Below are 72089 nucleotides of genomic sequence, written 5' to 3'. Positions count from 1 at the left end.
AACATCCAAGTCTGAGTCAGCGTTGACCCTTCCCACTGATATACTATCACTTCTCGATAAATCAAGCTGCTTCTATTCTGTCTTTTATACCCTCCAGCTTGCCACCCCTCATTACTGTCTTTCCCCCTTTCATTCATGTATTTCAGTCCCTCCTTCTACCCACCCCCCATTCTGATGGGGATCATATCTCCATTCTAATTCTCCCGTCTTTTCTTCTCTCCCTCTCTTCATCCACTCCTCTTACGCATAGACTTTTCAATGCACTTTTCCTCACTCTTGTCCTGGTCAAATTCAGTATGACTCTCAAACTTAAGGTTGGGGAAGCCTAACGCAATTTATAGCTGATTTTGGAAGTGGAAGATGGGACACATCGTACAGGGAAGAACCAAGATTGTAACTCTCTCTCCTCCTCTGCAGTCTCCTTCAAAATTTCTCCTTATAACCCATAATTCCTGTTCTGCAATTCTCTGATTTGTCAGAACTCCTGTACTCTTTTCCAGGCACTTGGGCACTCAAGTTGTGATATTGTTATTTATAATAAGAAATATATATTTTGTCTTAGTCTCTGCTCCTGACACAGAGCTCCTAAAACCCTTGGCATTTCCTGTGATGAGAGCCATAAAGGTGCTTTTCACTGTGTTCATGAGGTGACTTCTGGAGGGTATCACTTTGGGAAGTATAAACATTTTAACAATATTAATTCTTCCAATCCATGAATGCTGGTTATCTTTCCATTTAACTATGACTTCTCTAATTTTTATCAATTTTTTATAAATTTCAGTGTTCATGTGTCTTACCTGTTCGGTTAAGTTTATTCTAATTTTTATCAATTTTTTATCAATTTTTATAAATTTTTATCAATTTTTTTAATCAATTTTTATCAATTTTTATCAATTTTATCTAATTTTTATCAATTTTTTATAAATTTCAGTGTTCATGTGTCTTACCTGTTTGGTTAAGTTTATTCTTTTTTAAAACATAAATAAATTTATTTATTTATTTATTTTTGGCTGCATTGCGTCTTCGTTGCTGCATGCAGGCTTTCTTTTTAGTTGCAGCAAGCAGGGGCTACTCTTCGTTGCCGTGCGCAGGCCTCTCATTAAAATGGCTTCTCTTGTTGCGGAGCACGGGCTCTAGGCACGCAGGCTTCAGTAGTTGTGGCACATGGGCTCAGTAGTTGTGGCTCGCGGGCTCTAGAGTGCAGGCTCAGTAGTTGTGGCACACGGGCTTAGTTGCTCCGCGGCATGTGGGATCCTCCCGGACCAGGGCTCGAACCCGTGTCCCCTGCATTGGCAGGCGGATTCGTAACCACTGCGCCACCAGGGAAGTCCCGATTTCCATTTTATTCATCCCATTTCTTGATAACCACCTGATGATTCATAAACTGGTCCCCATACTCACAGAGGGCAAGGAGAGACTGGAGAAAGATGTAGATCACGCTAGATTGGTGGGTGACAAGTTTAATGAGCAAAGAAACTTAAGTTAAAAGGCTTGTCCTGGGTGGACACAAGACAAGTAGATCCCCACACCCACCCAACGAATCTTAAAATGTTTATACAGAGGACTTAACTGGGTTCAGTCACATACTGACTTCGGATGGTCTCAGCAATACCTTACTCTCTCAAGGCTGTGTTCTTGCAAAAGCTCCCGCTATGGGAAATGTGGGCAGACCGTACATTCCAAGGACAGAAGACGGGGTGAGGAGGCTCTCGGTGGCTGGGTCCGTCTCACAGGCAACATCCTCCGGATTACTTCCTCCAACATCGCCTAAGCATCAGTGACGTGGGTGTCCACGCGGTAGGTGAGGGCTGGTGTCTGATGAAGTTCCAGCATCAGTTCCAGCTCTTGAGGGCTCAGGCATGGCCCCTGCACAGCTCCATCAGCTGGCATTAGCATCTGGGAAGACTCAGGGAGTCCTCCGTGGCAAAACTGCGGGTATCACTGACAGCCACGAGGGCTGCTTGGTACTCCTTGGTGACAGTGGATAAGGTCTTCCTGCTCTTCTTTTCTCCTCCAGTGCGAGGTCACAGCCAAAGGGATCACTCTTGGCAGCAAGATATGTGGGACGGGAGGATGTGGTGACGCAGGTAAAATGCTTCCATTTCCTATGGGGACCTTCTTGGTTTTTCTGTGCTGCACACAGTGACTGCTGCTGCTGCTGCTTTTTTTAATATTGAAGTACAGTTGATGGATAATATGATACAAATTACAGTTGTACAATACAGTGACTCACAAATGTTAAAGGTCATACTTCATTTACAGTTATTATAAAATATTTGCTATATAACCCATGTTTAATGAGGCCCCATACTCTTTTCCACTGTGGCTGTACATTCCCACCAACAGCGTATGAAGGTTCCCTTTTCTCCATGTCCTCGCCAACATTTGTTATTTGCGTTCTTTTAGATGACGGCCATTCTGACAGGTGTGAGGTGGTATCTCATTGTGCTTTTGATTTGCATTTCCCTGACGATTAGCCATGTTGAGCATCTTTGAATGTGCCTGTTACCCTGCCACTTCTTAATTGAACTCCAGGGCTCTCCCAGAGCCATTTTCACCAGTGGATAATTATTAAATCATTGTTTTTTTGTCAGGTACAAGTGCTGGGACCACCGAGTCCACCGTGTTGCTAATGTCACACTCCTAAATGCTTTTTCTTTTTAGGAGATTAAGATGGTCCATGGGAAATAGGTATTTTTACATGGTATTAACGGACCTAGCTCAACTGGGACAAGCTAGGAAAGCTAGTTGGTTTCTGCTATTTCTTCAAAGACACCTGATGACTGTCCTTTATACTGAAATTTGGTTAAGGAGGCACTTATAGGACAGAAATTGCTGGTAATGATGAAAGACAGGAAAAAAAATAAATTCCTGGACTGTGTGACCTGTTTAGACTGAAGTGGACCCATTAAAGGTGTTTAGAAATGTATCTCAGTTGATCAAGATTTGGATCACAGAACTTTTTCAGGATCCATGGATGTGTTTGCCATCACTCTGGAGATCAGTGCCTGCCATACTCCCTCAACTGGAGCACTTTGGGAAGAGGTACTGATCTAGACTGCTGGGATCATCGTCCTCAGGTAAGACATATAACTGTATAAGTTGATCCATGTCGTAAGGAGTGGAGGCCCAAGGAGGATCAGAGTCTCTGAAACTTATCTGTTGGAGGTCATCAGGCAGAAAATCACAGGATGAATTGCCTGGAGTGGTGGCAGCCCCTTCACGTTGCTCAACACAAGCAGGCTTATGTAGTTCATGATAGGAAGCCTCTGAAATGCTGGGACTCATGGGATGAGTGTCTTCTGAAGTGCCAGGTAAGGGCATCTCTTCCTCTTTCGCTGAAATGACCTGTTGTGGGTCTTCTAGTGACAGATTTCGCTGAGCTTGATCCTTCCTCCTTTTGACACGCTGGTTTTTAAACCAAGTCTGGGAAGGGAAGAGATGAACAGGTTAATAAGGGGGGATGTGTCCAAAGGGAAATCCTCATGTGCCTCAGAAATTAGGTTGCTTTGGTGTCTGAAAGTTACTCTCACATGTCTTCATATTTATTTGAATGAGGAAAGTTCTTTCTATCCTCTCTGTCCTGGGATCCAGGGGGCCAAGGGAGTGTAGGATTGTGCTAGCAATAGGTAGAATAGGACAGAACACTTTAAGCCTTGAACAGGAGGTATATTTAAGAAAGTGGGTTTTGTCTTGGTGGATACTCTGGGTTCTCAGAGAGAGGATTCTGAAGCCTGAGAATATGGAGACGGATTCTAGCTTGGGGTGCCTTCAGGATTCGTTCAGGGGTTCTTATGCCCTGGATACTCTGTGGGTACTTAGCTGCAGGGCATGTAGATAATTGTGAACGTCATGATTAAGGAGAACCTAGAAATAAACAGGAACAGACCCAAATGGGAGTATCTGAGATCCATCACCAAAGGATCTCATCTAGCATTGTGGGCCTGGAGTCAGAAAGGGCTGGCTTCAAATTCTAGCTCTTGTGTTTATAATTCTTGGAAGACAATTCCTCTCTGGACCCTTAGTGTTCTTCAGTAAAAGGGGTGGTCATTAGAACAAATATATAAAATGCTTAACATCTGTTCTGGCGCACAGCAATTTTTCAAGCAATCAGAATTATATTGATGACTAAATGTGTGTGAAACTCTGGGTTAGGTGTGCTATCTGGCTATCTAGAGACAGACTCAGGGACATACCTTTATTATTGACTCATCAAGATGAATATTTGAAGAAAGTTCTTTTATGATGAACCAATTTGGGTACATGGTCTTTTCAAATGTATCTTTTAGTGCTCCAAGCTGTTCCTGGCTGAATTGTGTGCGGAATCGGCGAGCTGAATTTGGGTTTCCTGTAAAAAGGATAGACAAAAAGCTTTCATAAAAGATATATCCAATAATAAAGGTAGTGGATAAATTACAAGTAGTAAAATTGATTCAAAATTAATTTTGAGTCCTGAGATACATAAAATAAAAAGATGTAAAATGTGGCATCAAAAATATAAAACATGGGAGGGGGAATTAAAAATATAAAGTTTGGGATGTGTTCGAAATTAAGTTACCGTCAACTTAAAAGAGACTGTCAAATACATAGTATATTATATATGTGAACCTCATGGTAACTACACAGAAAACACTTAAATACCTAAAGAAAATGACAAAAGATATAAACATAACAATAAAGAAAACAATCAAACCACAAGGGAAGAGAGAAAGAGAAGAAGAAAGGAACAGAGAGGACTACAAAAATAGCCAGAAAATAATTTTTTAAATGGCAATAATTACATACCTATCAATAATTACTTTAAAGGTAAGTGGACTAAACTCTCCAATCAAAAAACATAGGTAGCTGAATGGATAAATAAAAATTAAAAAAAGAAAAGAAGCAAGACCCTTCTGTATGCTGCCTAAAGAGACACTTCAAAACTGAAAACACTCACAGAATGAAAGTGAAGGGATCAAAAATATATATACCATGCTGATGGGAAAAAAAGAAAGGTGGGGTAGCAATACTTGTATCAGAAAAAATAGACTTTAAAACAAAAGATTGTAACAAAAGACAAAAAAGGAATTGTAGAATGATAAAGGGGTCAATCCAACAAGAAGATATAACATTTGTAAACATTTCTGCCCCCAACATAGGAGGACATAAATATAGAAAGTAAGTATTAAAGAAATAAAGAGAGAAATACACAGCAACAATAATAGTTAGGGACTTTAATATTACATTCTTAAGGAAACTACTTTCAAGCTAAAATTCTCTATGCAGCCAAATTTATCCTTCCATGTGACAACAGGATAAAGACACTTTCAGATGCTCCTAGGTTCAACCAACTTATCTTCCATGTACTACACGAGGATATAGTTCAACCCAGCAAAATAAAGAACAGCGGGTCAGGGAGGAGGAATGTCCCTGGCGGTCCAGTGGTTAAGAATCCATGCTTCCGATGCAGGGGGCATGGGTTCGATCCCTGGTTGGGGAGCTAAGATCCTGCCTGTCACGCAGTACGGCAAAGAAAACAAAAACAAAAGGGGGGGGGATTTGTGTGGAAAAAAAGAGGATCCGCACAAAAGGGTGACAAGGGGAATTCCCAGGTTGAGTCCTGTACACCAGGCGTGGAAAGCAAGCAGAGCTGATTCCAGGAGGACAGAAGCACCTGTGTAAAAGACACAATAAGCCCCAAATGGAGTCATCTGTGCTAAGCCCCATGTCAGCAAACCAAAACTGAATGCTTAACCTAACTGTAGTTTCAGCCCCTCTCAGAAATGTGACCTTTAATCAGTCAATCTAGAATTTCCTGGCCAGCACTAGTGAGCTAATCTTCCCTCAGAGGTGACCCCTGTCTTCCCCCAAAGGTGACTCTGCCTGAAATAATCCTTTCTTTTGTTTACGACTTCCTTGTCTCACCCCTTTCTGCCTTTACAAACCTTCATTTTGGGACTTCCCTGGTGGCACGGTGGTTAAGAATCCACCTGCCAATGCAGGGGACACACGTTCAATCCCTGGTCCGGGAAGATCCCACATGCCTCGGAGCAACAAAGCCCGTGCACCAAGCCTGCTCTCTAGGGCCGGTATGCCACAACTACTGAGCCCACATGCTGCAACTACTGAAGCCTGCGTGCCTAGAGCCCACGCTCCGCAACAAGAGAAGCCACCACAATGAGAATCCCACATACCGCAATGAAGAGTTGCCTCCGCTCTCAGCAACTAGAGAAAGCCCGTGCAGCCGAAAAGCAAAACAAAAAAAACCCCTTCATTTTGTACAGCTCCTCAGAAGCTCCTTTCTTTTTCCTAGACGGGATGTTACCCAGTTCATGAATTGTTATAATAAATAACAATAATAAAAATAATAAATAAATAATAAAGCAAATTAGATCTTCAAATTTACTCAGTTGAATTTTATTATTTAACACACCATATAAGAGACAATCAGGAAAATGGGTTCAATTGATTACCTGATGGGCTTGGGTAATCGGGAAAAAAATAACTGAATATGCCATAGGCCAAACTGATAAATCACACAGTTGAAAATTAAGAAAGATGCATCTTAAGTATATGAGGAAAAAAGGAGAATATTAACACCTCAAATTGTGAAGTTTATGTTACGTGAGTCATTCTGGTATAAATTAATTCTGCAGGGAACAATATTTACGTAAGTCTGATTAAAATAAATTGATATTGACTTAATCAAAATATTTTTAAATTTATTTCTTGGCCACACCATGCAGCATGTGGGATCTTAATTCCCCGACCAGGGATCAAACCTGTGTGTCCTGCTTTGGAAGCATGGAGTCTTAACCACTGGACTGCCAGGGAAGCCCCCAAAATATTAATATTAAAATATTATTAAATTACTTTAACTAACCAATGTTAATCAAGTGTTAAATTATTATTAACCTCTATTAGTAAGGTGTATAGAGTGAAAATGAGGAGGGATGTGGCTATGGATCTAAAATCTTCACCTACCAAACTGAGAGGACAATATATAAAACTGATGAATGAACTACTATTTTCATTAGTTCAGGATCAAACCATAGGGATGGAACATGTATCAGAAGAACCAGTTACAAGTTTTGATGAGTGGGCCTGTTGAGGCACAATACTGCTTTCTTCTAGTATTAAAAGAAAATTGTTTTAAAAAAACAATTTAAGGGGACTTCCATGGGGGTCCAGTGGTTAAGACTTTGTCTTCCACTGCAGGGGGTGTGTGTTTGATCCCTGGTCGGGGAGCTAAGATCCCACATGCCTCCGGGCCAAAAAAACAAAACATAAAACAGAAGCGATATTGTAACAAATTCGATAAAGACTTTAAAAATGGTCTACATTTAAAAACACTTTTAAAAAATCTTTAAAAATAAACAGTTTAAAAAGAAAATATGTATAAAATTATATTCACATCCCTGGACAAGAAGTACACTTCTAAACTAGGCTTTCCAAATACAATAATAAAAGGGAAATGTTGATAAATATCCCAACATCAACATTTAAAATATCTGGGCAATAGAACTCATGAGTAAATTTAAAAACACAAGCCACAGATTGGGAGAATATATTTGCAACAGATATAAGAAATACATTATTGGTGTCTAGAATAAAACAAAGATGTTCTACTAAGTCTCAAGGGAAAAAAAAAAAAAAAACACAACACTAGAAAAATGGCAAAGGAGAGAAGTGGAAAATTAGCATAAGAGAAAAGCAAAACTTAAAAATGGACTTTAAAATAGAGTGAAGAGTCTCAGTTTCACTGGTTAATAAAGAAATGGAATTGGATCAAATTTCAAGTACCCACTATTAAAAACAAAACCCCCCAAAATGGAGTCACTTATGCTAAGCTCCACATCATCAAACAGAGACTTAATTTAGTTTCAGCTCTCCCAGAAATGGAATCTTAAAACCAATCAATCAGGAATTGCTCCATCAGCACCAGTTAGGTAACTGCCTGATAGGCTCCTGCCACCCCATAAAGGGAAGTAACCCTGCAATAATCAATCTGATTTTTTGCCTTGTATAACTTGCTAGTTCCTGCTCCCTTCTGCACATAAAAATCATTCATTTTACACAGCTCCTCGGAGCTCCTTTTGATATGCTAGATTGATGCTGCCTGATTCATGAATCATTGAATAAAGCCAATGGGATCTTTAAAAATTTACTCAGTTGAATTCTGTTTTTTGAACACCACCAAATGGTTGACATTTAAAAAGTATGCCAGTACCAGGTGTTAAAAAAGGTGGAGAAACAAAAACTCACATGACTGGTGGTGTAAATGGGGAAAACATTTGTATTCTACTACAAGTTAATCATTAAAGGGATGTTAAATTATACATAATAGCCCATCTCTGGGAACCCTGCCTCCCAGGTAATGATCATTAAGCTAAAATTATCTTTGTTTAGCTCACAGGAAACATCCTGACCAGGCCAACCTGTGAATGACTGCAGGAAGGGAGAAATTAACACATCCGCTCCGGAGGCCGGAGGCCGATGGAAACCAGGAAATGTTTGACTTTACTCCCTCGCCTTTTAGTATAAAAGAAGCCTGGACTCAGGTAAGGTGATTTTTTAGGACATGAGTTCACTGTGGCGAGTTCACCGTCTTCTCGGTCTGACGGCTTTCTGAATGAAGTCGCTATCCCTTGCCGCAACAAGTCATCTCTCGATTTATTGGCCTGTTTTGCAGCGAGCAGAATGTGCTTGGACGCCGTAACAGTGGTAGTCCAGTGACAAATTGTTTTTCAAATGCTCCCTGTTGGTATAACCCAGTGGTTACCAAAACTGACAACCCGGTGTTGGCGAAGCCCAGGGGCTACCACAAAGTCTCACCCCTCTCACCTTACTTTATCACAACCCAAACACTCAACCTCTAGCATCTTAAGCATACATTGCCTCTGCCCCAGCTTACCTGCCATGATATCTTTTAGAAGTGCAGTGATTCAACCAGGTGTTTTCTGACTCTGAATTGTCGTCTATGTGTCTGCTGGGTTTAGAAGCCTAACATTTAAGCAAAATTTTAACAAAATCAGGTCTCTGCCCTACGCCTCCCTAATGCCACACCCTCCAATCATCCACTCAGCACATGCTTATTGAGAACCTATTCTGTGCCTGGTGCTGTGCAGGGTCCTGGGAATAAAAGTGTGAGTCCGGATTTAATCTCTGACCTCAAATAGTGGAGGAAAATAAATGAAAGTCAAGGAGGAAATGGATAAAATGTTCAAAATTGTCACTCAGGACAAAAGAGTAAGTAAACAGGGTGCTGGGAGAAAGAATAAGTTTTGTAAGACACCTGAAATCAGAAGGTGAAGAAGGGGTTCTGTGGGTGGGCAACTCTTGGCGTGACCTGGGGTGCAAGAATGAGGTGTCTAGGGGACAGCTTGTGGAGGAGATGGACTGTCAAAGCCCCCGATATCCAGTTCTGCCCAGCTTTCCCACACGAGACAGCAGCAAACTCAGGTGAAGAACTTGGCAGGGCTTAAATCATAGAGGTCCTTGTAACTTACGTTAAGGAGTTTGGATTTTGGACAGTCGAAAGCCCATGAAGAATTCTAAGCAAGGGAACTTAACATATGAATTGAATCTTTGAAAAATCATGCCTCTCGGGACTTCCCTGGTGGCACAGTGGTTAAGACTCTGCCCTCCCAATGCAGGGGGCCCGGGTTCGATCCCTGGTCAGGGAACTAGATCCCGCATGCATGCTGCAACTAAGAGTTCGCACACCACAGCTAAGGAGCCGGTGAGCTGCAACTAAGGAGCCCACCTGCTGCAACTAAGACCCAGAGCAACTAACTAACTAAATAAATAAAATATTTTTATAAATAAATTTTATAAATAAATAAATAAATAAAAATAACCATGCCTCTCTCTTGCCTCTTAGCTTCCCTTTCAGTGGTCCTTTGTTCTTCATTTTTCTTCCACCTTCATTTATTTATTCTTCCTCAAGACGTTTTTCTCTGTGATAGGTCTTACTCATGTATTTTGGTGAACATATGTAAGCATTTCTGTATTTTCTGAGACGATTTTCCCAGGATCCAGACTTGGAGATTACTCTTTCCCAAAGACCATATGTACCTTGTTGAACTTATATTTTAATATGTACTCTGTTGAACTGGTCATTGGAGCCTCCTATAGTCTATAGTCTAGTTATCCAGGTAGGGCTTGTAGTGGTTTTTTGTTTGTGTGAATAAGCTTTTTATTATGGAATAATTTTAGATTCATAGAAAAGTTGCAAAGATAATACAGAGGGTTTCCATATACACTTCATCCAGCTGCCTCTAATGTTAAGATCTTATACACCCAAGTACACTTGCCAAAAGAAATTCACATTGGTATGTTATTACTAACTAAATTTCAGACTTTATTTTGATTTCACCAGTTTTTCCATTAATGTCTTTTTTCAGACGTTATTTTTTGGAGCAGTTCTAAGTTCCACACAAAATTGAAAGTAAGATACAGAGACTTCCCCAAAACCCTCGGCTGCACAGCCTCCCCATTATCCATGCCCCATCAGAGTGGTACATTTTTTATAATAGATGAACCTACACTGACACATCATAATCATCCAAAACCCATAGTTTACCTTAGGGTTCACTCTTGGTGTTATACTTCCTATGGGTTTGGACACATGTGTAATAACGTATCTTATAAGATATTATGACATATTTTATATAACATAATAATAAAATATTATGCAGGGGATTTTCACTGCCCTAAAAATCCTCTGTGCCCCACCTACTCATCTCCCTCACCCTGGGAACCGCTGATAATTTTAGTGTCCCCATAGTTTTACCTTTTACTGAATGTCCTATAGGCAGAATCATACACTATGTAGCCTTTTCAGATTGGATTCTTTCACTTACTAATATGCCTTTAAGGTTCTTCCATGTCTTCTCATGGCTTCATTAACTCATATTTTTAAGCACTGAACAATATCCCAATTGTCTGGATGTACCACAGTTTATTTATCCATTCACCTACTGAGAGACACCTTGATTTCTTCCAGCTTTTGGCAATTATGAATAAAGCTGCTATAAACATTTATGTGCTGGTTTTCTATGGACAGAAGTTTTCAACTCCTTTGGGTAGACATTTAGGAGCACATGGTGAATCACATGGTGAGAATACATTTAGCTTGGTAAGAAAACATCAAACTGTCATTCCAAAGTGGCTGTACCATTTTGCACTCCCACCAGCAATGAATGAAATTTCCTGTCACTCCACATCCTCACCAGTATTTGGTGTTGTCTGTGTTCTAAATTTTAGGCATACTAAAAGGTTTGTGGTGGTATCTTGTTGTTTTAATTTACAATTCCCTAATGATATTTGATGTTAAGCATCTTATTATAGATTTATCTGCCATCTGTGTATCTTCTTTGTTAAGGCATCTGTTCAGATCTTTGGCCCATTTTTAAATTGACTTCTTCTTCTTATTGTTGACTTTTTTTTTCAACGATATGTGTTTATTTAATTAGCTCAATCACATCCGCTTTCTTTTTTTTTCTTTTTAAACATCTTTATTGGAGTATAATTGCTTTACAATAGTATGTTAGTTTCTGCTTTATGACAAAGTGAATCAGTTATACATATACTTATATACCCATATCTCTTCCCTCTTGCGTCTCCCTCCCTCCCACCCTCCCTATCCCACCCCTCTAGGTGGTCACAAAGCACCGAGCTGATCTCCCTGTGCTATGCAGCTGCTTCCCACTAGCTATCAGTTTTACATTTGGTAGTGTATATATGTCCATGCCACTCTCTCACTTTGTCCTACCTTACTCTTCCCCCGCCCCGTGTCCTCAAGTCCATTCTCTAGTAGGTCTGTGTCTTTATTCCCATCCTAGGTTCTTCATGACTTTTTTTTTTTTTTTTTAGATTCCATATATATGTGTTAGTATACGGTATTTGTTTTTCTCTTTCTGATTTACTTCACTCTGTATGACAGACCCTAGGTCCATCCACCTCACTACAAATAACTCAATTTAGTTTTTTTTATGGCTGAGTAATATTCCATTGTATATATGTGCCACATCTTCTTTATCCATTCATCTGTCGATGGACACTTAGGTTGCTTCCATGTCCTGGCTATTGTAAATAGAGCTGCAATGAACATTGTGGTACATGACTCTTTTGAATTATGGTTTTCTCAGGGTATATGCCCAGTAGTGGGATTGCTGGGTCGTATGGTAGCTCTATTTTTAGCTTTTTAAGGAACCTCCATACTGTTCTCCATAGTGGCTGTATCAATTTACATTCCCACCAACAGTGCAAGAGGGTTCCCTTTTCTCCACACCGTCTCCAGCATTTATTGTTTGTAGATTTTTTTGTTGATGGCCATTCTGACCGGTGTGAGATGATATCTCATTGTAGTTTTGATTTGTATTTCTCTAATGATTAATGATGTTGAGCATTCTTTCATGTGTTTGTTGGCAATCTGTATATCTTCTTTGGAGAAATGTCTATTTAGGTCTATTTAGGTTTATTGTTGACTTTTAAGAATTCTTTTATTTTGGACAAGAGTCTTATCAGATATGTGTTCTGCAATTACTTTCTCCCAACCTGTGGCTTGTCTTCTCATTCTCGTGAGAGTTTGCAGGGGTTTTTTTGGTTTTATTTTGTTTTTTGTTTTACCAGAAGAGAGATTTTTTTTGGCCAGTAGTTCTCAAACTTTAGGGTACATGAGAACCACCTAGAGGGCTTATAAAAACACATAAGGCTGGGTCCCACCCTCAGAGTTCAGTATATATTGGGTTGGTCAAAAATTTCGTTAGATGTTGTGGAAAACCCAAACGAACTTTTTGGCCAACCCAATATATGTAGATATGGACTAAGACCCACAAATATACATTTTAAGAAGTTTCCAGATGGGCTGATTTATTGATCTGGGAAACACACTTTGATGACCATTGTTCCTAGCAATCCCAGGGTAGTCTTTACATATATATGGAGACCTATTGGTGACTTCCTATATGTACTATAAAGCCTTAGGACAACTCTGTATCTGTTATAAATACCTGCAACATCAAAATTTGATGGCAGTTTTTTCTTTTAAAGAACCATTTTAATTTAGGTCATTGTAGAGTCTAGAAATTTTAGGAATACTCAATTACCTTCTACTATAATATAATTTAATTTTAATGTTTTCTGAAATTGTGTGCTTTCCATAATTTGAAGAGAATTTGGTTTAGAAGGGGTCATTTGCAACCCTGTAAAATTCACAGGTGAGTCACACTGTGGGAGAGAATAGCTAGATATTCAGCAATCATATTTCCTCTTTCCGAGACATGTAGAAAATACACATGAATATTGATCTGTAATTTTCCCTTCTTGTGATATCTTTGTCTGCCTTTGTTATCAGAGTAATGTTGGCCTCATAGAATGTTTTGTATAATTCAGCAGTGAAGCCATCTCATCTAGGAGGGCTTTAGTTGGGAGGTTACTGATTCAGCCTCTTTACTTTTATAGTTCTGTTTATACTTTATATTTTCTTCTTGAGTCAGTTGTGATATGTTAAAAAAAAAAATTCACTGAGTGGCCAGGATGGTAGAGTAGGAAGACCCTGAGCTCACCTCCTCTCATGGGCACACCAAAATTACAACTATTTACAAAGCAACTATCTATGAGAACGACCCAAAGACTAGCTGAAAAGATCTACAAATAAAGATATAAAAAAGAATCCACAACAAGATAAGTAGGAGGGGCAGAGATGCAGTATAGTCAAGACCCACACCCCTAGTTACGCAACCCACAAACAAGAGGATAATTACAACTGCAGAGGTTCTCCCGAAGGAGTGAGGGGTCTGAGCTCCCCAACCCAGGGGTTCTACATCAGGAAGACATACACCCATAACGTTTGGCGTTGAAAGCCGTTGGGACTTACTTTTGGGAGAGTCAGAGGGCTGTAGGAAACAGAGACTCCACTCTTTCATGCTCTGAGACCCAGGGCAGGAGCAGTAATTTGAAAGGAACCTGTGTCAGACACACTTGCTGATCTTGGAGAGCCTCCTAGAGAGGCAGGAGGAAACTGGGACTCACCCTGGGGAAATAGACCCTGCCAGCAGCCATTTTGCGGTGCTTATTCTACTATGAAGACACTGCTACTGGCAAGTGTTATTTTGGAATCCTCCCTCTAGCTTATTAGCACCAGGACTTAGACCCACCCATCAGTCAGTTGGCACCAGTCCTGGGATACCCAATACCAAGCAGGTAGATGCCCTGGGACCTGGCCCCACCAACCAGAAGGTTCAGGACCCAGCCACACCCACCAGTGGGCTGGTACTAGCCCTGGGACCCATGGGACCCCACAGCTAGCCTTCAGGACACGGCCCTGCCCACCAGTGGGTGACACCAACTCCCGGACCCACAGGACCCTGGAACAAAGACCCTGGGACACAGCTCCACCCACCAGTGGGCTGATACCAGCTCCAGGAACCCCAAGCCCTGCAGCCAGAAATCCCAGGACCTGGCTCCACCCACCAGTGATTCAGCAATAGCCCCAGGACACAGCCTCACTCACCAGTGTGTGGGCAGCAGCCCCAGGACCACCACAACCCTGCAGCCAGCCAGGTCGGGACCTGGTTCACCCACCACCGGGCTGGCACCAGCCTCAAGAAACCTTGGGCTCCTGAGCCACCTGCCCCAGAATCTAGCCCCACACAACAGCAGGACACCAGCCCTGGGACTCTGGCCCCTCAGCCATTCATACCAGCACCTGGCTCTGCCCAGCGGTGGGCCAGCACTAGCCCCAGGACCCTTGGGGCTCCACAGCCAGCAGCCTTGTGTCCCATTCCCCACCCACCAGTAGGTCGGCACCAGGACAGGGATTCCATGGGCCGTGCAATCTCAGCTTCTTTGTTCTTCCCCTCGAAAAGCCAAAAACAAAAAAAAAACCCTAATTCAAAGACCAGGTCAGAATGGATCTGAGATTTGTCTCATACTCCCTTGCTTGGAACCCTTCAGTAAACCTTTACTTTGCTACAAACACACATTGTCAGAATTTGTCTTTCTGTGCCTCAGGCACAAGAGTCCTTGCTGGTTACAATTTGGCAACCTTGAAGGACCTCTCAATTTCCTCTGAGGTTAGTGTGCATGGTCTGGGGTGCGGGGATTTCCATTTGCAGATCCAGCAGACGCTCAGGCCCCTTTGGCCTGGGGATCCAGCTGGGGAATTCCCTTTGCAACAGAGTATCAGCAACCCTGGGCAATGTTTTAGGCATGCAGTAAAGGAACAGTTTTTTTGTTTTGTTTTGTTTTGTTTTTAAGGAACAGTTTTTAGATTGAAATACATCTTTCGGTAAGCAGCCAGCATGACAGTTCAGGCCAAAAACATTTATCCTTGTATTATGGTGCCCTCCTAGGCCCATTGCCTGGTGTTGGGGAAAAAATTGGGTTTGATAAAAGTAATAGTCTAAGGTTGGTTTTGGAATTGCTTTAAATGGCTTTCAACTTTTTGAAATTGGTTTAACTTTAAACCTTTTGGAAGTGGTTTAACTTTTCTCTTGTATATTTGTCTTAAAGAAGGTGCACTATTTTAATTGGCAGACATGGGAAAGTTCAGTTCCTAAAAATAGTCCTTTAAAATGAGTCCTACAAAATTGGACCACCTTTAGTTATGGTTCCATGACTAAGGCCAAAATGATATTTTTTGTGTAACACTGCATGGCCACAATATTCTTTAGACTCCGGAGAAAAATATCCAAGATAAGGCTCATTTGACAATCCCAAACTGGTTTTGCCAGCTCCATAAACATCTTTTCAGAATTCTGACCCTAAGGGAATAAGTCTCTGTAGGAGGAACTTGCTTTTCTCTCCCTGTGCCTTGAGATGTAAATGTTTGACCAGGGCGCTCAGGAACTCCTGTCTTATCTCATCTAGACCATCTCCCAATTCCTGAGACTGAAGGAAAAAAAGGTAAAAGAGGTCTTTTTACACCTAAATTATTTCAATAGATAACTAATGAGAGCCTACATTAGTTAGTATAACACAGGGAACTCTACTCAGTGCTCTGTGGTGACCTAAATGGGAAGGAAATCTAAAAAAAGAGTGGATATATGTATATGTAGAACTGATTCACTTTTCTGTACAGCAGAAACTAACACAACATTGTAAAGCATCTATACTCCAATAAAAATTAATAAAAAATAATAATAAACCTAAATTATTTCAACTGTTATTTATAAATGAGTGACTTTTATATAGTAATACCTGATTCATGACTAAATTTTAAAATGAACTTATGAGATCTCTGGTTCTATGTATCTATGTGTGCATTATGAATATGATATGTCTTTACCTTGAGACAGCATTATCAAAACTAACTTATAAATGAGTTGTATTTAATTGGCTTGAAAGAAATTAAGTGCTGGCCTTCCAGAATCCGCCTGCCAATGCAGGGGACGTCGGTTCGAGCCCTGGTCTGGGAAGATCCCACGTGCTGCGAAGCAACTAAGCCTGTGCGCCACAACTACTGAGCCCATGTGCCACAACTACTGAAGCCCGTGCACTTAGAGCCCGTGCTCCGCAACAAGAGAAGCCACTGCAATGAGAAGCCCGCGCGCCACAACAAAGAGTAGCCCCTGTTCGCCGCAACTAGAGAAAAGTCTGTGTGCAACAACGAAGACTCAATGCTGCCAAAATAAATAAATAAATTTATTTTTTTAAAAAAGGTAAGAAATTAAGTGCTTATATCAATTCTTAGAAATATAAAAGAGACTAAGCTGAAGAATTTCAGGATCACATGACCTGGAAAATACTCAGTATTAAATTACTATCTGCTATTAAAGTTAGCTGATGCTAGTTAGCTTAATTAATTTAGACATGTCTCTAGAGTCATCACCATTAAGTATAATACTTTGAATGTACCTAGGTTTACTAGAAGTCAAATAAGATGTTATTTTATTTGTTGCAAATTTGCCAGCAAGAAAAATAACTTGATATGATGGAAAGTTAAATGTAAATAAAAGTTTTGGGGTGAACTCTTTAGGAATAATTATGTTTTATGACTGTCTACTTAAATAGTGTCTCCAGATTTTGGTAACTTGAAACTTTAGAGTTTTGCTAACTTAAGTTAAATGGTGGAAGTTTATTAAATATCTAGATCATTCCCAAATAAAATAACGGAACATTGATTACTGAACATAGGCTTCCTTTTACAGAAAAACTAAAGATATTTGGGACTATTAATATATATATTTGGTGCTACACTGCACATTTTCTATAAAAAGCACATGGTTTTAGAAATTAGGAAGAGTATAAGTTACAGAGTGCTGTAACTTATAATAGTCTTACAGAGTGCTAATGTAAGAAAGTTTATAATTGCTTACTTCTTAGTTTTCACTAGAAATTAAGGTTTTTAAGAGTTGATAATGCAAATGTATAAGAAACCCATCTTTGTATACAAGGAAAAAGAAGGTATAAGGAATGGAAATCCATTTTGTTAAGGAAAAGAAAGTAATTTGGTCCAAAACTGGTTATTTCTAAATGGGAAAGAAAGTAATATGGATATAGAAAATTGTAGATTTGTGAGGGGAAAAAAAATAACTTTAAAAAGGAATTCTATGTGTGGTCAGGACTAAGATTAGAATTAATTTTATTGAATAAGGGAATTTTAATATTAAAGGTAAAGTAGTACAAAACTTGAATTAGGTTTTCTCCCTCTGTCAGAGGAACAAAGTATTCTTGGAATATTCATCTGCCCTTGATAACAGATTGTAAAATTTCTTTATCTTTTATTATCACTTTGGTTAAGGGACCAAGTATTGTTTCAGAGTGACCTGTGATCCTATTTGACCCAGTGTTTTGAAGTTTTTTGATATTTTTTACGAATTCCCAAATATCAAATTCTAGTTGAATTCTTTTGACCTCCAGCTACCTTTGAGATGCTTCAGAGTGGGAATTTCCTGGCGGTCCAGTGGTTAGGACTCCAAGCGTCCACTACAGGGGGCATGGGTTCAATCCCTGGTCAGGGAACTAAGATCCTGCATGCCACACAGCACAGCTGAGAGAGAGAGAGAGAGAGATGCTTCAGACGAACCCTGAGGCATCTCAGAGAGATACATCAAACTAATTAGGATTATTTGGTATGTTAAATTACTTGGGAAATGTTGTCAAGTGATTGGAGATAAACATTCTTAGGTTTTACTAAATGTCATTAGTATAGATATTCTGGAAATTATATGAAATTTCTAAAACTTGGATATGTCCTGGCATAATATTATCAGTCATATTTCAAGTTATTATCTTAAAGTGTTGTATGTCACAAGAGTAACCATTTTTCTTTGTTAATTGCATTGTAATCAGATCTTTTTTTTTTTTTATAAACTTTTTTTTTTTAATTTTTTAGGGAAGGCTCTTTTATTTGTTTATTTTTATATTTATTTTTGGCTGTGTTGGGTCTTCGTTTCTGTGCGAGGGCTTCTAGTTGCGGCAAGCGGGGGCCACTCTTCATTGCGGTGCGCGGGCCTCTCACTGTCGCGGCCTCTCGTTGCGGAGCACAGGCTCCAGACGCGCAGGCTCAGTAGTTGTGGCTCACGGGCCTAGTTGCTCCGCGGCATGTGGGATCCCCCCAGACCAGGGCTCGAACCCGTGTCCCCTGCATTGGCAGGCAGATTCTCAACCACTGCGCCACCAGGGAAGCCCTGTAATCAGATCTTTAACCATACATTTTTAAGTCTTTTGTCCTTCATAGACAGTTATTGTTCTACTCATGCTTTTGCAAAAATACTTCATCTTCAAGAATATTCAGAGAAAGGATTTTTTCACAAGTACAGGTTTCTGATAAATTTTGGATCATACCACTGAACTGGGTAAGAAATTAAATAATTCTAATGGAAACCCTAATGGTTTCATAAAACCGTTAACAAAATGGAATTCGTTATACAGGACGGAGAGAACTGGTGAGCATGGGCAAAAATTTTATGTTTTATCTAAAATATTACTGGCTTTTAATCTGTGTTTTCCAGATATAAGGAAACATTTCCCCTCAAGATAATTATGAATTACAGCAACTTGGTAAATTATAACTTTGTAAGCAGAATTGAAACATTTATCTTTTCTCTCTACTGATCCCTCCAGAATTGGAAACTCTTAAGATCCAAGAAGGCTTATCAAGAGAATAAGGAAAGTCACCTCCTGACAGGTGCGGAATTCTCAAGATACTTTGGGGACTTCGAGAAGACAGAAATTCACCTAAGTCTGTAGATAGCATAGTCCAAATCTATGGCAAGCTCTTGGCATGGCACTGTGGCCTTGAGAGGCCTTTTAAAAGTTATTGAGATTCCTTATAAAAAGTTCCAGCACAGCTAATTTAAAAGAGCCTATGTAATCAATTACACTTATATAAAAAGCAGAACAAGTTTATTGAAACCAAGCTTATTTTGCAAACAAATTAGTCTCAATTTGGCTATATTTGGTAGAAATGAGGGTAATTTTAGAGAGAAAAAGATTACGCTTCAGTGGATATTAAATTCTAATTTTGTTGATTGAGGTCTGTATTTACTGTCTAAGACTCACCTCTAAGATAGCTCCTTCCTATTATGTTACATTATTGTAAAGTTTAACTGAATTATTGAAGGACATTTTAAGTTTACTTCTGAAGCTGATCACAGCAAGCTGTCTTTGGATGAAGATCAGATGCCCCAAGAACTGCAACCAGGAGATCTGTGCATACTGGAAAAGGCATCATTTAAAGGACTGTCTCCAACCTAGATAAAAGGGCCGTCATCAGGTACCCTTAAATAGCTCATATGCAATAAAACTGAAGGGAATTGACTCTTGAATGTGTATTTCCCACTTAAGAAAGGCCTTTGCGTTGGACTGGTCTATAGAAAGGCCTGCTGACCCCAAATGACACCCACATCAGGATGAGAAGAAAACCACAGCAGTGGTCGGCAGCTGATCCAAGAATCTGGACCAGGCTTGAAAGACCCATCCAACTAATTTAATTGAACTGTTCACAAGATGTTTATCTTCCTACAACATTGAAAATTATTGTTTAATTTCTAACCATACTGTTAACCCCAATATTTAAGATGGAAAGAAAATTCTCTAGTGAAGTTGTCACAGAGTATAGCTATTCACGATATGTCTCTGTTTGCTTTAAGTCTATGCTAAAAGCATGTGTACAGTGTTTGTATGACAAATTGGTATAACTGATAAATAAAATGTATACCCTATAAAATGCTTCCCTATTAGAATACCTCTGAGCTTGTTCACTATGTGTGATTAGTTTTCTTTCAATGTGGATAACTAGGCAAAATATATATAAACAAAAAGTAGGCTTAGCACCAAAGGACATCATGGTCCCAGGGCAGGCAGCAACCAACCACCCTGGCATCAAAGAACAAATATTTTGATCTAGCAAAAGATCTGCAATCAAAAAATGACAGAAGAAAATTTCACATATTGGGGAAGTCATTCTGGCTTATACATTATTTAACTTAAACTTTATGCTAACCAGAGTGGTCTGTTTTTTGGACTATCAAACATGACTGTACACTTGCTTTAACCATTAAGGAAAGAATACATTTAGAAATCAAAATAGAGCTAGATGGCCATTGTGGACATGGTTTTAGACACATGCCTGTATTACTGTGAACCTGAATTTTCTGAACTGTATCAGAATCAAGGACACCACCATCCATTCTCAAAACAATATCTGCCAACTACAACGTTAGAGTCTCAAGGTAATGGTGAAATCTTTCTCTTACTTAAGAATAGTAGTAACAAATGAAAGAGCTCAAGCTAGAGCCTCTCAGAATAAAACACTAGATTCTTTATCCTGAATAGTACTCGACAATAAAATTGCTTTAGATTAGATTTTAGCCGAAAAAGGAGACATATGCGTAGTGGCCAATAGCTCTTATTTTGTATATGTTAATACCACATTACAAAATAAAACCTACGTAGATAAAATTAGGCAACTGGCTACAAGGCTAAAACAAGTCTCCCCAGAAGTGCCAGGTCCAGACTGTTTCTCAGGATTATTCTCCTGAATTCCTCAGGGAACAAGATCTGTTTTCCAAGGGTTATTAAATTTCTGGTTGTCGCTCCTCCACTTACTTTCAATTGGGTCTGTTGCACCAAAAGGGAGGACCAAGGGACTAAGTTCTTAATCATGAAAGACTCAGATCCAATGCTTGGAACTCGGAAGATTTCCAACTCAGTGTAGATTCCCCAAATTGAGGCAGGACTATGCCCTGTTTCAGCAGGAATTAGCTAGAGCAATCATTGCCTTGTTTCCTCAAAAATTTAGGGAAAGTTAAAACAGGAGTGGGGATTGAAACTGAATCCCCCTAAAAACCAAGTCTCCTTACCAAGTTTTTGATTAATCTCTCTATCCAAAACTTCTTTCTTGTCCCCTCGGACCTCAATCCTGTGCTAACTGAACACTACTCAACCAGAATCAGATGACCAAAATTGCTGTTTTCGATAACATCATTAATGTACGAAAATTGCTATTACAGACATCATCATTAATGTACAAACTCGGGTTGTTTCTCCAGGGCAAAAAGGAGCTAAGAAACCCCAGAGCCATGGACCACAAGGCCAGAGAATCATAACCAGAGACATCCTGACTCCCGAAACTGCATTAAGAAATGTCACAGAAACATCACAAGATGATGATTAACCCCAGCTTCTTTGTTCTTCCCCTTTATTTAAACAAAACAAAACAAAACAAAACCCTAACTCAAAGACCAGGTTGGAGTGAATTGGAGGGCTTGTCTCCCACTCCCTTCCTGGATGCCCTGCATAAACCGTTACTTTGCTGCAAACACTCACTGACAAGAGTTTGTTTTTCTTGGCCACGGGCACACGAATCCTTGCTGGTTACACAACTGTCCTGGAAACTTACAAAAATGGCGTAACAAGGCAGAAGAATGTTCTAGATTAAAAAGAGACTGAAGAGACATAACAACCCAATGGAATGCATGGAACTTGATTAGATTCTGGACTTAAAATCTGCTATAAAGGACGTTTTTGGACAATTGGGGAAATTTAAATATGGACTATTATTTAGTTAGTTAGTTTCCAATTCTTAAGCAGTAGCAGAGCAGAACATCTATCAGTCTTGTGGAAAGTACAAAAATTGGAGCTTAGTGCTTGCCAAGGGGGGGAGGGGATCTGATGAGCACCTTAGGCTAAAGCTAAAGCTCTGAGAGGGATGCACCCTAGGGGAATAAGTGTATCAATCATCCCTCAAAGCAAATAAGACTGAATCTAATCAGCTCTGTTTTTATTTGGATGAAAGAATGTGTCCCCACTCTCACTGTCTGAAAAGTTAATCCACTTAGAGGAAGATAACACAGTTTAAATCTTTAAGAATGCCTGCATCCAAAAAATACACAAACACTCCCTTCATTAAAAATTTAGCAGGCATACCAGGAGATCTATTTGTACAAGTCTACTTGCACACATTAAATTTGTGAAATCTAATTGCATTGAATGATTCAAAGCTCTGAAACCAGCATCCTATGATTATTTTATCTACTTGAGAAGACAGCACTCTCACAGTTTTATAATAAGAGTTAACATTTATTGGGTATTTTCTTTGTGCCACACAAAGTCCTAACCTGATTTCATATATTTCCTTTAATCTTCACAGAAACCATGTGATGCAGGTCTATTGTTGATTAGGCTTTACAAATGAGGACTTTAAAGGACAGAGAACTTAACTAACTTGTTACAATTCATGGGCTAACAAGTGGCAACATCAGGTTTGTACCCAGCTAGTCTGAATCCAAAGTTTGCTGTCCTAATTGCAATGGCATTAATTGTTATCAGCCTCTCCTCTGAGCTTGAGACTTGTATATATTTACTTGTGAGCTCATCGTGAATGTCTCAAAGGATCTCTATACCTCCTAAATCAAACTGCTGATTTTATTCTCCCAAACTAACTTCCTGCAGTGTCACCCATCTTAGTAACTGGCAGCAACATCCATCCACGTTTAACAAGTCAGAAAATCAATCTCCTCCCATCAGTCCAAGTCAAGTTTTCCTCCTAAACATCTCTCATGTATGTCCTCTTTCCCATCTCTATCATCATCTCTCAGTCGGACAACTAGTAATTGATTCAATTCCCTGCCCCTTGCACTCCATTCTCCAGGACGGAGGAAGAGGTATATTTTCAAATGCATATCTAATCATGTCACACTCCCTTATCACACATCAATGGTTTCCTGCTCTCAGGTGAAAACCAAACCCCTCACAATAGCACTCAGCTTGTCATGAAACCCTGGCATACTTGTATTTCCTCATTTTTTCCTCTCACACTTTCTACTCCTACCATGCTGTGTTCTTTAAGTCTGTCATGCCAACTACACTTTTGCACAAACTGTTTCTCCACCTGGAAATTCTTCTCTCCTCTTTTATCCTAGTTAACTCTTACTCCTTTCTCAGATTCTAGATATTCTTCTTCAGGAAAATCTTTCCTGACCTCCCTGGCCAGGTCAATTCATCCTAGAATTAGCCCTCAAAGCCTTGTACCTGCCCTTTGTAAAAATCATCATATTTAGGGCTTCCCTGGTGGCGCAGTGGTTGAGAGTCTGCCTGCTAATGCAGGGGACACGGGTTCGAGCCCTGGTCTGGGAAGATCCCACATGCCGCGGAGCAGCTGGGCCCGTGAGCCACAACTACTGAGCCTGCGCGTCTGGAGCCTGTGCCCCGCAACGGGAGGGGCCGCGATAGTGAAAGGCCCGCGCACCGCGATGAAGAGCGGTCCCCGCACCGCGATGAAGAGCGGCCCCCACTTGCCTCAACTAGAGAAAGCCCTCGCACGAACCGAAGACCCAGCACAGCCAAAAATAAATAAATAAATAAATAAAGCAGCTATTAAAAAAAAAAAAAAAGTCCTCAAGAACCCAAAAAAAAAAAAAAAAATCATCATATTTGAATTTTTTTGAGGGCTTGTTGGGCAAATATTTCCATCTCTAGAACAGGAGAGCAGTGATCCAACCTGCTTTTTAATGAAAAATTTCAAACATGCACCAAAGAAGAAGATTGTTAACCTAAAAACAATAAAACAGCTAGTTACTTTACCTGCAAAACAGATTTATTCAGGAGCACCAAAGAAGTGCAGTCCAGGACATGCAACTATGGTGAACCACATGCAAGTCCAGTAAAGAAAAGGAGAGGAAACTCTTTTATAGAGGAGAAGGGAAAGTTGGGAGAGGCTGTTATAAACAAGAAGTCCACTGGAGGAAACAGAGTATAAAGTGTAGTGAATTTTCATTGGTTGAGCTGTTTCCAAGCAAAGAGAAAATCTTTCTTCCTCCTGTTGGCGTCATAAAATAAGGTCACTTTTGCCAGAGATGCAAGGTACATCTCTTCCTGTTGGGATCTATGAAAACAGCCAGTGGTACGTGCATGACAGCTCCCTCTTCTGGCCCCCCAACTTCATTTTAGTGAGGTTTCCCTGTATTAATTTTCACAAGAAAGAATAATATAAAGAACCCCTATGTACCTACTATCCCACTTTAATTATGAATAGTCTAACATTCTTGTTTCATTTTTCCTCCTAGTTATTTTTCTGGAGGATTTTAAATGAAAACTCAGGCATATTGTCATTTTTCTTATAAATATTCCAGAATGTATCTCTAACAGTTAAGGACTTTAAAAACATAATCACAACTATCATTACGATGTTCCAGATATCATCTAATGCACAGATTATGTTTGAATTTTCCAACAGAATCTAAAGTACACTTTTTCAATCTAGGAAAAATATCTTTCGAAGGCAATGGTGAAATCTTGACTTTTTCAGAAAAGGTCAGCAGCAGCAAACCCATACTACAAGAAATGTTAAAGAACATCCTTCAGGCACGAGGAAAATGCCATCAGTTGGACATCCGGATTTACACAAAAGAATGAAGAACACTGGAAGTGGTTGCTACATAGGTAAATATATAATTGACTGTTAAATAAAAATTATAACAATGTATTACAGAGCTTATAACTTATGTAAAAATAAAATGCATGAGAACTATAGCAAAAAAGTTAGAGGAGAGATGAAAATATGCTATTGTAAAGTTATACTGTTTATGAAGTGGTATAATGTCACTTGAGATAGACTGCATAAGTTAAATATGTATACTAAAAACCCTGAAGCAACCACTAAAATAACAAAATGAAGATTTTTAGCTCATCAGCCAACAAAGAAGATAAAATAAAATAAAAACACTTGATTAATATAAAAGATGGCAGAAAAAAGAGGAAGTAGGGAACAAAGAACAGCTGAGACAAATAGAAAACAAGTAGCAATATGTTAGACTTAAATTTAACCGTATCAATAATCAAATTAAAAGCAGATTTTCTAAACTTCCTAACTAAAAGGCAGAGATGATCATATTGGGTTTAAAGAAAAAAAGCAAGACCCAACTATATGCTAACTATAAGAAACACACTTTAAATATAAATGCACAAATAGGTTAAAAGTAAAAGGATATTAACACTATCGTGACACTACTATCCATGTATACTGGAATTGAACACCTAGCTTAATAGTGGATGGTGGGAGCCAGATTTCTCACTGCTGGAGTGAGAGTTACAGATAAGCAAGAAGAGGAGGCTAGAATCATGCGCTGGGTAATGCGTTAGAGTTGGAGATATCAGTACTATCTCTTGCCTGGCTTAATATAGATATAGATGCTTACATATATAAATATTTATAGATATGTGTATATAGTTAAGTGTACACGTGCATATTTCCTTGCTCTTTCAGCTCAGTAATAGTCATACCTACAGCCCAGATCTTGGTTGCTAATGCCATTCTACAATAAAGAACCAGGGTTCCTTGGAAAAATGGATAATTCTGGGACTAAAGCAGGAAATATATAAGATAAGCCTGGAACATCTTGTAGTTCCAGAAATTAAGGATGTCCTCAAAAACAAAACAAAACCCCACAATGATGGGGGTAGGTCAAAGGGACATAAGAGTCAATTGAAAGAGCTCCCAATGGCCAAAGCTGTAACAATTTGAACAACAAAAATAAAGTCTGGATTATAAAACTGGATTATAATTCAAATTGTAAAATATATATCCATGAGTCCATACTGATATAAAGGATTGAAAACCCACACACCTATAGTCAATTAATCCATGACAAAAAGGCAAGACTATACAATGGAGAAAAGATAGTCTCTTCAGCAAGTGATGTTGGGAAAGCTGGACAGCTACATGTAAAGCAATGAAGTTAGAACACTCCCTCACACCATACACAAAAATAAACTCAAAATGGCTTAAAAACTTAAATATAAGACATTACACCGTAAAACTCCTAGAAAAGAACATAGGCAAAACATTCTGACATAAATTGTAGCAATATTTTCTTAGGTCCTTCTCCCAAGGCAATAGAAATAAAAGCAAAAATAAACAAATGGGACCTAGTCAAACTTACAAGCTTTTGCACAGCAAAGGAAACCATAAACAAAATGAAAAGACAACCTACGGACTGGGAGAAAATATTTGCAAATGATGCAACCAGCAAGGGCTTAATCTCCAAAATATAAAAACAGCTCACACAGCTCAATAGCAGAACAAACAACCCAATCAAAAAAAAAAAAAAAATAGGCAGAAGACCTAAATAGACATTTCTCCAAAGAAGACATACAGATGGCCAACAGGCACATGAAAATATGCTCAACATCTCTGATTATTAGAGAAATACAAATCAAAACTACAATGAGGGCTTCTCTAGTGGCGCAGTGGTTAAAAATCCGCCTGCCAATGCAGGGGACACAGGTTTGAGCCCTGGTCCGGGAAGATCCCACATGCTGCAGAACAACTAAGCCCGTGCGCCACAACTACTGAGCCTGTGCTCTAGAGCCTGCGAGCCATAACTACTGAGCTCACGTGCTACAACTACTGAAGCCCATGCACCGAGAGCCCGTGCTCCTCAACAAGAGAAGCCACCACAATGAGAAGCCTGTGCACCGCAGCAAAGAGTAGCCCCCGCTCGCTACGAGAGAAAGCCGGAGTGCAGCAACAAAGACCCAACACAGCCAGAAATAAATTAAAAATAAGTTAAAAAAAAAAAAAAACTACAATGAGGTATTACCTCACACTAGTCAGAATGGCCATCATCAAAAAGTCTACAAATAATAAATGCTAGAGAGGGTGTGGAAAAAAGGGAACCCTCCTACACTGTTAGTGGAGTATAAATTGGTGCAGCCACTACGGAAAACAGTATGCAGGTTCCTTAAAAGACTGAAAATAGAGTTACCGTATTATCCAACAATCCCACTTCTGGGCAAATATCCAGAAAATATGAAAGCTCTAATTTGAAAACATACATGCACCCCAATGTTCACAGCAGCACTACTTAACAATAGCCAAGACATGGAAGCAACCTGAGTGTCCATCAACAGATTAATGGATAAAGACAATGTCATATATAAATATACATATACGTATATATGTATTCACACACAATGGAATATTACCCAGGCATAAAAAGAATGGAATAATGCCATTTGCAGCAACATGGATGGACCTAGATATTATCATACTAAGCAAAGTAAGCCTGAGACAAATGTGATATCACTTATATGTGGAATCTAAAAAATAGTACAAATGAACTTATTTACAAAACAGAATTAGACTCACAGATATAGAAAACAAACTTATGGTTACCAAAGGGGAAGTGGGAGAGGGCTAAACTGGGTGTATGGGATTAACAGATGCACACTGCAACATACAAAATAAAGAACAAGGATTTACTGTATAGCACAGGGAACTATATTCAATATCTTGTAATAAACAATAATGGAAAAGAATTTTTTAAAAGACTATAGATATATACATATATATGTATAACCAAATCACTTTGCTGTACACCTGAAACTATTACAACATTGTAAATCAACTATACTTCAATTAAAAAAAAAAAAAAGAGGAGTGTGAATTACCATAGTGTGGAGGTGGCTGGTAATTCTAAATTAAAAGGCAATGACTTCAGTAAGAAAAAACAAGGTAGGAGGAAGTCTTGGCTTAACTGGTTGCCAAGACTTTATAAAACCTACAGTACCTAAGATGGTATAATACTGACACAGTCAGATTTAGTTGTGGTCTGGGAATATATTTGTATGATTTGAATTCTTTTGAATTTATTGGGACTTGTTTATGGTCAGGGATATAGTCTATCTTGGTAAATGTTCTGTGTGTGGTTGAGAAAAATGTATATTCTGCTATCGTTAGATGGAGTGCTCTATAAATGTGAATCAGGTGAATTTGACTGATAGTGATGTTTAAGTCTACTATATCCTTGCTGATTTTCTGCCTACTTGTTTTTATCAATTATTGAGAGAGGGGAATTGAAATTTCTGACTATAATGTAGATTTCTCTATTTCTCTTTGCAGTTCTATCAGATTTTGCTTTTTGTGTTAAAATTATTTTTATTTAGGTGAAATTCACATCACATTAAGATTAACCATTTTAAAGTGAACAACCTTGTGGCATTTAGCCTGTTTACAATGTTGTGCAACCTTCTTTTGTCTACTTCTGAAGCATTTTCATCACCCCATACACATGAAGCAGTTACCTTTCACTCCCCCCATCCCAGCCCCTGGAATGTTTCATGTAGTGTGAAGCTCTGTTTTTTGATTTTAAAAAATGTTTAGGATTATTAATCAAGTCATTTTGGTTAATTAACCCCCTATCATTACGAAATGAACTTGTCTCTTATAATCTTTGCTCTGAAGTCTACTTTATCTGATATTATATATTATGTGTTAGTTTCAGGTGTACAGCAAAGTGATTCAGTTTTATATATATATATTCTTTTTCATATTCACAAAATATCACACTCCTCTTTATGGCACATATAAGGAGTGGCAGTATTTTTGCTGTAGGGTGGGGGCAGAGGGAAGTAATTGATAAACAGCAAGTGCCTTAGACAAATTTTGCCTGCTGCCTCAACGTATGCTACTTGCATAGCTGTGTGGAGTATCCATTTATGGGGTGCAGTTGTCTCTCCGTATCCAAGTCGGGGTTGGGGGGGGAAGGACTGGTACCAGGGACCCCATGGATACCAAAATCCATGGGTGTTCAAGTCCCTTATATAAAATGGTGTAGTATTGGCATAAAACCTATGTAATCCTCCCATATACAATGTAAATGCTATGCAAATAGTTGTAAATGCCATGTAAATAATTGCCAGCATGCAGCAAATTCAAGTTTTGCTTTTGGGAACTTCCTGAAAAATTTTTTTCCAAATACTTTTGATCCATGGTTGGTTGAATCCATGAATGTGGAACCCTCGGATACTGAGGGACAACTATATAGGGAAAAAATGGTACTGTTGACCCTTCAACAACACAGGTTTGAACTGCGTGGGTCCACTTATAGTGTCTGTGGATTTTTTTCAATAAATACATACAACAGTGCTACATAACCCTCAGTTGGTTGAATCTGAGGATGGGGAACTGTGGACGCAGAACCACGGGTACAGAGTGCCCACTGTAAAGTTACACTCAGATTTTTTTTTTACTTTTATTACTGATGTGTTTTTTTTTTAACACCTTTATTGGAGTATAATTGCTTTACAGTGTTGTGTTAGTTTCTGCTGTATAACAAACTGAATCAGCTATATGCATACGTATATCCCCATTTATCTCCTGCCTCTTGCGTCTCCCTCCCACCCTCCTTATGCCACCCCTCTAGGTGGTGACAAAGCACTGAGCTGATCTCCCTGTGCTATGCAGCTGCTTCCCACTAGCTATCTGTTTTACATGTGGTAGTGTATGTATGTCAATGCTACTCTCACTTCATCCCAGCTTACCCTTCCCCCTCCCCGTGTCCTCAAGTCCATTCTCTACGTCTGTGTCTTTATTCCTATCCTGTCCCTAGGTTCATCAGAACCATTTTTTTTTTTTAGATTCCATATATGTGTGTTAGCATACGGTATTTGTTTTTCTCTTTCTTACTTCACTCTGTATGACAGACTCTAGGTCCATCCACCTCAGTACAAAAAACTCTATTTTGTTTCTTTTTATAGCTGAGTAATATTCCATTGTATATATGTGCCACATCTTCTTTATCCACTCATCTGTCGATGGACACTTAGGTTGCTTCCATGTCCTGGCTATTGTACATAGAGCTGCAATGAACATTGTGGTATATGACTCTTTTTGAATTATGGTTTTCTCAGGGTATATGCCCAGGAGTGGGATTGCTGGGTCGTATGGTAGTTCTATTTTTAGTTTTTTTAAGGAATCTCCATACTGTTCTCCATAGTGGCTGTATCAATTTACATTCCCACCAACAGTGCAAGAGGGTTCCCTTTTCTCCATACCCTCTCCAGCATTTGTTTGTAGATTTTTTGATGATGGCCATTCTGACCGGTGTGAGGTGATACCTCATTGTAGTTTGGACTTGCATTTCTCTAATGATTAGTGATGTTGAGCATCTTTTCATGTGTTTGTTGGCAATCTGTATATCTCCTTTGAGAATTGTCTATTTAGGTCTTCTGCCCATTTTTGGATTGGGTTGTTTTTTTGATATTGAGCTGCATAAGCTGCTTGTATATTTTGGAGATTAATCCTTTGTCAGTTGCTTTGTTTGCAAATATTTTCTCCCATTCTGAGGGTTGTTTTTTGTCTTGTTTATGGTTTCCTTTGCCGTGCAAAAGCTTTTAAGTCTCATTAGGCCCCACTTGTTTATTTTTGTTTTTATTTCCATTTCTCTAGGAGGTGGGTCAAAAAGGATCTTGCTGTGATTTATGTCATAGAGTGTCCTGCCTACGTTTTCCTCTCAGAGTTTTATAGTGTCTGGCCTTACATTTAGATCTTTAATCCATTTTGACACTCAGATTTTTGACTGCACAAGGGATCAGCCCTCTAACCCCTCCTGCCCCCCACCCAAGTTGCTCAAGGGTCAACTCTATATATAGGATTTGGTACTATGCAGGGTTTCAGGCGTCCACTGGGGGTCTTGGAACATAACCCCTGTTGCTAAGGGGGACTGCTACATATCTTTTCCAGTTACACTTTTCATTTCCTTTGAATAAATACCCAGAAGTGGAATTGCTGGATCCTATGGTACTTCTATTTTCATTTTTTTGAGAAAACTCCATACTGCTTTCCATAGTGGTTGCACCAATTTTCTCTCAACACTAAATATTTCACTCCACTTGCCTCTTGCTTGCATGGTTTCTAAGGAGAAGTTGGATGTAATTCTTATTTTTGCTCCTCTATAGCTGTTTTTTTTCCTATGGCTTCTTTCAGAATTTTTTATCTTTGATTCTCTGTAGTATGAAAATGATGTGCCTAGACACAGGACTTCTGTTTTATTGTTCTGGGGGTGTTTAGGGGAGGAATTTATCCCACTAGGTGTTCTCTGAGCTTCCTGGATCTGTAGTTTGGTGTTTCACATGAATTTGGGGAAATTCTCCGCCGTTATTACTTCAAATATTTCTTCTGTTCCTTTCTCTCTTCTCCTTCTGGTATTCCCATTAAGCATATATTACACCTTTTGCAGTTGTCCCACAGTTTTTGGATATTCTGTCCTGGTTTTTTTCTTTCTTTCAGTCCTTTTTCTCTTTGTTTTTCAGTTTTGGAGGTTCCTATTGACATATCCTCTAGCTCAGGGATTCCTTCTTAGCTATATCTAATCTACTAATGGACTCATCAAATGCATTCTTCATTTATGTAAGTTATTTTAGTCTCTAGCATTTCTTTTTTATTCTCTTAGAATTTCCATCTCTCTGCGTATATTACCCATCTGTTCTTCTTCCTTAGAGCCCTTAGCGTAACTTTGTAGTAAGTTTTGAAATTGAGTTGTTTGAATCTTTTATTTTGTTCTTTCTTCAGATTATTTTGGCCCTTTGGTTTGCCTTTCACTTCCATATGAATTTTAGGATCAGCTTTTCCATTTCTGAAAAAAAAAAAAAGGCCATTGGCATTTTGATAGGGATTGCACTGAATCTTCAAATTGCATTGGAAAGTATTGCTACCTTAACAATATTTATAATTATTAATAACATTAACAACATTAAGTCTTCCGCTCCATGAAGATGGAATGTCTTTTTGTTTATTGAGGTCGGTCGTCTGTAATTTCTTTCAAGGGTGTTTTGTCATTTTCAATGTAGAAGTCTTGCACCTCCTTGGCTAGATTTACGCCTAAGGATTGTATTCTTTTGTATGCTATTCTAAAACAATTGGTTTCTTAATTTCCTTTACAGATTGTTTATTCCCAAGGTACAGAAATAGGGAAGAATGCTCAGAGGGCCTGAAGATGACAAAAGCAACCAGGTTTCCTTTATGTATGGAGTGTCTGGGAAATTGTGGGAATGCAGGGTCCCCAGAAACTTAGGGATTCATCAGATCCAGAGATTGTGGTTTATCTGTCTCCAGAGGACCTCAGTCTGGAGGGGTCTGGAAGGATGTGGGCCCAGCTACCGAGGTCACACTTTATAACCCCGGAAAGCTTCTAGGTCTTCCTAAGTGAGAGGAGACAGAAACCAGGAAAGCCATGTACCAGGGTTTAAGTCATGTCTGCCTGAACGTCTGACATTCAGCTCCTGAGTTCAAACATCCCTCTGGGATGACTTCATCCTTGACTCATCAGTATCAAGTTCCCTTTGCCAATAACATCATTTTCTGGTCCTCTCAGCATCACACAGGCTTCATACTGGAATATCTGGTGTGTATAAAGGTATATTAGTGTAAGAGGCAGTAATGGTTAAATTTAAGTGTCAACTTGACTGGGCCATGGGGTGCCAAGGTACTCTGCTTACATATTATTCTCAGTGCGTCTGTAAGAATGTTTCTGGATGAGATTAACATTTGAACTGGTGGCCTGAGTAAGGCAGATTGCCCTCCCTAATGTGGGTGGACTTCATCCAGTCACCTGAAGACCTGAAGAGAACAAAAAAGCTGACCTTGCCTAGATCAGCTAGGCAAAAATCAGGGAGGATTTTTCCTGCCTTCAGAATGCAACTGAAACATTGCCTCTTCCTGGGCCTCATGACTTCAGACTGGAACTACATTATTTATTTATTTTTGGCAGCACCGAGCGGCTTGCGGGACCAGGGATTGAACCCACGCCCTCGGCAGTGAAAGCGAGGAGTCCTAACCATTGGACTGCCAGGGAATTCCCTGGAACTACATCATTGACCCTCCTGGTTCTTCAGCTTGCTGACTCACCCTGAAGATCTTGGGTCTTGTCAGCCTCCATAATCATGTAAACCAATTCCTTATAAAAAATCTCTTTATATATATAATTATGTATGTGTGTGTACACACATGTATAAACACACACACTCACACCCTATTGGTTTTGTTTCTCTAGAGAACCCTGACTAATACATGGGTCCAATAATTATTTGTGGGTGAATAAACAAGTGAAAAGAAGCTCACATACAAAGTTGTATCCCTTCCTTACACATCCCCAAACCTGTCCATCTTCTTCATAACGTCCTGAGACACTCTCACTCTGTCTCTATTTCAGGGACAGCACTTGAGATTTTGGCCACCTGGGCCCTTCCCAAACCACACTCCTCATTCCATACCTGGGACAACTTTCCCTTTGTGCCAAATCTGCCCTTGATGTCTTCCCTATGAGCAAGAACCAAGTCCTGGTTCATACTAGGAAGATTTTATTATCATTAGCATAAGTGTGGCAACAGGGGCATATCCTGGCATCTTCTGGGAGTTGCTCTGATCCTAAGCATTATAAAAGAGTGTAACGGGGTGGATATTTTCATTGCAAGATCTTCTGCACCTCAACATAGTTCCACTGAAGTAAGCACAATATCTCCCTTCACCTCCAGCATTTTCACCGACCGTGAGGGCAGGCGGTGGGCAAAGACGTAGGTGGACTTGTTATTCACAAACACCTAAGGTAAGAGATATACTGCTTGTGAGTTCAGAACAATTAGGCCTCCTCCTTCCCTTTCCTCTTTTCATTGCCTGTAAAAATTCTTTACTCCGTAAAAGCAAAGCAGTTCAAATATCTCCTTCTCCAGGAAATCCTGCCATGACACTGCTGTAGGGAATCATCCCCCAGTGTCCACTTCCTTGCCTCCAGAGCTCCCCATCCCTGCTTTACCTTGATGACAGTGGGCCTGCACTTCTCCCTCCACATTCCTGATTGTCCATGAGAGCAAGAGACATATGGGATTCAACTCTGAATCTCTGCTTGCACAGCATACATGGTAGTGCTCAAAAAGTGTGTTCAATAATTTTCAAAAGTTGTGTTCAATGATTTTCCTCTGGGATGGGACTTCTGCCATGCATAGGAGATATGTTCTTGGCCCTGAAGCATGGAGGACTGGGGGAGAATTGGCCTGTGACATGAGTGTCTTCGATGAGATATGGTGGCCAATAGGGATTGAGAGATTCGATGTTTGAGCCGCAACTACAAACCTGGCCCATTTTAGTTGAGAAGACAAGACAGGCATCAGACTGGGAGGTAAGCTTTTGTGGTTGAGCCCTATGAGGAGGAAAGGACGTGGTAGGACATGGAATCAAATTGGTCTGTTGAGATCAGATCAGAGTTGGACTCTGTGTGTTTCTCCACAGCAGCCCCACCACCGCCACGGTGCTCCACGCCCCTCACCCCTTAGCGCCCACACACCTGGTATTCATTCTCCAGCACCAAAAATCAAAGCTCAAACGGCTGCCCTGGCACAAAGGGGTCAGAAGATGCTTTCTCTTCCTCCCTCCATCCCCCTTCCTGGAAGCTGTTCATCACCACCACGGTGTTCGTGTAGACTCAGAAATGGAATGCGATGTCGCCGCCTTCCCCAGGATACACGTAGAAATTCACCACAAATTCTGGGTTCCCTCTGCAGGGACAAGAAGATGGCTCCCTCAGTCAGGCCTTTACTACAGAAAACATAACCTCCTCAGGGACAAATACAGCCCTTCTCTCCCTCCCACTCCCACCTCCATGTCAGAAACATCTACCTTTCTCACTTTGACATCACACAAACACACACAAAGGAAATCCCGCCTGCAGTGTAATCTCACACTTTTGCATGAGTCACCTCAGTGCATTCTGGTGATTAAAGAACCTTGAACTGTTTCCAGTGAGTGTCCCCAATACATGCGAAAAACTAACACTCTCCCCTTGTGTGTCAGCTGCCATCACACATAAACTGGGATCTACTCACCCACAGAGAAACAAGATCTGCCTTCACCTTCACCATACAACCCACACTCAGGGAAACAGACTGTCGGTAGGGGTTCGGCTATGGAAGAGATGGATGCATCAGTGAGTGAAAGGCCAGTGTTTTCTCTCCCACACTGTTGCCCAGGCAGAATCAGGACATATAACATGGTTTTCTCTTGCAGCTCAGAGACATTAGCACACCTCCAACAAGGAGACATTCATCTGAGTCCAGACATGCGCTTAGAGGCACAGATACACATATTACATACAAACACTTCCAAATCCAGAGGAAAAAATAGGCAAAAAGACATACAATTGTGCAAATCCAATCATTCTCATGATACACATACACATTCTCTTTCCCATTCTCTACCAATATTCATTCAATGATTTGTGCCCAGGTGACCTGGCACAAGAAGAAGAGGTGATCAGATTCCTTCTTCCCATCCTTCAGACCAAGGATTCCACAGTCTCCAGTTGAGACTTTCTTCCCTGTTGAAACCGATTGTCTGCGAATCTGTCTGGAGAAGGTGCCCTATAAATGCTGTTAGGAGGTGGGTCATCCCTGACCCTTTCTCTCAGTCTGTAGAGCCCTGCCCCCTATTCTTTTGGAATTCGTGACTCCAAAAGTGTGTTCAGTCTGCACTACCCAAAGTCCACCGTGATAACAAGAAGCAGCTTCTCATAGTACTGGAGATGCTGATATGCCTTATCTAATCACAGTTCTAGGTGTCAGAGTCAATGTACAAATCTGCGATAAGCCACAATGACACAATTATAACAAAGAGCTCCCTGGCTGTCCTGCTTCATAAAGTTGGTGCCCATCCCATGCAGCTGACTTTTTCTCTGACATGAAATCTATTCCAGAATCTTTACTGGCAATTTTCCTATTCACCCTAGATTTGGAGGAACACACCACCCAGAAAAGAGTCCCGTCTCTGCCATTGTGGGACCTTGTTACAGAAATTTAACCTCTGCTAAACCCAAACTTCTTATATATAAAATATCTGATGAACATAATCCCAAATCAGAGGGTTATTAGTAAAGCAATCAGAAGGATCCTTCTATCTATTCGTCCATCTATCCATTCATTGGACAATTGCTTATTGAGTGAGTAATAAGTGGAAAAAAGAGACAAAAATCCTACTCCACGGAGCTTACATTGCAGTTGGAAAAGACATGTAGTAATTTTAAAAGTATAATACATAAGCAAAATATATAATGTATTACAAGGGGGTAAGAGTCTCCTTATGTTTGTCTAACATATATAACGCCAGGATTCTTAGCTGTACTTACTTAGTAGACTGGCTAAGGACAAGAATGTCTACACCGTTCTTCCCGAAGCCTAACAATTTTATTTCAAACCCAAGTTGACCAAATTTTAGATACAGCCTTGCTCCCCAACTGGTCCTACAAACTTAACAAATGATTTGAGCTTCTCTAGAAAGTGACTATTTTTCTGCTCTTGACGTGACTCCTAGAAGCCGTGATGGCCAGTGTTCCATTGCTGTATTGCATAGAGGGGGAGATGTGGGCTTTAAAAATATGAAACTGTTCTTACTTCTTACACCGACATTCAATTTTGACTGAGAAACCCTCAGCTTAACCCCTGGAAGGCAACTAAGTGAGAGATTTTCAGGAAAGTGAGATATTTGATTATATGTTCATTAAAACTGTGAGGGAGGCAGCACAGCATGAGCATTAGTACCACAGGCTGTGGACGCCACCTGTGTGGTCCTCATCTCCAAGCCCCGTGGCCGTGTGACCTTGATCATGTTATTGCCTAACATCTCTGTGCTGTCTGCTCAACAATATAAAAGTCTCTGTGATGTTTCTTTGGTACAAGATAAAATAAATTCACATAACAAAGCATTTGAAACAATCCCTGTCACAAAGTTTTATATGTATGTTCTATGTGAGTGCTAAATACTTTTATGTACATTACTGCCTTAATTCCGATCCCAAGGAAAACACTGTTTCTAAGTTTTCTCTCCCCTCCTCATAATACTCATTTAAATCCCTAAGGAACTTATGCACACTCCTACTCACTGTACATGCATAGGTGTGCTCTACTCACACACACAGAGCCATGAAGACAAATGTACAGCCTCACCTCCTTGCACTCATGCACACACTCCCTTATCCCAGTCAGTGGTCCACCTCCCACACAAGGTCACAGTGTCTCAATAGAATTCACTCTCAGTCAGATACTGTCAAATGCGGACATTGGTCCAGGCTCAACACATGATTCCCCACAAGGATTCCATATAATATATCCCCAGGGTCTCTCTCTTCCACACACAACTCTCAGTAAAACGTTCCAAATAGAAATGCACATATTTTCATCTTACACAATTTCCCACGTTTTCCTCTGACACTGTTGTGTCTTCCTCAGGGCAGGTCTTCCAAACTGTGTCTAGTTGCATGTGTGAATCTCTTGGAGTTACAGAATATAAGACTCCTGGCAGCCCCACCCTCTGGCTTTGTTCCTGTTTCTAGGCCTCAAAGTTTCCCAGGGGTGGGGGGGGTGGTGTGTGTGTGTCAGAAATAGACTCAATCAAACTATGCCTATGGACCTGTCCTTGAGCAGGTTGTGTCTGTGATACAGCAGGAACTTCAGTGAGAGAAATGCCCAGGAAAGAAGCAGTAGCAGAGGAAATGCAAGAATAGAGGTGATGGAGTGAGGAGGTGAGTGGGTCTAAAATCCAGCCTACATGCCTCTTACCAAGTCTTTACCCCACAGGTAGAATCCACTTAAAAGGTGCACATTCTTCTAATTTGCACAACAGCAAAGAGTTGGTGATACTGGTGTTACACAACCAAACTTGGGTCCACTTGCCTGCCTTGCAGCAAAGCCAACTTACTGATACTGGGTTGTGATGAAGTATACAGTTTACTGCAGGTGCCAAGCAAGGAGAATGGGCAGCTCATGCTCAAAAGGCACGAACTCCCCGATGGCTTCCAGGGAGGGGTTTTAAAAGGCAGTATTTGGGGTGAGGGTGCAGGGTGCATGATTTTTTTCTGATTGGTTGGTAGTAACAGGGTGATGTTTCTGGAATCGTAATCATCAACCTTCTGGTTCCAACCAGTCTGGGATCTACTTTCTTGTGGTCCATGGAGTCACCATCCTCCACCTGGGTGGGGGTCTTACTTCCTGCAGAACAACTCAAAGATATGCATCAGATTTTTACATATATCACTTGACGAGGAACTACGACTCTGTTTTATCTCTGAACTGTTGCTTAAGCCATCATTACTTTTCTTGCTCAACTGTTCCTCCTTTGTTTCTGCATTCCCTCACTTCCCCAATTAGCAATTGCTTGAGTCTGCGCTTTGGAACTCAGAGAAGGCCTAGGAGATTAAAGCCTTTTTCTGTAACAAGAAACAGGGGACATGGAGGGGCTTTTGCACCTGGGAGGGCCCTGCAGGATCCTTCTTGATTTCAAACCACCCCCCCACATTTTCTTTCATAATCCTCAACCCTGAGAGGAACAGGTGTGGGACAAGATAGGGAATAACGTTTTCAGTAGAGAGGTTAATCATAAACTTGACAGGGAAACTAGGTTTCAGGGGGACTCAGTTTCAATCCCCACTCCTGTCCGAAATCTCTGAGGGAATGGGGCAATGACGGCTCTGAGCTACTTCCTGCTAAAACTGCATAATCCTATGGCAATTTGGGGAATGGACAATGAGCTGGAAATATTCCCAAGTTCCAAGTCTTGGATCTGACTCTAGCATGATTAAGACCTTATTCTCTTGGCCAACCCTTTTAGTGCAACAGACCCAGTTAGAAGTAAGAGAAGGACTGACAACCAGAACTTTAATAAACCTAGGAAATAGATCTCGTTCCTTGAAGAATTCAGGAAAATAAGCCTGAAAACCATTCTGAACCGGACACTTCTGTTATAGTCAGGCAGCCAGCTGCCTGATTTTATCTAAGTAGATTTTAACTTCAGATGTGGTATTAATATATACATAATAAGAACTACTGGCCACTACAAATATGTCTCCTTTTTCTGCTAAAATCTAATTTAAAGTAATTGTACTATGTACTACTGTTCTGACTAAAAACTCTAGTGCCTTCTGCTGGAAGGTTACGTCTTGAGCCTTCTTGTTTGCTACTATTCCCAAAGTAAGAAAAAAATTAATAGCTATAAGAGGAGACCTTGAGACCATAAGGTTGCAGCTGGCAGCAGACACTGCTCTGAGAACAACTGGTGTCATCCTGAGTCTGACACAGTTAAGGAAATTCAAGTTCTCAGTAAAATAGGAATGTGTCTAAAATCACATCCACAATGGCCAACCAGCTCCACCTTGGATGCCTGAACCACAGTCACTCCATTTTGCCATTTTGACTTTTAAATGCATTCTCATGTTCAATGGCCAAAGCAGATGTACAATGAATGTTCAATAGGCCCCAAACAGGCTGCTCCTCTGGTGTGTGTGTGTGTGTGTGTGTGTGTGTGTGTGTGTGTGTGTGTGTCTATATATATATGTATTTGCCTAGTTATCCACATTTGGGGAAAACTAATCAGACATAGTGAACAAGCTCAGAGATATTCTAATGGGGAAACATTTCATAGGCTATACCTTTTATAAATATACAGAGTTGTCACAGAAACATTATACATGTGTTTCTTTTTTTGTTTTGTTTTTGTTTTTAAAATTTATTTATTTATGACTGTGTTGGGTCTTCATTTCTGTGCGAGGGCTTTCTCTAGTTGTGGCAAGTGGGGGCCACTCTTCATCGCGGTGCGCGGGTCTCTCACTGTCGTGGCCTCTCTTGTTGCGGAGCACAGGCTCCAGACGCGCAGGCTCAGCAGTTGTGGCTCACGGGCCTAGTTGCTCCGCGGCATGTGGGATCTTCCCAGACCAGGGCTCGAACCCGTGTCTCCTGCATTAGCAGGCAGATTCTCAACCACTGCGCCACCAGGGAAGCCCTATACATGTGTTTTTAACAGTAGACTTAAAGCAAGCAGTGATTACATGCCATGAGTAGTTATAGTCTGTGACAACTTCACTAGAGAATTTTCTTTCCATCTTAAACATTGGGAGCAACAGTATGGTTAGAGGTAAAACAGTAACTTTCAATGTTATAAGGAGACAAACATTTGGTAAAAGTTCAATTAAATTAGTAGACTGGCTCTCACAGGCTGGGTCCAGATTCTTGGGTCAGCTGCCGACCACTGCTGTAGTCTACTTCTCGTCCTGGTATGGGTATCAGTTGGGGCCAGCAGCTCTTTCCATAGACGAGCCCAATGCAGAGGCCCTTCTTTCTTGGGTAATATGAATTCAAGAGTCAATTCCCTTCAATTCTGATGCACATGTGCTAGTTAAGAGTACTTGATGTAGGTCCTTTTGTCTTGATTGGAGACAGTCCTTTAAATGATGCCTTTTCCAGTATGCACAGTCTCATGGTTACAGGTCACAGGGTATCCGATCTTCATCCAAAGACAGATTGCTGTGATCAGCTTCAGAAGTAAATTTAAAGTGTCCTTTAAGAATTCAATTAAACTTTACAATAATGTAACATAACAAGAAGGAGCTATCTGGGATGTGAGTCTTAGACAGTTAATACAGACCGCAATTAACCAAATCAAAATTTAATATCCACTGAAACATAATCTTTTTCTCTCTAAAATTACCCTCATTTCTCAAATATAGCAAAATTAAGGCTCATTTGTGTGTAAAGTAAGTCTGGTTTCAATACAGTTGGCCTGATTTTTATATATGTGTAATTGATGACATAGGCTCTTTTAAATTAGCTAGGCTTTAACTTTTTATAAGGAATCTCTGAGTGAGCTCTTAAAAGGACTCTCAAGGCCAGGAAAGCCATGCCAAGGGCTTGCCACAGATTCCACCTGTACTATCTATAGATTTGGGTGAATTCTTCTATTCTCAAGGACATCAGGATATCTTGAGATTTCTGCACCTGTCAGGAGGTGACCTTCCTTATTCACCTGAGAAGACTGCTGGGAACCTAAGAGCTTCCAATTCAGGACGGATCAGCAGAGAGAAAAGATGAATGTTCCAATTCTGCCTACAGGGTATAGTTTACCAAGTTGCTATAAATCATAATTAGCTTGAGGGATAAGGTTTCCTTGTATCTGGAACACAGATTAAAAACCAGTAATATTTAAGACAAAACCCATAAAAATTATAACCATACTCACCACTTCCCTCAGTCCTATGTAATTAACTTTTTTCTTAACAGTTTTATGAAGACATCGTGATTTGTTAGAATTCTCTAATTTCTTAACTACTTCAAAATTGTGATCTGAAACTTATCAGAAACTTGTGCTTGTCAAAAAGTCCTATGAATATGCTTCAAGATGAAGCACTGTTTCACAAAAATGTCAGAGTACAAAAATAATTGCCTATAAATGACAAAAAACTTTAAAAGGCATGGTTAAAGATCTGATTACAATGCAATTGACAAAGAAACCTGGTTACTGTTGCGACATACAACATTTTAACTAGAATTATGACGGATAACATTATACCAGAACATACCAGATTTTTTTTTTTGTAGAATTTAAGTAGATGTTAAATTTTTTTTAGCATCTTCATTGGAGTATATAATTGCTTTACGATGTTGTGTTAGTTTCTGCTGTATAACAAAGTGAATCAGCTATATGTATACATATATCCCCATTACCCTCCCTCTTGCGTCTCCCTCCCACCCTCCCTATCCCACCCCTCTCGGTGGTCACAAAGCACCGAGCTGATCTCCCTGTGCAATGCAACTGCTTCCCACTAGCTATCTATTTTACATTTGGTAGTGCATATATGTCAATGCTACTCTCTCACTTCGTCCCAGCTTACCCATCCCACTCCCCATAACCTCAACTCCATTCTCTACGTCTGCGTCTTTATCCCTGTCCTGCCCCTAGGTTCTTCATGACCTTCTTTTTTCTTTTTTCAGATTCCATATATATATGTTAGCATACGGTATTTGTTTTTCTCTTTCTGACTTACTTCACTCTGTATGACAGACTCTAGGTCCATCCACCTCACTACAAATAACTGTTTCGTTCCTTTTTATGGCTGAGTAATATTCCATTGTATATATGTGCCACATCTTCTTTATCCATTCATCTGTCGATGGACACTTCAGTTGCTTCCATGTCCTGGCTACTGTAAATAGAACTGCGATGAACATTTTGGTACATGACTCTTTTTCAATTATGGTTTTCTCAGGATATATGCCCAGCAGTGGGATTGCTGGGTCGTATGATAGTTCTATTTTTAGTTTTTTAAGGAACGTCCATATTGTTCTCCATAGTGGCTGTATCAATTTACATTCCCACCAACAGTACAAGAGGGTTCCCTTTTCTCCACACCCTCTCCAGCATTTATTGTTTGTAGATTTTTTGATGATGGCCATTCTAACTGGTGTGAGGTGATATCTCATTGTAGTTTTGATTTGCATTTCTCTAATGATTAATGATGTTGAGCATTCTTTCATGTGTTTGTTGGCAATCTGTGTATCTTCTTTGGAGAAATGTCTATTTAGGTCTTCTGCCCATTTTTGGATTGGGTTTTTTTTTGATACTGAGCTGCATGAGCTGCTTGTAAATTTTGGAGATTAATCCTTTCTCACTTGCTTCATTTGCAAATATTTTCTCCCATTCTGAGGGTTGTCTTTTCGTCTTGTTTATGGTTTCCTTTGCTGTGCAAAAGCTTTTAAGTTTCATTAGGTCCCATTTGTTTATTTTTGTTTTTATTTCCATTTCTCTAGGAGGTGGGTCAAAAAGGATCTTGCTGTGATTTTTGTCATAGAGTGTTCCTCGTATGTTTTCCTCTAAGAGTTTTATAGTGTCTGGCCTTATGTTTAGCTCTTTAATCCATTTTGAGTTTATTTTTTTCTATGGTGTTAGGAAGTGTTCTAATTTCATTCTTTTACATGTAGCTGTCCAGTTTTCCTAGCACCACTTATTGAAGGGGCTGTCTTTTCTCCATTGTATATTCTTGCCTCCTTTATCAAAGATAAAGTGACCCATATATATAGAATCTTAAAAAAAAAAAAAAAAAAGGTTCTGAAGAACCTAGGTGCAGGACAGGAATAAAGACGCAGACATAGAGAATGGACTTGAGGACACGGAGAGGGGGAAGGGTAAGCTGGGATGAAGTGAGAGAGTGGCATGGACATATATACACTACCAAATGTAAAACAGATAGCTAGTGGGAAGCAGCCGCATAGCACAGGGAGATCAGCTTGCTGCTTTGTGTCCACCTAGAGGGGTGGGATAGGGAGGGTGGGAGGGAGACGCAAGAGGGAGGAGATATGGGGATATATGTATATGTATAGCTGATTCACTTTGTTATACAGTAGAAACTAACACAACATTGTAAAGCAATTATACTCCAATAAAAATGTTAAAAAAAAAAAAGATATGTGTGTGGGTTTATCTCTGGGCTTTCTATCTTGTTCCATTGATCTATATTTCTGTTTTTGTGCCAGTACCAAACTGTCTTGATTACTGTAGCTTTGTAGTATAGTCTGAAATCAGGGAGCCTGATTCCTCCAGCTCCGTTTTTCTTTCTGAAGATTGTTTTGGCTATTCAGGGTCTTTTTTGTTTCCATACAAATTGTGAAATTTTTTGTTTGAGTTCTGTGAAAAATGCCATTTGCAGTTTGATAGGGATTGCAAAGAATCTGTAGATTGCTTTGGGGAGTATAGTCATTTTCACAATGTTGATTCTTCCAATCCAAGAACATGGTATATCTCTCCATCTGTCTGTATCATCTTTAATTTCTTTCATCAGTGTCTTATAGTTTTATGCATATAGGTCTTTTGTCTCCTTAGGTAGGTTTCTTCCTAAGTATTTTATTCTTTTTGTTGCAATGGTTAATGGAAGCGTTTCCTTAATTTCTCTTTCAGATTTTTCATCATTAGTGTATAGGAATGCAAGAGATTTCTGTGCATTAATTTTGTATCCTGCTACTTTACCAAATTCATTGCTTAGCTCCAGTAGTTTTCTGGTAGCATCTTTAGGATTCTCAATGTATAGTATCATGTCATCTGCAAACAGTAACAGCTTTACTTCTTATTTTCTGATTTGGATTCCTTTTCTTCTCTGATTGCTGTGGCTAAAATATCCAAAACTATGTTGAACAATAGTGGTGAGAGTGGGCATCCTTCTCTTGTTCCTGATTTTAGAGGAAATGGTTTAAGTTTTTCACCATTGAGAATGATGTTGGCTGTGGGTTTGTCATACATGGCCTTTATTATGTTGAGGTAGGTTCCCTCTATGCCTACTTTCTGGAGAGTTTTTATCATAAATGGGTATTGAATTATGTCAAAAGCTTTTTCTGCATCTATTCAGATTATCATATGGTTTTTATCCTTCATTTTGTTAATATGGTGTATCACATTGATTAATTTGCATATATTGAAGAATCCTTGCATTCCTGGGATAAACCCCACTTGATCATGGTGTATGATCCTTTTAAGGTGCTGTTGGATTCTGTTTGCTGGTATTTTGTTGAGGAGTTTTGCATCTATGTTCATCAGAGATATTGGCCCGTAGTTTTCTTTTTTGTGACATCTTTGTCTGGTTTTGGTATCAGGGTGATGGTGGCCTCATAGAATGAGTTTGGGAGCGTTCCTCCCTCTGCTATATTTTGGAAGAGTTTGAGAAGGAGAGGTGTTAGCTCTTCTCTAAATGTTTGATAGAATTTGCCTGTGAAGCCGTCTGGTCCTGGGCTTTTGTTTGTTGGAAGATTTTTAATCACAGTTTCAATTTCAGTGCTTGCGATTGGTCTGTTAATATTTTCTATTTCTTCCTGGTTCATTCTCGGAAGGTTGTGCTTTTCTAAGAATTTGTCCATTTCTTCCAGGTTGTCCATTTTATTGGCATAGAGCTGCTTGTAGTAATCTGTCATGATCCTTTGTATTTCTGCAGTGTCAGTTGTTACTTCTCCTTTTTCATTTCTAATTCTGTTGACTTGAGTCTTCTCCCTTTTTTTCTTGATGAGTCTGGCTAATGGTTTATCAATTTTGTTTATCTTCTCAAAGAACCAGCTTTTAGTTTTACTGATCTTTGCTACTGTTTCCTTCATTTCTTTTTCATTGATTTCTGATCTGATCTTTATGATTTCTTTCTTTCTGCTAACTTTGGGGGTTTTGTTGTTGTTCTTCTTCTCTAATTGCTTTAGGTGTAAGGTTAGGTTGTTTCAGATTTTTCTTGTTTCTTGAGGTAGGATTGTATTGCTATAAACTTCCCTCTTAGAACTGCTTTTGCTGCATCCCATAGGTTTTAGATTGTCATGTTTTCATTGTCATTTGTTTCTAGGTATTTTTTTATTTCCTCTTTGATTTCTTCAGTGATCTCTTGGTTATTTAGCAGTGTATTGTTTAGCCTCCACCTGTTTGTATTTTTTACAGTTTTTTTTCCTGTAACTGATATCTAGTCTCATAGCGTTGCGGTCAGAAAAGATACTTGATACAATTTCAATTTTCTTAAATTTACCAAGGCTTGATTTGTGACCCAAGATATGATCTATCCTGGAGAATGCTCCATTAGCACTCGAGAAGAAAGTGTATTCTGTTGTTTTTGGATGGAATGTCCTATAAGTATCAATTAAGTCCACCTTGTTTAATGTGCCATTTAAAGTTTGTGTTTCCTTACTTATTTTCATTTTGGATGATCTGTCCATTGGTGAAAGTGGGGTGTTAAAGTCCCCTACTATGATTGTGTTACTGTCAATTTCCCCTTTTATGGCTGTTAGCATTTGCCTTATGTATTGAGGTGCTCCTATGTTGGGTGCATAAATATTTACAATTGTTATATCTTCTTCTTGGATTGATCCCTTGATCATTATGTAGTGTCCTTCTTTGTCTCTTGTAATGGTCTTTGTTTTAAAGTCTATTTTGTCTGACATGAGGATTGCTACTCCAGCTTTCTTTTGATTTCCATTTGGATGGAATATCTTTTTCCATCCCCTCACTTTCAGTCTGTTATGTGTCCCTAGGTCTAAAGTGGGTTTCTTGTAGGCAGCATATATATGGGTCTTGTTTTTGTATCCATTCAGCCAGTCTATGTCTTTTGGTTGGAGCATTTAACCCATTTACATTTAAGGTAATTATCGATATGTATGTTCCTGTTACCATTTTATTAATTGTTTTGGATTTGTTTTTGTAGGTTTTTTCCTTCTCTTGTGTTTCCTGCCTAGAGAAGTTCCTTTAGCATTTGTTGTAAAGGTGGTTTGGTGGTGCTGAATTCTCTTAACTTTTGCTTGTCTGTAAAGGTTTTAATTTCTCTGTCGAATCTGAATGACTCCTTGCTGGGTAGAGTAATCTTGGTTGTAGGTTTTTCCTCTTCATCACTTTAAATATGTCCTGCCACTCCCTTCTGGCTTGCAGAGTTTCTGCTGAAAAATCAGCTGTTAAACTTATGGGGATTCCCTTGCATGTTATTTGTTGCTTTTCCCTTGCTGCTTTTAATATTTTTTCTTTGTATTTAATTTTTGATAGTTTGATTAATATGTGTCTTGGCGTGTTTCTCCTTGGATTTATCCTGTATGGGACTCTGTGCACTTCCTGTACTTGACTGACTATTTCCTTTCCCATGTTAGGGAAGTTTTCAACTATAATCTCTTCAAATATTCTCGCAGACCCTTTCTTTTTCTCTTCTTCTTCTGGGACCCCTATAATTCGAATGTTGGTGCGTTTACTGTTGTCCCAGAGGTCTCTGAGACTGTCCTCAATTCTTTTCATTCTTTTTTCTTTATTCTGCTCTGTGGTAGTTATTTCCACTATTTTATCTTCCAGGTCACTTATCCTTTCTTCTGCCTCAGTTATTCTGCTATTGATTCCGTCTAGAGAATTTTTAATTTCATTTATTGTGTTGTTCATCATCATTGTTTGTTTGCTCTTTAGTTCTTCTAGGTCCTCGTTAAACGTTTCTTGTATTTTCTCCATTCTATTTCCAAAATTTTGGATCATCTTTACTATCATTACTCTGAATTCTTTTTCAGGTAGACTGCCTATTTCCTTTTCATTTGTTTGGTCTGGTGGGTTTTTACCTTGCTCCTTCATCTGCTGCATATTTCTTTGTTTCTCATTTTGCTTAACTTACTGTGTTTGGGGTCTCCTTTTCACAGGCTGTAGGTTCGTAGTTCCCGTTGTTTTTGGTGTCTACCCCCAGTGGGAAAGGTTGGTTCAGTGGCTTGTGTAGGCTTCCTGGTGGAGGGGACTGGTGCCTGTGTTCTGGTGGGTGGGGCTGGATCTTGTCTTTCTGGTGGGCAGGGCTGCGTCCAGTGGTGTGTTTTGGGGTGTCTGTGAACTTAGTATGATTTTAGGCAGCCTCTCTGCTAATGGGTGGGGTTGTGTTCCTGTCTTGCTAGTTGTTTGGCAATGGGGCGTCCAGCAATGGAGCTGGCTGGCTGTTGGATGGACCTGGGTCTTAGCGTTGAGACGGAGATCTCTGGGAGAGCTCTCGCCGACTGATATTACGTGGGGCCGGGAGGTCTCTGTCGGTCCAATGTCCTGAACTCAGCTCTCCCACCTCAGAGGCTCAGGCCTGACACCAGGCCAGAGCACCAAGACCCTGTCAGCCACACGGCTCAGAAGAAAAGGAAGAAAAAAGGAAAGAAAAAATTAATTAATTAACAGTAAATAAATAAAATAATTAAAATTAAAAAATTTTTAATTATTAATATAAAAAAATTAAAAAGTAATTTAAAAAAAGAAGAGAGCAACCAAACCAATAAACAAATCCACCAATGACAACAAACGCTAAAAACTATACTAAGATAAACATAAAAATCAGAAACAAGTCAGTCGCAGACAGCAAACCCCAAGTCTACAGTTGCTCCCAAAGTCCACCGCCTCAATTTTGGGTTGATTCGTTGTCTATTCAGGTATTCCACAGATGCAGGGTACCTCAAGTTGATTGTGGGGATTTAATCTGCTGCTCCTGAGGCTGCTGGGAGAGATTTCCCTTTCTCTTGTTTGTTCGCACAGCTCCCGGGGTCCAGCTTTGGTTTTGGCCCCACCTCTGCGTGTAGGTTGCTCTCAGGCTTCTGTTCCCGCCCAGACAGGATGGGGTTAAAGCAGCGGCTGATTAGGGGCCTGTGGCTTACTCATGCCAGGTGGAAGGAGGGGTATGGTAGATGTAATTGGAATGCGGGGTGAGCCTGCGGGGGCAGAGGCCGGCATGACGTTGCAACAGCCTGAGGCGCGCTGTGTGTTCTCCTGGGGGAGCTGTCCCTGGATCACGGGACCCTGGCAGTGGCGGGCTGCACAGGCTCCCCGGGGAGGGGGAACGTGTGGATAGTGACCTGGGCTTGCACACAGGCTTCTCGGTGGCGGCAGCAGCAGCCTTAGCGTCTCATGCCCGTCTCTGGTGTCCGAGCTGATAGCCGTGGCTCACGCCCATCTCTGGAGCTCATTTAGGCAGTGCTCTGCCTTCTGTGGGCAGACAGGGAAGGAATCCCCTCTCCTTGCGCACCCCGAAACAATGGTCTCTTGCCTCTTAGGCAGGTCTAGACTTTTTTCCAGACTCCCTCCCGGCTAGCTGTGGCACACTAGCCCCCTTCAGGCTGTGTTCACACAGCCAACCACAGTCCTCTCCCTGGGGTCTGACCTCCGAAGCCCGAAGCCCGAGCCTCAGCTCCCAGCCCCCGCCCACCCCGGCAGGTGAGCAGACAAGCCTCTCGGGTTGGCGCCAATCCTCTGTGCCGGAACCTCTCCGCTTTGCCCTCTGCACCCTTGTTGCTGTGCTCTCCTCAGTGGCTCCGAAGCTTCCCCCCTGCCCACCCCCCATCTCCGCCAGTGAAGGGGCTTCCTAGTGTGCGGAAACTTTCCCTCCTTCACAGCTCCCTCCCAAAGGTGCAGGTCCCGTCCCTATTCTTTTGTCTCTGTTTTTCTTTCTTCTTTTGCCCTACCCAAGTACGTGGGGATTTTCTTGCCTTTGGGAAGTCTGAGGTCTTCTGCTAGCATTCAGTAGGTGTTCTGTAGGAGTTGTTCCACATGTAGCTGTATTTTTTATGTATTAGTGGGGAGGAAGGTGATCTCCACGTCTTACTCCTTCACCATCTTGAAGGTCCCCCCAGATCACATACCAGGTTTTTAAAGAAATTTCATATAATTTCTAGAATATCTATATTAATATTAATAACATTTACCATAAGTATAGCCTAAGAAGGCTTGTCTCTCACTGGACAATGTTTCCCATGGGATTTAACATTCAAAATAATCCTAGTGAGTTTAATATCTCTCTCAGAGATGCTTCAGGTTTCCTTTTTTACAAACCTTCCACAACTTTCTGTATCCATATTGGTTTGTCCCTTATTTTCTTTCCCATTTAGAAATAACCAGCTTTAGGACCAAATTACAATTATTTTCCCCTTAACAAAATGCATTTCCATTTCTCATACCTTCTTTTACTGAAAACACACATCCTGACTTCATTGCATACTGAAATGATTCCCTTATTATTTCTAGTAACTCCAATTATACAATACGTTTTTAACTCTTAAAAACCTTAATGTGGGGACTTCCCTGGTGGTCCAGCAGTTAAGACTCCGTGCTCCCAATGCAGGGGGCCCAGGTTTGATCCCTGGTCAGGGAACTAGATCTCGCATGCCGCAACGAAGATCCCACGTGCCACAACTGAGACATGGCACAGCCAAATAAATAAATAAATATTAAATAAAAAAAAAACAACCTTAACGTCCAGTGAAAGCCAAAAGGCAAGCAGTTGTGAATATACTAGCATTTCTTGTTTGGCAAACTTATGAATATATTCTATAACCTCCAGAAATGTCCATCTTCTCATAGCATTATTTCTTTCCTCAATGTGGTACAAAATGTGTGTCTAATAAACCCAAGTATCTTTAGTTTTTCTCTCATAAGTAGACAAAAGTAGGTAAACTTAGACCTGTTAATCAACTAATGTTTCAGTATTTTATCTTATTTAAAATGATCTGGATATTCAGTGAATTTCCATCATTTAATTTAGCAAAACTCTAAAGTTTCAAGTTACCACACACAAAAAAAATCTGGAGAGACTATTTCTAAGGAGGCATTCCTAAAACATAATTATTCCCAAAGAGTTCACCCCAAAACTCTTATCTCATTTATATTTAACTTACTTAAAACTTTCATCATATCCAGTTACTTTCCTTGCTGACAAATTTTGTAACAGAAATAGTAAGCTCTTATTGACTTTCAGTAAACTTAGGTACAATAAAAGTGTCACACGTGGGTTTCCCTGGTGGCGCAGTGGGTAAGAATCCGCCTGCCAATGCAATGCGGGGGACACGGGTTTGAGCCCTGGTCTGGGAAGATCCCGCATGTCACAGAGCAACTAAGCCCGTGCGCCACAACTACTGAAGCCTGCACACCCTAGAGCCCGCGTGCCACAACTACTGAGCCCATGCTCCGCAACAAGAGAAACCACAGCAATGAGAAGCCCTTGCACTGAAACGAAGAGTAGCCCCCACTCGCTGCAACTAGAGAAAGCCCGCACGCAGCAATGAAGACCCAACACAGCCAAAAATAACATAAATAAAATAAATTAAATTTTAAAAAACCCTTAACAAGAAAAGATGTTGGTAATGGAACAGAGCAGTCCACAGAGGGCTTAATTTGAAATAGGCTAGTTAAGGTAGTCCTCACTGAGGAGACGAAATTTGAGCAAAAGCTTGGAGAAGGTCAATAAAAGAGCCATGTGTATCTTGGGGAAGAACTTCCAGTCAGAGAGATCGGCTACCAATATGGACCACAATGTGAGAAGACAACTTGAAGTTTTGAGGAACAGCAAGGATGACAGTGTGACTGGAGTAAAGGGGGAGAGAGGCAGGACCTGAACTCAGGATATGGAAAAGTAGATCACAGGACGTTTGCTTTAAGTGAGATGGGAGCCCGAGGTAGAGGAGAGGGATCTGGTCTCATTTATGTTTTTTTGGTTTTTTATAAATTTATTTATTTTTGGCTGCATTGGGTCTTCGTTGCTGCACGCGGGCTTTTTTCTAGTTGCAGCGAGCAGGGGCTACTCTTCATTGCAGTGCGCGGGCTTCTCATTGCGGTGGCTTCTCTTGTTGCGGAGCACAGGCTCTAGGCGCGTGGGCTTCAGTAGTTGTGGCTCGTGGGCTCAGTAGTTGTGGCTCGCAGGCTCTAGAGCGCAGGCTCAGTAGTTGTGGCGCACGGGCTTAGTTGCTCCACGGCATGTGGGATCCTCCCGGACCAGGGCTCGAACCCGTGTCACCTGCATTGGCAGGCAGATTCTTAACCACTGCGCCACCAGGGAAGCCCTCATTTATGTTTTAAAAGGATTTCCTCTGCTGCTGTGTGGAAAACAGACCGTAGGTGGACCTGGACAAAATAAGAAAGACTATTCATAAGGCTATTACAGTAATCCTGGAGAGCAGTGATGGGGACCTGGATGAGGCTTGTAGAAATGGAGTTGGTAGAATTGTGGAGTTCAGTAAAGAGTCTCCCACCCACAGCAGTGAAGCCTGCAAGCCTTACAACACTGGACATGGCAGAGGCTCCCCGTTCATCCTCTCCCTGCCCTCACAGTGATAGAGGCTATGAGTTCACCACCCCAGAAGAGCTCACCATCCCAGTGTCCCAGGCACTGAAACCAATGACACTGGCATCTGCGAGGCACCAAGAACCTTGGAGGCACAAGAAGTCATAATCAGGGCATGGTGCCTCACCTCTGACACAGACAGTGGAAGGTGGAAAGTGCTGACTACAGCCAGAGGCATCTCAGGCAAGAGAAACCAGAACCTTGTGCTATAGCACCACCTACTGGAAAAGCCTCTAATTTCTAACTTGTTGAATTGATAGAATCAAGAGGAAGAGTGTTTGTTACTTCAAAGGCACCGGCAGAACAACAATTCATCAAGCACCATGAAGAACCATGGTAACACTGTACCACAAAAAGAAAATGCCAATTCTCCAGAAACCAAACTTAAAAGTCAAGGAATACTGCAATCTAATTGATAGCGAATTTAATACCTATCCCTCTCAAACTCTTCTAAATTATGAAGAGGAGAGAACGCTTCCTAACTCACTTTTTTTTGCCCAACGTTACCCTGATACCAAAACCAGACAAAGACAACACACACCAAAAAAAATTCAGGCCATTATTTCTTATGAACATAGATGGAAAGATCCTCAACAAGGGAATTCCCTGGCAGTCCAGTGATTAGGACCCAGCACTTTCCCTGCCAGGGCCCGGGTTCAATCCCTGGTTGGGGAACTAAGATCCCATAAGCCACGTGGTGCAGCCAAAAAAAAAATCCTCAACAAAATATTAGCAAGCTGAATAGACCAACATGTTACAAGATCATACACCATGGTCAAGTGGGCTGTATTCCAGGTACGCAAGGATGGTTCAACATCCAGATATCAATAAATGTGATATGCCACATTAAAAAAATAAAGGATAAAAACCACGTGATCATCTCGATACAGAAAAGTATTTGCCAAGATTCAACCCCCAATAATGATAAAAACTCTCAATAAATTGGGTATAGAAGAAACGTATCTCAAAATAGTAAAGGCCACATATGAAAAACCCACAGCAAACATCATGCTCAAGGAAAGCTATCTCCCTAAAATCAGGAACAAAACAAAGATGCCCACTCTGCCACTCCTATTATACGTAATACTGGAAGTCCTAGGCAGAGCAATTCGGCAAGGCAAAGAAAAAAAGGCATCCAAATTGGAAAGGAAAAAAGAAAACTGACACTATTTTTGTTTTGTTTTTTGTTGTTTGGTTTTGTGTTTTTTGTTTTGGTTTGGGTTTTTTAAAATATTTATTTATTTATTTGGCTGTATCAGGTCTTAGTTGCAGCATGTAGGATCTTCGTTGTGGCATACAGGATCTTTCGTTGCGACACGCGGGCTTCTCCCTAGTTGCAGTGTGTGGGCTTCTCCCTAGCTGTGGCGCACGGGCTCCAGAGTGCACGGGCTCAGTAGTAGTTGCAGCACGCAGGCTTAGTTGCCTCACAGTATGTGGGATCTTAGTTCCCCAACCAGGGATCGAACCCGCGTCCCGTGCATTGGAAGGCAGATTTTTAACCACTGGACCACCAGGGAAGTCCCTGACACTATTTTTGGATGTCATGATTTTATGTACAGAAAACCCTAACGACTCCATCAAAAATTATTAGAAATTATAAATGAATACAGTAAAGCTGCAGGGTACAAAATCAACAGACAAAAATATGTTGGATTTCTATATGCTAAAAATGAGCTAGCAGAAAGAGAAATTAAGAAAGAAATTGCAGGGAATTCCCTGGCAGTCCAGTGGGTTAGGACACCGCACTTCCATTGCAGGGGGGGGCGAGCTCAATGTCGTGCAGCATGGCCAAAAAAAAAAGAAAGAAAGAAAGAGAGAAAGCAATTGCCTTTACAGTCACAACCAAGAGAAGAATAAAATACACAGGAATAAATTCAACCAAGAAGGTGAAAGACCTGTACACTGAAAACTATACGACATTGAAAGAAATTGAACACGACACAAATAAATGGAAATATAGCCCATGTTCATGCATTGGAAGAAATAACATTGTTAAAATCTCCATATTACCTATACAATTTACATACTCAATGCAATCCCTATCAAAACCTCAAAGACATTTTTTACAAATAGAACAAAAAATTCTAAAATTTATATAAGGACCCACAGAAGACCCCAAAAGCCCAAGCAGTCCTGAGAAAAAGGAACAAAAGTGAAGATCATACTCTCTGGTTTCAAACTATATTAAAAAGCCATGGTATTGGCAGAAAAACATGGTAATCAAAACCACATGGTATTGGCAGAAAAACAGATACATAATCAATGGAACAGAATTGAGAGCCCAAAAAGAATCCACACATATATGGATAATGTATTTATGACAAAGGAGCAAAGAACATACAATGGAGAAAGGATACTCTCTTCAATAAACGTTGGAAAAATTGAACAGCCACGTGCAAAAAAAAAAAGAAAAGAAACCATTACCTCATACCATACACAAAAATCAATTCAAAATCGATTAAATACTTGACTCTAAGACCTGAAACCATAACACCCCTAGAAGAAAACATAGGCAGTACACTGATTGACATCTGTCTTAGCAATATCTTTCTAGATATGTCAACTGACACGAGGGAAACAAAAGCAAAAATAAACAAATGGAACTACATCAAACTAAAAAGCTTCTGCACAGTAAAGGAAACCATCAACAAAATTAAAAGATAACCTATCAAATGGGAAAAGATATTTGCAAATAATATATCTGGTAAGGGGTTAATATCCAAAGTATATAAAGAACTCCTACAACTCAACAACAACAAGAAAACAAACAACCCGATTAAAAAGCGGACAGAAGCTGAACAGACATTTTTCCAAAGAAGACATCCAGATGGCCAATGGGCACATGAAAAGATGTTTAACATCACAAATTATTAGGGAAATGCAAATCAAAACCACAATGAGGTATCATCTCATGCTTGTTAGGATGGCTTTTAATAAAAAGGCAAGAAATAACGTGTAGGCAAGCATGTGTAGAAAAGGGAACCCTTATACACTGTTGCTGGGAGTGTAAATTGGTACAGCCAGTGTGGAAAACAGTATGGAGATACCTCAAAAAATTGAGAATAGAACTAACATATGATCCAGCTATCCCATTTTAGGCTATGTACCCAAAGAATACAAAAACACTAATTCAAAAAGATATATGCACCCCTATGTTCATCAAAGCATTATGTACAATAGCAAGATACGGAAACGGTAAGTGCCCATCATTGGATGAATGGATAAAGAAGATGTGGTGGGACTTCCCTGGCAGTCCAATGGTTAAGACTTTGTCTTCCAGGGCTTCCCTGGCGGCACAGTGGTTGACAGTCTGCCTGCCGATGCAGGGGACACGGGTTCGAGCCCTGGTCTGGGAGGATCCCACATGCCGCGGAGCAACTGGGTCCGTGGGCCACAATTACTGAGCCTGTGCATCTGGAGCCTGTGCTCTGCAACGGGAGAGGCCGTGATAGTGAGAGGCCCGCGCACCGTGATGAAGAGTGGCCCCCACTTGCCGCAACTAGAGAAAGCCCTGGCATTGAGACGAAGACCCAACACAGCCATAAATAAATAAATAAAGAGTAGAAATTTATTAAAAAAAAAAAAAAAAGACTTCGTCTTCCAGTGCAGGGGTGCAGATTTGATCCCTGGTTGGGGAGCTAAGATCCCACATGCCTCATGGCCAAAAAATCAAAACATAAAAAATAGAAGCAATATTGTAACAAATTCAATAAAGACTTTAAAAATGGTCCACATTAAAAAAAACCTTAAAAAAAAAAAGATGTGGGATATATATACAATGAAATACTACTCTGCCATAAAAAAGATGAAATCTTGCCATTTGCAACAACATGGATGGACTTTGAGGGTATTATACTAAGTGAAATAAGTCAGATTGAGAAAGACAAATATCATGTGATTTCACTCATATGTGGAATATAAAAATCAAACAACAACAACAAAATATATAAACAAACCAAACAAGAACAAACACATAGATACAGAAAACAGAATAGTGGTTACCAGAAAGGAAGGGGTGAGGGTGAGGGCAAAATGGGTAAAGTGGGTCAACTATATGGTGATGGACAGAAACTAAATTTTTGGTGGTGAGCACGCTGTAGGGTATACAGAAGCGGAAATATAATGTTGTACACATGCAACTTATGTTATAAACCAGTGTTACCTCAATAAAAAATTTAAAAATGAGAAATCAAGAAAGACTACTAGGATCTTCTCACTGGACTACTGAAGAAGTCATACGCTGAGATGGGCAAAACTGTGTGTGGAACGATTTGGGAGGAAGATCAGAAACTCAACTTTGGGCATTTTGAGGTTGAGATGCCTATTGCACATTCAAGTATAAAGAGTTCAATGCATGAATTTGGAAGAGAGGTATGGTTGGAGATATAAAATTTTAAATTTTAATATGTAGATGGCATTTAAAACTCTGAAAGGTTGAGATCACCAAGGGAGTGAGTGCAGCTTAAAAAAAAAAAAAAAAAAAGGATCAGCACTGGGTTGTTCAGATCAAGGACCCAAAAGAAGAAAAGGGGGCAGGCTGCTCTGGTGGCGCAGTGGTTAAGAATCCGCCTGCCAATGCAGGGGACACGGGTTCGAGTCCTGGTCCGGAAAGATCCCACATGCCACAGAGCAACTAAGCCTGTGCACTACAACTTCTGAGCCTGCGCTCTAGAGCCCGCACAGAGTAGCCCCCGCTCGCCACAACTAGAGAAAGCCCGCCCACAGCAACGAAGACCCAACGCAGCCAAATATAAAAAATAAATAAATAAATAAATAAAAGAAAAATAGGGAGCAGTGAAGGACACTGAGATGGAACAACCAGTGAGATAAGAAATGAAGAGATTTCAAGAGCATTATCCTGAGTAAAAAAAAACAACCTTAAAAGGTCACATAATGTATAATTGCATTTGTATAACATCCTCAATATTTTAAAGTTCTAGAGATAAAAAATAGATTGGTGGTGGTCATGGGTTATAGACGGTGGTCAGGTAGAAATGTTAGATATTGCTAGCATGAGGTCTATCTTCTTGGTGTTGGAATAATTTTGCATCTTGATTGTGGTTCTGGATACATAAATACCTACATTTCTCATAAAATGACATACAACTACATATATATATGGTACCAATGTAAAACCCCTGGCTTTGACATTGGACTATAATTATGTAAGATGTAACCAACTGGAAAAAACTAGGTGATGATGGTACATGGGACCTCACTATACCACCTTTGCAACTTCTTGAGAATTCATAATTTTTTCCGATAAAAGTTTTTCTTTAAAAAAATACTCTCAGCTGGGGCTTCCCTGGTGGCGCAGTGGTTGAGAGTCTGCCTGCCAATGCAGGGGACACGGGTTCGAGCCCTGGTCTGGGAGGATCCCACATGCCGCGGAGCAACTAGGCCCGTGAGCCACAACTACTGAGCCTGCGCGTCTGGAGCCTGTGCTCCGCAACAAGAGAGGCCGCGACAGTGAGAGGCCCGCACACCGCGATGAAGAGTGGCCCCCGCTCGCCGCAACTAGAGAAAGCCCTCGCACAGAAACAAAGATACAAAACACCCAAAAATAAATAAATTTTTTAAAAAAATACTCTCAGCGAACTAGATATAGAGGGGAAATTCCTCAACCTGATAGAAAGCTACAATAAATCTACAGCCAACATCACACTCAATGGTGAAAAACAAAGTTTTCACTCTAAGATCCAAAACGAGGCAAGACTCATTATCACTGCTACCCAACCTAGTACTGGAGGTTCTAGTCAGTACAATAAGGCAAGAAAAGGAAATAAAATGAATAGAACAGAAAGACTGACCCTTCCTAGAGTAAGGTAGACTTTTTCCTGCCTTTGGAATAGAACTGAATTATTGAATAGGAATCGGAAAGGAAGAAATAAAACTGTCCTTATTTGCGGATGTCATGATGGTCTGTGCAGAAAATTCCAAGTAATATACTCCCCCCAAAATAGTAGAACTAATAAGTGAGTTCAACAAGGTCACAGAATACAAGATTAACACACACATCAAAAATCATACTTCTCTAAACAAGCCATTAACAACTGGAAACTGAAATTTAAAAGATGATGCCATTTACAATCGTATCAGAAAATGAAACACGTAGATGTAAATCTAACAAAACATGTACAGATTACATATGCTAAAATGTACAAAATGCTGATGAAATAAATCAAAGAAGACCTTAACAAAATTTAATACATATCCACGTTAACTGATTGAAAAACACAACGTAATAAACTGTAATTCTCCCCAAAGTAATCTATCGGTTAATACAATTTCTTTCAATATCCCAAGTATCAAAATATTGTTACTTTGTAGAGACAGACAAACTTACTCTTACGTATATAATATCCTAATATAATATACCCTAATATAATATTAGGATATAATATATGTATGTATATCAAATAGCTAAAAATTTATTTATTGATTTATTTGGTTGCGCCAGGTCTTAGTTGCGGCGCACGCCATCTTTGTTGCCACATGCGGGATCTTTAGTTGCGGCATGCGGGATCTAATTCCCTGACCAGGGATCGAACCCGGGTCCCTTGCACTGGGAGCGCAGACTCAACCACTGGACCACCAGGAAAGTCCCGCTAAAAAATTTGTTTGAAAATTTAAGGATTCACACTGCCTGATTTTAAGACTTACAAAGCTACTGTATGTGTGGTACTGGAGGAAGGACACACTCAATTAACAATGGAACAGAATAGAGATTCAATAAATAAACCTCCCTAAGTATACCCAATTGATTCCGACAAATGTGCAAAGGAATTGATGGAGGAAGAATTCTCCATTTCCTCTCGATAACTGATAGTGGAACGGTTGAACTTCCACAGGCTAAAAAAAGAATGAGTCTCAACTTATACCTCATTCTGTAAATTAAGACTTACTGAAGATGATTCAGAGATCACAAAATAATAGTTTAAAATTTTAGTAGAAAATATTTTTAAAATTCTTTATGACCTAGGGTTAGGTGAAGAGTTCTTAGACATGACAACAAAAGCCCAATCTAATAAAGAAAAAAACTGATAAACTGGACTTTTATCAAAATGTAAACTTGCATGCAAATATCCATCCTCCATTAAGAGGGTGAAAAGACAAGACATAGAATGGGAAAAATATTTCCAATTCATATACTGACAATGGACTGGAACCCAGAATACGTGAAAAACTTTCTTTTTTTTTTAGTTTATTTTTTGGCTGTGTTGGGTCTTCATTGCTGTGCGCGGGCTTTCTCTAGTTACAGCGAGCAAGGTCTACTCTTCATTGTGGTGCGTGGGCTTCTCATTGCAGTGGCTTCTCTTATTGCAGAGCATGGGCTCTAGGCACATGGGCTTCAGTAGTTGTGGCTCGTGGGCTCAGTAGTTGTGGCTCGCAGGCTCTAGAGCGCAGGCTCAGTAGTTGTGGCGCATGGGCTTAGTTGCTCCACGGCATGTGGGATCTTCCTGGACCAGGGATCGAACCCATGTCCCCTGCACTGGCAGGTGGATTCTTAACCACTGCACCACCAGGGAAGTCCTGAAAAACTTTCTAAACTCAACAGTACGAAAACAAATAATTCCATTCAAAAATGGGCAACAAGGGCTTCCCTGGTGGCGCAGTGGTTGAGAATCTGCCTGCTAATGCAGGGGACACGGGTTCGAGCCCTGGTCTGGGAGGATCCCACATGCCACGGAGCAACAAAGCCCGTGCGCCACAACTACTGAGCCTGCGCGTCTGGAGCCTGTGCTCCGCAACAAGAGAGGCCGCGATAGTGAGAGGCCCGCGCACCGTGATGAAGAGTGGCCCCCACTTGCCACAACTAGAGAAAAAGCCCTCGCACAGAAACAAAGACCCAACACAGCCATAAATTAATTAATTAATTAATTAATTAAAAAAGATACAGGATGCCCACGTCAATTTGCATTTCAGATAAACAATGAAAAATATTTAAAAAAAAAAATGGGCAACAATTTGTACACTTCACTAAAGAGGATATACATATGACAAATAAGCATATGAAAACATGTTCAACAGCTATAGCCATTAGGGAAAGGCAAATTAAAGCCATGATGAAATACCACTGGGCATCTATCAGAACGGCTAAAATAAAACAGACTGATAATACCCAGTGCTGGCAAGGATGTGGAACAACTGGATCTCTCATACATTGCTACCAGGAATGTAAAATGCTAAAGTCACTCTGGTAAACAGTTTGGCAGATTCTTAGAAACTTAAACATGCTCTTACCATGATCCTGCAATCACAGGCCTGTATATTTATCCCTGAGAAATAAAAACATGTCCACACTAAAACCTATACACAAATGTTTATAGCAGCTTCACTTGCCATAGCCCAAACTGCAAATGTCATTTCCTGGTTTCGGTAATATACTGTGGTTATGCAAGCTGTCATCACTGGAAAAGAGCTTGATCAGGTGTACATGGGAACTCTCCATGCTATGTTTCATAACTTCATGTGAATTTTATTTTTTTTTAATTTATTTATTTTATTTATTTTATTTTTGGCTGTGTTGAGTCTTCGTTGCTGCAAGCGGGCTTTCTCTAGCTGCAGAAAGCGGGCTTCTCATTGAGGTGGCTTCTCTTGTTGCAGAGCATGGGCTCTAGGCATGTGGGCTTCAGTAGTTGTGGCTCACAGGCTATAGAGCGCAGGCTCAGTAGCTGTGGCGCACGGGCTTAGTTGCTCCGCGGCACGTGGGATCTTCCCGGACCAGGGCTCAAACCCGTGTCCCCTACATTGGCAGGCGGATTCTTAACCACTGCACCACCAGGGAAGCCCAATTTTAATTTTTTAAAACAAAGAGTGTAAAAATAAGGTCCTTAGTCTCATAGCCATGCCCCCATACCCCTTTCCTAAAGCCGACGAGTGAGGTCCTTCTCCATGTGGAACAACTGACTAGGGACCCAGAGCAGGCAATCAAGAGCTCTTTCCTTCCTCTTTCCCTATGATGGGACACTAGGAGATCAGCTCTTGATTAGGAGCTTTTCTGTTTGCAAGATGCTGTCACATGGGGACTTCCCTGGTGGCGTGGTGATTAAGACTCCGCGCTCCCAATGCAGGGGGCCCAGGTTCAATCCCTGGTCAGGGAACTAGATCCCACATGCATGCTGCAACTAAGAGTCTGCTTGCCGCAACTAAGGAGCCCACCTGCCGCAACTAAGACCTAGTGCAACCAAATAAATTAATTAAATAAATATTAAAATTTGTCATCATCATGACTTAAAAAAAAAAAAAAGATTCTGTCTGTCACACACTTAGAAATTCACCTTCTTAGCAGGAAGCCAAAACACACAAAACAGTGGTGTCAGAAGCAGACAGAGCTGGAAGACACCGTTGGTGACATTTTTTTAAAGATGCCCTTCCACCCTGTAACTAACATTTTACTTTTTTTTTTTTTTAAATTTATTTATTTATTTTTGGCTGTGTTGGGTCCTCGTTTCTGTGCTAGGGCTTTCTCTAGTTGCGGTGAGCGGGGGCCACTCTTCATCACGGTGCGCGGGCCTCTCACTGTCGCGGCCTCTCTTGTTGCGGAGCACAGGCTCCAGACGCACAAGCTCAGTAGCTGTGGCTCACGGGCCCAGTTGCTCCACAGCATGTGGGATCTTCCCAGACCAGGGCTCGAGCCCGTGTCCCCTGCATTGGCAGGCGGACTCTCAACCGCTGCACCACCAGGGAAGCCCCAACATTTTAAATTAACATATGAAGCATAATTCTTGATCTCTTCACCAAATGTTCCCCCCACCATTCATGGTTAATTACCTCCATGTTCTTAGCTATGAAGTCTGCCATTGTCTTATTTTCTGCATTTACTCATCCTTAATTCAAATCCAGCAAATAACCCTTTAGTCTTCGTACAAATTTGCTCTGCTTCTACAATTCTCTCTTACCTTCCCACAGACATTTTTTTGCCTCACATGAGGTAAACTACATGATGATTTATATTTTGATTGATTCTTCAAAACTATGCAATAAGAAGCCTGTTCTAAATATCCAACCTTAAATGAAGATGCCCCAAAAAAAAGGACAGTAGTCACCTCTTCTTCTAGAAGACGAGGCAATTGTCAACACTGTTGATACTATTTGGTTGGCCAAAAAGTTCGTTTGGGTTTTACAGAATATCGGCAATTTCCTCATCACTAGTGAGGTTAAGCATAGGTTCGGAGTTAATACAATTATTAATTCTGCAAACTGGCCTACCTAGGAATGTTGCCCATTTTTTTTTTGCACTATCTTTTTATGAGTGACCTCAAAGTATATATTTGTGTATTACACATGTTAATTACATTTTAGAATATCATTTAACATTTCCTCCTGGCTTGGCATTACAACAAAGTTGGCACAGCTACTAAACACTGTCTGCACTAAGTCCTAAGATATCTCAGCATGTGTTCACCAGAATTTTCACTTCCTTATGCTGATTAAATTTTAAACATGAGATATCTTTCTATTTACTTTTCTTTAGGCTATATAATCATGAACAGATTCTGAAGAAATAGTTGAGATTTATTTAACTGATAGAAATCACGGACTTCCCTGGCGGCGCAGTGGTTAAGAATCTGCCTGCCAATGCAGGGGACATGGGTTAGAGCCCTGGTCCAGGAAGATCCCACATGCCGCGGAGCAACTAAGCCCATGTGCCACAACTACTGAGCCTGTGCTCTAGAGCCCATGAGCCACAACTACTGAGCCCTCTCGCCACAACTACTGAAGCCCACACACCTAGAGCCCATGCTAGGCAACAACAGAAGCCACCTCAATGAGAAGCCCACACACCACAGCCCGTTCTACACAACGAAGAGTAGCCCCTGCTCACTGCAACTAGAGAAAGCTCATGTGCAGCAACGAAGACCCAATGCAGCCAAAATTAAATAAATAAATTTATTTTAAAAAAAAATCACTGCTGATTTCTGAGAAATGCTATCAATACATGGCTCTTATTTCAGAAGGAAGAGAGAACATTTATTTAAACAAAGGATTAGAGAGTCCTTCCTCCTCAGAAATCAGAGGTCAATGATTCCTCAGAAAGTGTTCAGGAAGAGCCAGAGAAAATCAATTTGAAACAAGAAGCCTTGCAGGAAAAGCTGGAGGAGTGCCTAAAGCAATTAAGGGAGGAAAGAGTGATAAGGCTTAAGGCTGATAAACGAGTCAGTGAGCTGGAACATGAAAACGCCCAGTTAAGGAACATAAATTTCTCTTTGTCTGAAGTCCTTCATGCAGTCATTGACAAGCATGATCCTGGATGATGAAGGTGTTTTAGTCAGCATTGAGAACTCTTTTCAGAAGTTCCATGCTTTCTTGGATCTCCTTTAAGATGCTGGGCTTGGGCAGCTGGCCACAATGGCTGGTATAGATCAGTCAGATTTTCATTTACTAGGTCGTCCCCAGATGAATTCTACTGTTAGTAGCCCACCTAAAGAAGAAAAGAAGGCACTAGAAGAAGAAAAGTCAGAATCAAAGCAGAGTGCCCTAGCACAAATGCAAAATATCCACGTTTCTATCTGTACGCAGTCAGCTTACAATGAAGGAACACTAATGAAGTTCCAGAAAATTACAGGTGATGCTAGAATTCCTTTGCCCCTAGACTCCTTCTACGTCCCAGTCTCTACTCAGGAGGCCTTAGAAACTTCCAAAGACAACCTGGGGGTCCCAGTCACAGAGCAGTGGCAAGTGTCTTTTGAGGATTTCATTACTGGAACACGTTCTCCCTCAGCAGATGCAACTTCTGGAACTGGAAGTCAAGGAAGAGGATTTATGTAGAAATAGCACGTCTTCCTCAGCGAAAATGACCAAAACAGGTGAGTATACCACAAAAAGACTCTGCTAAGAAACAACCTGTGAAGGAGCTGCATTCCTGCTCTGACTTACCCATAAAGCAGAAAAGCAAAGGAATCAGGCAAAATAGTTATTTGGTTAATGAACCAATTAAAAGTGAGCCTTCAAAAAAACACATTTCTATTAAGAAAGAGAGAAGAACAGTGACTGTTTCATCAAAGACAACTAAAAGTAAACTCAATCTACTAGAACACTCTGTAAGTGACACTCTTGGATCTGATTTTGAATTTCAAGAAAGCATCCATATTCTATCACACCTGACATAGGTCTAAATCTTTTAAAATTATGTTTTTGCCTTCAAATTTTAATAAATTACTTATATTTTTAAAAATAAAATAAAGTAAAAACAACATAACTGTGAAGCATCTACTAGGAGCAAGGCAATTTTGAGTACATGGGAATGTATCAGATATAATCTCTGCCTTCATTGAGCTGTCAGGTGATGAGTGGTGGTCAACTAATGAAGAATTTTAAGGTAGAGCCAAGTGGACTTGTGGACAAAGCACATATTTGGTGTGATAGAAAGATGAGCAGGCAACATTGTGAAAATGACTATACTACCCACAGCAATCTACAGATTCAATGCAATCCCTATCAAACTACCAATGACATTTTTCACAGAACTAGGACAAAAAATTTTACAATTTGTATGTAAACATGAATGACCCCAAATAGCCAAAGCAATCTTGAGAAAGAAAAACAGAGCTGGAGGAATCAGGCTCCCTGACTTCAGACTATACTACAAAGCTACAGTAATCAAGACAGTATGGTACTGGCACAAAAACAGAAATATAGATCAATGGAACAGGATAGAAAGCCCAGAGATAAACCCACGCACATATGGTCACCTTATTTTTGATAAAGGAGGCAAGAATATACAATGGAGAAAAGACAGCCTCTTCAATAAGTGGTGCTGGGAAAACTGGACAGCTACATGTAAAAGAATGAAATTAGAACACTCCCTAACACCATACACAAAAATAAACTCAAAATGATTAAAGACCTAAATGTAAAGGCCAGACACTATAAAACTCCTAGAGGAAAATATAGGAAGAACACTCTATGACATAAATAACGGCAAGATCCTTTTTGACCCACCTCCTAGAGAAATGGAAATAAAAACAAAAATAAACAAATGGGACCTAATGAAACTTAAAAGCTTTTGCACAGCAAAGGAAACCATAAACAAGACCAAAAGACAACCCTCAGAATGGGAGAAAATATTTGCAAATGAAGCAACTGACAAAGGATTAACCTTCAAAATTTACAAGCAGCTCATACAGCTCAATAACAAAAAAACAAACAACCCAATCCAAAAATGGGCAGAAGACCTAAATAGACATTTCTCCAAAGAAGATATACAGATGGCCTACAGACACATGAAAGAATGCTCAACATCATTAATCATTAGAGAAATGCAAATCAAAACTACAATGAGATATCATCTCACACCAGTCAGAATGACCATCATCAAAAAATCTACAAACAATAAATGCTGGAGATGATGTGGAGAAAACGGAACCCTCTTGCACTGTTGGTGGGAATGTAAATTGATACAGCCACTATGGAGAACAGTACGGAGGTTCCTTACAAAACTAAAAATAGAACTACCATGCGACCCAGCAATCCCACTACTGGGCATATACCCTGAGAAAACCAGAATTCAAAAAAGTCATGTACCCCAATGTTCATTGCAGCTCTATTTACAATAGCCAGGACATGGAAGCAACCTAAGTGTCCATCGACAGATGAATGGATAAAGAAGATGTGGCACATATACACAATGGAATATTACTCAACCATAAAAAGAAACAAAATTGAGTTATTTGTAGTGAGGTGGATGGACCTAGAGTCTGTCATACAGAGTGAAGAAGTCAGAAAGAGAAAAACAAATACCGTATGCTAACACATATATATGGAATCTAAAAAAAAAAAAAAAAGGTCACGAAGAACCTAGGACGGGAATAAAGACGCAGACCTACTAGAGAATGGACTTGAGGACACGGGGAGGGGGAAGGGTAAGCTGGGACAATGTGAGAGAGTGGCATGGGCATATATACACTACCAAACGTAAAACCGATAGCTAGTGGGAAGCAGCCGCATAGCACAGGGAGATCAGCTCGGTGCTTTGGGACCACCTAGAGGGGTGGGATAGGGAGGGTGGGAGGGAGGGAGACGCAAGAGGGAAGAGATATGGGGATATATGTATATGTATAGCTGATTCACTTTGTTATAAAGCAGAAACTAACACACCATTGTAAAGCAATTATACTACAATAAAAATGTTAAAAAAAAAAAAAAGAAACATGAGCAGGGATAACTCAGGTTTGGCCTGAGCTGCTGTGACAGGGACAGAGATGGAACCGTGGACTGGTTCTAAGCTGCGGGAAGGCCTGAGTGTGCTGCTATGAGGGAAAGCGTAATAATGTTTACATTATTTACATTTACAAACATCTTTAATGTTTGGTCTTTGATAGGCTCCCCGTCCCGTCCCTGCTTAATCCCTACGACCTTTGGGACCCTATAACAAAGCCTGAGTGTACACCAGGAGAATTTCAAATAGAGGCACTTCTGGGCCTTGATGGAACCCATACCCTGGAACCACCTCCCAATCAATAAAGCCAAAGCCTCCTGCCCCACTTTGCTCTGACTTCACTCCCCACCAACTAAGCCTTCTCCTTGGGGAATCCCTTTACTATTTACTGTATGGGTAACAAACTTTATTTCATGTTTATTGGTGCCTGTGTGTAAATCATCCCAACATCCATATAGATTCGTGTGTGTGTGTGTGTGTGTGTGTGTGTGTACTGGGGGTAACTTGGAGGGGTGACCATCATCCAGCAGGGGACACTAGGCCCACAAATTAAACAGGAAGTATTATTTTAAAAGGAGTATAATCCTCTCTCTTCATTCATTTGGGCATTTAATGGTTAAGTTACGCCAAGAAATAATGCCAGTTTGCTCCTATGACCCATAGCTTTCTATGGATCCCGAGTTCATTCAGATGACATACGAACGCAAGGTCTTTATAATGGAACTCCAGCCTTCCTGGCTGACATCCAATGCCACCTTCCAAGCTCGTTCTTCCCTTGGTGGGCATTGCGGCACCTCATTATATCCCTGCAAGTGTACAAGTCCAAGCTCTCCATAGCCTCTTCTTACTGGAGAGGGGGGCAGGGAACTGGGTATGTGTGTGTATATATATAAACATATATAGGTGTTTCGGTGAAGTAGAGCGGCTACCATCCAAAAGTTTTCTCTTACTAGGCTGCTCTTCCCTGTCTTTGGGTAGAAATAGCAGTCTTTTCCTGAGGCTTTTTTTTCTATGTGCACCTGTTGAAGTTTACAGATTGCCGGCTACTCTAGTATCCAGTCTGGGACAAATGAGACAAAAAGAAAACTGAGGGATCACCAGGGAACACCATGATGCTCTGGGGGCCTCAGGGTCCCTATCTGCGCTGCTTTTTTCTCTCCACCTTCCTGAGTCTTCTTATGTTTATCTCACGTATAACCTCCAGGATTCTTAGCTGTACTTACTTAGTGGATGCTGTAGGAACAAGTATGTCTACTCCAACTTTCCTGAGCCGAAGTCCTACAATTTTATGTCAAACCCACGTTGACCTAATTTTCAACAGTGCCTTGCTCCTCAAATGGTTCTACAGATCTATGAAGAGACAGATTTGAGCTTTTCTAGAAAGTGGTCATTGTTCGGCTCTTGACATGACTCCTAGAACCTGTGGTGGCCAGTGTTCCATTGCTGTATTGCATGGAGAGGGAGACCTGGGTTTGAAAAATACGAATCTTTCCTTACTTCTCATACTGACATTCAGTTTTTATCCTGACACCCTCAGCTTAACCCCTGGAAGGCAACTAACTGAGAGATTTTCAGGAAAGTGAGATATTTGATTACATGTTCATTAAATCTGTGAGGGAGGCAGCACAGCATGAGCATTAGTGCCACAGGCTGTGGACACCACCTGTGTGGTCCTCATCTCCACACCCCGTGGATTTGTGACCTTGATCATGTTAGTGCCTAACATCTCTGTGCTGTCTGCTCACACAACACATAAAAGTCTCTGTGATGTTTCTTCGGTATGAGATAAAATAAATTCCCATAACAAAGCATTTGAAACAATCCCTGTCACAAAGTATTATACAAGTGTGTTCTACGTAAATGCTAAATACTTGTATGTACATTATTATCGCCTTAATTCAGATCCCAAGGAAAACACTGTTTGTAAGTTTTCTCTCCCTTCCTCATGATGCTCATTTAAATCCCTAAGGTACTTTACACAACAACACTGGTAAAAACCCAGAGTGGAATGGTATCGTTTTTCTACTTGGAAGGTACGGTATCCACTTTCTATAATACATTTGCTTTTTGGAATTAAGTCATCTTGATCTTAAATTGCCCATATATACTTAGATGTCTTGGCCCAGGCAAAGCTATGTGGTGGTTCTGATAGACAGTGCAGCTGGTCCTGAAGCTCACAGGGAAGGATGGTCCCAGGGAGCCACAGCCACTGCCTCCTCAACCCTCTCAAGGGAGTCATGAGCGTTCTGTGTAGGATTCAGTTTCACAAGTCCAGCCTCTGGAGCTGACTTATCAGCAGGTACCCTCAATTAAATTCAGCAGTAGCTTGTGGGCTAATGAGGAAGAACACGATTCTCTCCATGCATTTCTCGGTGAACAGGAAATTCAGGCTTTCCTTTCTGTAGCCCTTCTCATATCTAAAATCCGTTTTTACAGTGATGTTTACTTTTCTCACGCCAGTGATTAAGCCAGACTCTGAAAGAGTGATATTTCAAGTGGAAACTGAGAAATACAGACCCACTTCCCCTCATCTCAGTTACCCCCCTACTTTTTTTCGACTTGCTTATTTGTTTTCTTCCTCCCAAGTACTGGAAGTCTGTTCAAGCTGTACTGAAGAAGGAAAATACCTCAGTGCTTAACGCCATTTCTGTATTCTAAAAGTTGGCATTCTCTGTCTCTTCAAGTGGTTCTCAAATATTATTTGTCTGTATAGGCTAGGAAGAAAACTACATTTCCACTATTTCAAATCTATTCTGTCTCTCAAGCTGGCTATGCCTTTGGATTTAGCAATGAAACAATCTATTGTACTGGTTCCCAGCTTCAGTGGATGATTGTAAGAAGGGAAGTAAGGATTCTCCCTGCATGATATACTGAACAGACTTTAGTAGTTCAGAGCATTTGGATTTCTTAGAATCTCCCCAAATGTTTCTATTGTAATTATAATGTTCCCGTTCTTTCTTACTCAACATCCTAACATTTACACAAGTGGCTGCACAAGTTGCGAGTTCAATTTGCTCTGTAATCCCGCCATGCACAAGACAAAACATCGTATTTTAATTTCTGTTACCACGGCCCTTCAGGTACAAGAAATGAGGGGTTCATTCAGGGATATCAAAGAAGTTTTCTGATTTGGCTTTGAGCTAATAATTTAAATTCCTGAGATTGTCATTTTCTGTCTTCAAATTCATTAAGTTTTGTCTTTCAATCTCCATCACGGCACTAAAGGAAAGGCCAGGCTCAAGGGAAATACTTAACAAAGTCAAGAGGATAACGGAAAGAGTAAAAGAAGCGCGCTTAAATATTCCAGGCTGCCCGTGATCCGCAAACCACGTGGCGGCGCACAGACTAAACTACAGCTCCATTAATCATCTGAAAGCAGGAAATGAGTTGCTACCATGAAAGAGAGTGTATTATACAATAGGCACTAACACAGAGCATTTGCAGCAACATGAATGGACCTGGAGATTATCATACTAAGTGAAGTAAATCAGACAGAGAAAGACAAATATCATGATCTCACTTATATATGGAATCTGAAATATGACACAAATGAACTTATTTACGAAACAGAAACAGACTCACAGACACAGAAAACAAACTTACGTTTACCAAAAGGGGAAAGGAGGTGGGGGAGGGATAAATTAGGAGTTTGGGATTAGCAGATACACACTACTATATATAAAAGAGATAAACAACAAGGTCCTACTGTACAGCACAGGGAACTATATTCAATGTCCTGTAATAAACCATAATGGAAAAGAATATGAAAAAAAAAAAAAAACCCAGAGCATTATAGTTGTTACTGTTACTGTGTTTTTCTTTTTCAGATGTTCCTGAGGACTTTTCATTCACTGCCTGATCAGGGAATGTTTTTCTCATGTTACTCCCGGGCCCCACCCTCACTCTGGGCCTGATTACATACTTTCTCCCTCAAAAGCAGCAAAGCATTTCAGTGTTTGGGGAAATTTTAGTGAGCACTAGAGAGAGTGCTGTATGGAGGACCCTCCTCCGTAGTAAGATCTGGGATGGTTGCATAGATAAGAGTTCCCTCACAGCAAAGAAGACGCTCACTCTCTGCACAGGAGGCATCCCATTGAAGTGGATCCATTTTTTCCACCCATGCCATCTTCCAAACACTGGCTGGATGTGGCAGGCAAAGGTCCAACAGTGGTTGCCATGTACCGTTACCTGGAAGAGTCCAAATCTGTACAGAAATGCAGGATTCCACCGTACCAGATTCCATTGTTCCTTTCTAAGTGTAAACCCAAACAAACTGTCCTCTGCGGTACCTTCCATTCACAGGAAACCTTCTCCACATTGCCCTCTCATCCCTATGCTCCTCTTGCACCTACAATAATAAGGTTTCCTCACTCCAGACTATATTAGCCTTTGCATCTGCTGGTCTCCCTTCTCCCGTGGAAACACCGTGAAGCCAGTGGTATGTCTCATTTACATCCATATCTAAAGCACATAGCACAGGGATGACATATTATATGTGCTCAGTAAGAGTCACTGAGTGTGTTTCTGTTTCAGAAGATTTTCTGCCATCTGTTCTGCTCTGGGCCCTGTGATGGGGCTGGAAACCTAGTCTCTGCTCTCACAATATTCAGATTTAGGAGAGGTGGGTAGGGCTTTAAAATGAAGCATAAGTCCTGTATATCTGAAAGTAAAGCAATATTGTAAATCAACTATACTTCAATTTTTTTTAATGAAGCGTAAGTCTTCATAGAGAGAGATAAGATATATCTCACTTGGCTCAAAGCTGGCTTCCAAAGAATACAGGAGTAAGACTTGAGTGGGGTTTAAAGCCCATCACTGGAAAGGCACAGAACCCTCCAGAGAGGTGTCCGTGGTGAGATGTCTCCAACTGGAACAAGTCTGTGGACACTGAACAGGGAATCTGGAACTGCTTCCTTCTCCTCTCCTCCCTGTGAGACAGCAGGAGGCCCCTAGATTGGCCACCTCTTCTCCTTATCTGCATAGAATCTGCCACCAGTTAGACCAGGGTCTCCCAACCACAGTGCCACAGGACCTAGGGTCCTGCAAGAGGTTGTTAAAGGTACTGATTAGGATAGTAACTGACAGACAAAACATAGTTTTGAGATCCTCTACATGGTATCTGTCACCTGTCTAGCTATTCCCCTCCTTGGGCAGGGTACCAAATCACCAGATGGTGCCAGGAGTAAACAGAGCCAAAAGGCACTATTAGCACATAAGATGCTTTTGTGCAAAGTACAAAAAAGTGTCTGGGTTCCATGCTAATGTTTTACCTAGTCAATTAATTACTTTGTATTAATAATAACATACCTAAAGCAAATTTTGTGATTTCTCCACCAAAATCACCATTTGTGATTTCTCCTTTTCTCCTCACTATTTAAGTAATACTTACTAGCCATCAAGATATTCCAGCCCTTGACCCATAACTTTTTCTGATTCCTCCTTTCCCTCATCCTCATTTCAAATTCCTGAAAATATGCCTTGTCATCACATAACTTCTCTCCAGCTCCCCTTCCTCCTTTTTCCAAGCAAAGCCATGGTGGCCTCACCCCAGAGCAATGCCAAGGCCTCCTCTTGGCCCTGCAAATCCTCTCCTGGCCCCTATAATGTTATTAAATATTTGCCAGATATACTGGATTGTGTTACTCTCCATTAGTCCCCAGAAATGATTCACCTGCTGCTGTGTTCAGAACAGAATTTAGCCCTTTCCAATGGCAACAAGGTACTACGAGCTGACTTTTCCCTACAGTCCAACACTCTCTTTCACTGATTATATGACATCCTTTCAGGTTCCTTTATCCCTGTTGAACTAATCAAGTTATCTCCCACAGCAAGGCACTAGAATGTGCTGTTCTAACACCCAGGGTCATCTGAGCCCAGCGTCCAAACATCAGGACACTGATATCCTTCCATTCTCAGGTCAAACTTATGTCCCTCATGGATGCCAACCTATACAAAATAAGGTGCTCTTTCACACAACAGGTGCTCTTCTTTTAATCACTTGACCAATCTATAACTATGCTCTAGGCCACTAATGAGCTTATTTATCTTTTTCCCTCCATTGATGTAATATCCATGAGAGCAAAGACCCTGCCTGTGTTGTTCACCATCATAACCCAGCACCCAGGAGAACAAGGACATCTTAATAGAGGGTGAATATTCATTAGATGAAATTCAGTATTCATTCATAATTTAAGATAGATTACATTAAAAATAATAATGAAGGACACGGGGAGGGGGAAGGGTAAGCTGGGACAAAGTGAGAGAGTGGCATGGACATATATACACTACCAAATGTA

General features: G+C 40.5%; 1 protein-coding gene and 1 pseudogene across 1 annotated transcript; one reads left to right on the top strand and one right to left on the bottom strand.

Moving 5' to 3' along the window:
- Positions 1 to 33696: 33696 nt before the first annotated feature.
- Positions 33697 to 61436, bottom strand: LOC137752427 (galectin-16-like). The gene is given in 4 exon segments (XM_068527135.1): positions 33697 to 33810; positions 34551 to 34781; positions 35101 to 35166; positions 61407 to 61436. Coding segments are annotated over 4 exon segments (441 nt in total).
- A 1440-nt stretch (positions 61437 to 62876) lies between these two features.
- Positions 62877 to 63471, top strand: LOC137752426 (centrosomal protein of 78 kDa-like; annotated as a pseudogene).
- Positions 63472 to 72089: the final 8618 nt, after the last annotated feature.

Source organism: Eschrichtius robustus, chromosome 19, assembly GCF_028021215.1.
Source record: "Eschrichtius robustus isolate mEscRob2 chromosome 19, mEscRob2.pri, whole genome shotgun sequence".
Taxonomy (NCBI): Eukaryota; Metazoa; Chordata; class Mammalia; order Artiodactyla; family Eschrichtiidae; genus Eschrichtius; species Eschrichtius robustus.
This window is presented reverse-complemented; position numbering and strand designations above follow the sequence as displayed.